We start from the raw sequence: 72,089 nt of genomic DNA, 5'->3' as shown, positions 1-72,089 counted from the left end.
GAAACTAAAGGTGTGTCTGAGGTACAATAAGAAATGATGAACAAAGGTTAATATATGAGTAAATCTAAAATGTTGAGTCTATGACAAAAATATTTAATTTTGCCAGTAAAAAAATTAAGATAGAAATGGGGTGAGGGTATCTGGTGAGCAAGTGGGGTTAGTTAAAGCTTTCTAAGATCTTTTATTTGTTAGAGGAAGGTGGAGATGCTAACTTTGATTTTAAGTTATATGTAAACATGAAGTTATTAAGGGTTAGATAAAATAAAAACATAGTGAATAACTTTCAATATTTCAGAAGGCAACTAGATGAATTTTAAAAATGGGCTAGATCAAAAGGCAAAAAGGAAAGGAAAGAAAACGCATTAAAATAGCAGGACAAAGAGGAAACAGAAAATAGGACAATAGAAATATTTTCAAATACATTGCAATAAAAATAGATGTATATGGACCAAACTTGCCAGCTAAGAGAGAATGTCAAATTGGATTAAAAAATAATTCAGGATTCTTAATAGGGGCAGCAACTGGGATGGACCCTGTGGGGCTGGGTGGCAGCGGCCCTGGTGGGGAGAGCTGTCCCCACTCCCAGTGGCGAACTTCACACAAGGGGCCTGTAACTGGGGGTCCAAGCTGCCACTTTGCTCACAACAGGGAGGTGCCCCAGGTCTGCACCTACTTCCAGTGAGGCTTCTGCTTCCATGATGATCAAGGCATCTGTCAGGACCTGCAGCCCCCAGTTGCCTGGAGTAGGGCAGCTGCCATCCAGAACCACTTGTCACCCTGCTGGGGTCCCAGCTGGAGCTGACCCACGGAAACTCTGGGCTTACCTACCTGCCCTCTGTGACATCAGGAATTGTGCTTCCTACTTGTCACACTCACCTATTCAGTAAAATGTCATATTCAGACATTAAAATAGAATGAAGTTCTTATTTTGAGAAGTTTCAAGTGTGTTGAATCCCATTAAGTTTGTGCATGTATGGTGAAAAGTAGTGGAACAAAAACAAACTATCCAATGCCTTGGGCACAGTCTATTATATTATACCAAAATTATTTTGAAGATAGCCATGCCGTTGTATACCACTCAGAGCCACCTGTTTAAAAATATAGGTTAATATAAGTACAGCAATTAACATAGTGTCCAAAATTAGCTAACAAAATGAACACATTTACAGACATGTAACCAAATGCTATTTGGAGCCCACCTAGATTACAGCAATGTCAGACCCCCCAACTTTCCCACATAGAACCTTGAATAATAGGCTGTTTTGATTCTCTTTAGACCTTTTGTAAGGTCTAAAGCCTTGCCTGTGATGACTGATGTCTTTAATACTTTACTTTCTTCATTAAACAGAGTTTGGGGAATAGACGTTATATTAAAAATGAAACTCCTTCAACTGATAATGAGCAATTAGTGGCTTTGGTTTTAGTTTGTTTGATTTTTGCTAAGCTGTTCTCCAATCATCTCAAGTAGAACTTAAACTTTCATGAAGGTGACAAGTGAGATAATTAATCACTCTAACTTGGTGTGAATGCTGTGGATGGGAAATGTCAACAATATTAGTTTAGAAAAAAGAAGTGAGCTTTGTTTTCCTCTCGTGGTCCTTTCTTGTTGATTTCCATGGGATTTTGAGATTTTCTTGCAGAGAATGTTTCAGGTGTTCTGGGGTTCTTTCACAGACCTGTGGAGGTCAGTGCTTCTCTCCTGTTGTTAGGGCGGATCTAAAAGCCATGAATATGTTGAACACATTTGACTGCCACATCATGGGAATGGATAAAGAGCATCCCTGTTTGAGGTTAGTTGCATCTTTGGCCTCTGGTAGAACATTCCAACCTAGAGACCTACAGCAGCCCATTAATGATGAGCAGTTCCTTGTCACCTTTCGGGTGTTGAGAGGCAGATGGGCTCTGAAGGTATAGCAACCTTAGAACTGCCATAGTGACCTTGCTCAGCTGAGATTCGCCCAGGAAGAGGCCATTGTTGGGGGCGGGGGGCAGAGGGCCTTGGCCAGTTACTCCTGATCAACACATGCTGGTTCTTTTCCCCCCCTTTCTCAGCCTGTGATACAACATGAACTTTTGAATTGCTGTTTATTCCTATTTATCTTATAGAACCAAAATAACATAGCTTGCCTTTGCTTTACTCAAAATCTGAGACTATTTGGAAAGTACATAAATACTCTGAGTAGCCTCCTGGATAATGTGAATAAAACTTGTGCCTGAGAGATTCCTTTAAATGGAAATGGAAAATTGTTATTCATTTCTGATCAGTTTTCATTTTCTTTTTTTTCATTTTCATTTTGATTACTGAGCTTCCTTTCTCTGAAATCAAGTCTCTAAAAGAGACTTTAATTATCCATTTTTAACTGTAGGAAGACTTATTATTCAAGGAGCAGCTAGCAGTCCAGAATAGATGTTATTTTGTTCATACTTTAAAGGGTTAGTGAAATATTTCTTCTAATGGAAATATTTTGTACCAAAACCTTCTAGACCAAAAGGTAGACAGCCAAAGAAAGAAAGATTTAAAGTAAATTTATAACAGAAGAAGATGACTAAATCTTCTGAAATCTTTAGGGCATGATCTCCATGGAGTAAAGGAATTAAATTAACATAATTAGATAGAAGCAATCTCTGCATTCATATAGCATCTTATTTTTCCAAGATCTCTTTTTGCCTTATATCTGAAATCAATGATCCCTCTAAGGTAAGTACTCTTAAGCCTATCTCGTCTTTAAAGAATCTACCTAAGTCTCTTTATGTGCCTCCATAGAAGGGATTTTCTTTGTAAAATGATCCTTTTTTGATCTAGAGTCTTAAAACACAGAACTGTATCTATCTTAAGATGTAAAAGAATCATCATTTTCCCTTCAGTTCTCTGTAGCCTGGCTTAAAAATTTTGTTTGCCTAAGAAGCTTAAGAAATTATCATTTTTGCAAGTGTTTAAAAGTAACAGAGATCTTTATCTCTTGGTCATGGTTTTAATGTGGTTCTTCTGGAAGGAAATGTAAGACATAGACACAAAGGTGTCTTTGGAAAAGAGATAATGAAAATTAGTTATAGTGATGTGGTGGCAAGTGTTGGTGGTATCTGTAAGTGAAAGCATCCCATAGGCAGACAGAAGTCAGAACCAGAGCTTGATAGAGAGGCCAAGACTTACATATGGGACTAGTCTATATAAGAATGATGGTTAAAATTGTGAAAGTGAAATATCTATTGAAGAGATAAGAATCAAGGACATATCTAGGCTGAAGGAGGAGGAGGAAGGAGGAATTCAAGTGGAAGTCTGAAGGGTGTACTTGGAAAGGTAGAAGAAAACAAGGGTGTTGTGATGTCCAGAAAGACTGGCAGGAGAGCATTTCAAGATCTGGGATAGATCACCTATGTCAAATAGAAATGAAAATAAGGCTGTTGCATTTGGTAGCTCAGTTTTGTTGTTGTTGTTGTTAGATGACCTCAAGGGAACTGGGGTAACAGTGAAAAAGATGAAGAAGAAAGCTGAAAGGGGCTGTGGAGAAATGCCTTAATAGCGAAATGGAGGGTATACCAGTGAGTGTAGTGCCCACTGGAATTATTGGGTGAGAAAGGTTAGAAATAATGATGTTAGCTAGAAGGGGGAAAGGATTCAGGGTAGGGGCATCTGTGCATATTTGTGGATAGACTGCAAGACCCCAATCAAGAGGGAAAGACGAATATAATATTGCAAGAATGTCTCAAAGAAGAGGCTGGAGGGAATAGAATCCTAAGTCAACCTCAGAAAAGAGAACCTTAGAAATGAAGAAATTTCATTTCTTTGTTAGAACTTTGGGAATGAAGGAACTCGTAAGTGATGGCTTGGTTTTCTCATTAAAGTAGAAGAGGAAATAATTCTAGCAGAATTAATTTCTAGAGAAATAATTCTCTGTTTTATTGAGAGGTGAGGAATGGGCCTAGGGAAAGTAATGAAGAAGAGGCAACATTTGGGTCTTGCCTCTTGGGGAACATCGTATGTCTAGCTATTTCACAACCAACAATCATCAGTGATTGGCTTATCAGTGAGTAATAATGTACTGCTAACTCTTCATTGCCAAGGCCTTTCTCCACAGCCCCTTCTGACTTCCTTCCTTGACACTCTGTTACATCAGTAACCTCAAGATTATCTGTCATTGGTCAGGTGGACAAGGATCATAGAAAGAACATTCAAGAAAAGAAAACAGTATTCACTGAAACAGAATTGATAAAATGCAGCAAGTAGGCCAGTATGGCTGAAGGATAGAATATTGGGTTGGATGAATGGTTAGAGGTAAGCACAATGTATATCACCAACAATGTCTCATTCACATTTCATAGATGCTCATTGAATGAGTGGATTAAGTAAATGAATGAATAAATGTGGTAAACGATCCCTGAAGTAAAGACGTATAAAAGTGTACAAAAAGTTTTTGGCCTAGGAGCTTATAACCTAATTTAGAAACATCTGAACAAGATGTTATATAATCAAGTTTTGAACTGTGTGGAATGGAAAATTAGAGGTAAGATAAGATATAAGGAAGTGTTCGTTATTTAGGCAGGGTAATTCAGACAAAATCCATTTGTTTTTAATTGAAATATAGTTGATTAACAGCGTCATGTTAGTTTCTGGTATACAGCAATGTGACTCAGATATATATTCTTTTTCATATTCTTTACTATTATAGTTTATTACAAGATATTGAATACTTCCCTATGCTATACTGTAGGACCTTGTTGTTTATCTATTTTATATGTAGTAGTTTGTATCTGCTAATCCCAACCTCCTAATGTATCCGTTCCCCTCCCTTTCCCCTTTAATGACAATAAGTTTGTTTTCTATGTCTGTGAAGACAAAAAATTGGTTTTGACTTGTTCTTTTTAATTTTTTAATACAAGAGAGATCACAGTCCCAAGCATTGTATAGTCCAGGTTCTCAATATAACTCAGGAAAGAAAGATAGAGTAACTATTCTTCATATTGCTAGAGGGTAGCAGTGTTGGACCATGAGACTTAAGGCAATATAGAAAGAAAAAGGGAATCCCTTCTAGGCAGTAAGGCCAAAGGAGAACCATAAATAAAGGCAAAGGGAGCAGTGAAAATTGTGTCTGGGGAAATGACAAGAACACCAGTTTAACTGGAACATTAAATGTGATAGGAAGGATATGTGTGTGTGTGTGTGTGTGTGTGTGTGTGGAGGATGTGGTGTTTGAAAAAGCTGGGCACAGAAATTTCAATTTAGGGACTAGTTTGTTAGAAATGTATTGGTACTATTGGGAGCCACTTTAAAGTAAATCCTATGTTGGTGCACTCATATTGGAAGAAAAACCCTTTTGCTTTTGATTCTATGCCAGGAGCTAGCAAGAATGTCATTCACCCTTGTCCAATTGTCACTAAAGATTCAATGTTCTTAGTAATTATCCATCAAACTTGCTGATTGTCTCTCAGATGCAACATAATGCCCTAGATGTTTTGGGGTATATAAAGATGTGTTTTAAAACCTCATGGTGAGGGAGGGAAGAAATGCATAAGCAGTTTACAATGAACACCTGATTTATTAATATTTCATGTTTATATGTGATCACCACCAGGGGGCAGATTTTCTCCCACTTGTAAAACCAGCTGCCAGAGGGAAGGAGAAAGTTCCACCAGAGCCCGTCAAAAGAAAAATCCCTGATCTGTTTTTGAGATTTGCTGAAGGTAGTAAAAGACTCTCTTTTTGCTAGTGATAGGTTAAAATAGATTTCTAACATTAATTGCATTACCCCGTGGAAATAGTGCCATAAATAATGGTTGGGTTTTGCAGGATGATTCCAAAGATGTACGTTAAATAATCTTTCATGTTGTTAGGAAAGAAGAAAACAAAGCCAATGTATGTATGATAAATATTATTTTATTTATAATTTTTATGGAAAAATTTCCCAAGTACAAACTTTCAGAACTCAATCCATTTATATCAGTGATTGCCTGTTATTTCAAGGCTTTTAATAAATGCCAAGTGAAGAGAGGTATGTATTCACCCGTAGTATTTCCCTGTCTTCTGAAATGTAGAACTACTTATTAAAGGGAACAATAAGGATTTACCAATACAGTTCAAGACAACCTATTTTCTCTTTTATGAAAAATAAATGTTCAGCTTTATTTTTGCAGGTGGATTAAAAAGAAACCAGTCTCCCCTCCTTCCCCACCATCCCCAAGCACTTGATCACCATTGTCTGGAAATAAATGATAAAAGTTCCAGGTCAGGTTCAAAATGAGCGGCGCTGGGCTTATCAAGTGGCTTCAGGCTCTGCAAATAGCCTCTGTGCTGCCAGCACAAAGGCACTTTCATTGTACATTAATTTTTTCAGCTCAATTTGCTCCCAAAACTATCGCAGGAAGAAATTCCTGTCATTAACATTATCTTCAAATGAGAAAGACAGACGCTATAAGCAAGGTCCTTTACTCATTTCATAGCAAGGCTCAGACGTTACAACCAAATGTGACCAAGGTCCATGGCCCTCCATCCCCAAGATGCAACCCATTTCAGATTTCAAGACCTGTTCGATGCCTGCTGCTCTCTCTGCTAAAAGGCAGTTGAGGTTATAAGCCACTAATGAGCATTTTGTTCCTGGTTAAGCCAGTAGAAGAAATAAATTCTTATCTGTCAAACATTTAAGAACGAATTTTTCCTTTGGTGTATCTTTAGTAGGAAGCATTTTACGTACAGAACCCTATTCCTATAAAGGGGGACTAGTTTATTACAATAATGACTCATCATCCAGTCTGGGGCTCTGGATGAGGGATTGTAGAATTGAACGCAGGCAGGATCCTCAAGGGGTCAATGACCTCCTGAAATTATCAGCGTTGTGTAAAAGTGCATTTTTGTGGAAGAGGGGCCAGAGTTTTCTCAGATTCTCAGGTTGATGACTCCAAAAAACTTAACAGCTGCTGACCTAGATCCCCTATTTCTCTTCTTTTGGTTTTTGTTATTGATTTGACATCTGATTACGAGTATCAACCCTGGGATTAGAAACACAGGAGTTGAAAGCCTGATTTTTTACCACTTAAGGTTATGTGATTGGGGTGAGTTTCTTAATTTCTTTATCACATAGTTTCTTCACTTGTTAAATGGGGTGAAAACTAATTCCAACCCACAGAGCAGGTGGGTGTTAAATGAGACATAAAAGTATTTCTAAAATGAGAGTGGACGAGAATCACCTGGGTGGGCTTGTTAATACAGAGATTACTGGGTCCCACCCTCCACGTTTCTAATTCAGTGGGTCAAGGATGGGACCTGAGCATTTGCATGTCTAACGGGTTCCGAGGTGATGCTGATGCTAATGGTCAGAGGACCACATCTGAGGACCACAGCTCCCCTCCTGAATCACTCATGGAAACCTGGTCCTCATGGCTTATTTGTCTTTGCCCATCACCTTGCTTCCCAGGGTAAATCCTTCTACTGCTCATTGTGCGACCCTTCATCTCAGCATCTAGGATCTAAAGTTCCAGCTCAGGCTTTCAAAGCTGGCATTCCTGCTGGGTTCTGTCCAATTCTAGTACTTAGGAAAAGGTTGGGTTTTCACAATTTTAAAGGAACACTGTCTAGTGGGAAGCTAATACAGGACACGTATAGAATTTTAATTTTCTAGTAGCCACATTAAAAAAAGAAACAGGTAAAACCAATTTTAGCAATGTGTTTCATTTGATCCACTGTATCATCATATGATAGGATACTATCTTACTAACATCTTATTACAACATTAATTGTTGTAAAATTATTAATGAGTTGTTTTACATTTGGGGGAGGTACTAAGTGTTAGAAATCTGGTGTGTATTTTACATTTCCAGCATATCTCAGTTTAGACCAGCCCCTTTCAGGGGCTCAGTAGTCACATATGATCACCCCATTTGACGGCACAGTTTTAGAGTATTTGTGAGGGGAGAGAACCAGACTGTCCTGCGTGCATTCTCAGAATGAAAAGCTCCCCAGAGAGTACAGGGTTTCTTATGCTACAGATTCTCCTGTCACAAGAGTGACACAACCTCTCAAAAGGCCAGGTGCCCTTGTGTGAGAAAATGGAAGGGTTGGGTCTGGACTGTTTTTATAGAAAGTCACACGTTTCCCAGGCAAAGAAAGCATCGTTCAATATCTGCTATGGTGCCCCCAAAATATTCACATTTCTGGAATTTGGCTCTTCTTCCTTGAAAGTAAACTCACAGCATGCCCATTGTTTCTGGTATTCCAGTCAAGTACAGGAATGGTGAATTGGCTACTTTTAATTCTTCTGGAAGGGAAGCTGGGAGACCATTTGGAACAGAAATTTCCAGGCAAATTGCCTCATAAGTAAATTAGAGTCACCGTCTTCCAATGCAGCTTTTCCCCAGATGGTGGCCTCTCGTGCTCAGACCTGGGAAGGCAGTGCCCATCGCAGAGAATTTCCATCGCAGATGAGGTCGAGTGCCTCCCTAGTGAAAGAGCTTAGTCGAAATTCACGTTTTCTATTCAGACAGCACTGAAACTTCTTTAGCCAGTTCTCATTTCTGCTCAAGTGGTCCTTAACCCACGGAACATTACTTTTCTAAGCACCTCAAGTTGAAGATCATTTTCATTTTCTCTACACAGCCAACTTTTTAAGATCCATAACAGAATGGTTGTACTTTGGAAGTTTTTAAAGTCTCTCTGAAATCTTTTTTTTTTTTAATGTGACTGTATTTCAAAGATATAATTCAGGGATGATATCGACTATATTTCAACATCAGATATTTTGGACTTGCTATGAAATCACTGAAGTTGTGTCCTTAGTTGAGGATAAGACATGACATGTGATGTGTCTCTGACCACCATGCTACCCCGAGTACACATGGTGATGAATTCAGTGCGGTGCCTTTAAGGAATGTGCCCAGGTAGGAACTTGCAATGTGGAGTATTCCTGACTTATTTTCCTAAATAGCCAAGTCTCACTTACCCTACTCTGTCCTCTGTTTTCTTGATGCTTCAAGCCACCATCTTCACTGCCCATGAGTGCCCTTGTCTTGCCCTGTTACTCCAGTGCCCTATCCTGTCCCTCCTTCAGTCCAATCTTGTTTCCCTCCTGAATATAATTTTGTCTTTTTCCATGACTCTGCACTCACAGATAACTCTTGGGATGAAATTCTATCTAATTCTACCTTGTTTGCTTAATATTATCAATTCTCTTTTGGTCAATTATCTTTAAACTAATTGTATTTTTCATTGTTTTATTTTCAGTTTTGCTTTTTAAGCAGGAAGAGGAGGAAATAATAGTTGCACGGGCTTCCAAAAGTATAATTTATGTCATAAACTAAGTGGGATGGGGGAAACAACTCTTCATGTTAATATCAGCTTTTGAGGATGGGCTGAGGGACTTTTAAAAATCCCTAAGCCTACCTGCTTATAAGAAAAAGCCCACGCTTAAATTCTCACCTTTCCCTCCAGGATAGCAGTGAGCCAGTCCCAATGACAACTCAGGAGAATTGCCAGAGCATTAACATTACTGTGTATAATGAATCAGGTACAAAATGAGGAACGTTGTTGTGGTTTTGAACCTATAAAGCAGCCTGGCTTTCTACAAGTTGCGTAAACCATGCGTAGTACAGAAGGGGAAAAGTATGGGTGGAAAGGTCTGCTTCCAAAAAGGGCTTCTCTGTATAAAAACATAAGAGTTAACCCAGGAAAGTTCTTAAAAAGCATGGACCTTTGCCATGAAACCCGCATAGAGGAAGGTTCAGCTAAGAATCTGTAATTGTCGTTAGAATTTGAAGTATGCCAGATGGGCTTCGTAAAGACTCAGACATTGACTAATTTCCACAAAGCAGGACTTTGATCCGTTTAGCTTTGTGTGTAAGTCTTTGTAATAAAAATATTTATTATCCTCTTACTGGAGGCCACCCGTGGAGCTGAGCTCTGAGTATACAAAGGTGTATAAGACCCAGTCCTGGGAGGGAGACAGACAGATAAACAAATGACGCCACTGTACAGGGGGGTGAGGACTTTGAGAGGCGTGGGATGGAGCAACACATTTTACCTGGGGTCAAAGAGGAAGTGACATTTAAGCTAAATTTTGTAAGATAAATAACAGTTCCTCAAGTCCACAAAGTAGATGAGGGCTGCTCCCAGCTAAGAGAACAGAGGCACAGAAACATGAAAGAGAAGTGCCAGAGACGTGCTGTCGTTTGGAAATGGTGAGAGTGCAGAGCACAGGTGGAGGAGGGCAGAAGCCGAGTAGAAGGTGCGGACGGATGTGGACCAGGTCATAAAGGGCCTTGTTCTCGCAAAGGAATCTGCACCTGATCCCTCAGATCATAGGATTCACCCATCAAAGGAGTGATAACTTGTAGGCACATTTTAGAGACGTCACTAAGAGTTGCCTCAACTGGTGAAGGGCAAGACTGAAGGAATGTATGTGTGTATATGTATGACTAGAACATTATGCTGAACACCAGAAATTGACACAGCATTGTAAACTGACTATACTTCAATAAAAAAAAATTTAAGTGCTATAGGAATACGAAGAAGAGAGGCCCAGCTCTGCCGGGGGAGTTAGAGGAGACCTCATGGAGAGAAAGACATTAGAAGTGGGTCTTGGAGGGTGAATATGTGGTTTCCAGGGAGCCCGGGGACAGCATTCAGTGAAGACCACCGGGTAATGGCCATGGAAACAAGCATCGTCAGCTATGAAATTATTTTTCTGTTTTGAAATATTAGGTCCATGGCTATCCTCTATTACCTAAATTCAGGCTTCTGATTAGGCAGTAAGGAAGTGACTTCATTCTGAAGACAGACATAAATAACTACCGGAAACCAAAAATATAAATGCTATTTATTTTTGGTTCTTCTGTTAATATATAATTAACGTTTAGAATAAACATTCAGGGGAAGCTAATTCTAATATTTGAAATGATTGAAGAAACAGACTGCAGAGAGTCTGGGAAGGGCCTGGATCTTCTATAAGCATCTGAAGAAGAGGATTTTAAGAGTTAAACCAAAAGGCTCAAGTTCTTTTCCTTTCCACATTAGTCGTGACTCTCCTAAATGAATCAAAAGCAGTAAACAGGCACTACACGTAAGTAGCCCTGAAATGGTGACGTATTAAATCTTGGAAAGACTTTCAGGTACATGAGCACGTGAACTGAGCCTGGGTAGCAGGTGACATAAAGGAGGTGTGGATGATTGAAGCTTAAAATTTCCATAGCCGTAAACTCCCCCATCATTTCTTCTCATTAGCTTTTTATCACCTTTGAAATAGGGCACAGATTCCAAGCCAACTGCACATATCTGAAACCTGCCAGAGGAAAACATTACGTCTTGGTTAATGTTGAATGAAGTTATGGAGGCTTCTCTCTGACTCAGCCGGTTAGAGATTTGCATTCACTAAAACAACTGGGTTTGTAGTAAGAATGTTAGTCACTGGTTCCCCAGCTGCTGACATTCAACTAGAGATAAAGTGCTGGCCTCAGAGCTAAAGGACAAGGTGCACACTCTACCATTGAGCACTCAGTCGGTGTTCACATCTGCTGCTTGCTTTGCCCTTCCCTAGTTGTGTAGGGAGCAGAGAAAGAAACTGAAGATGCATTTCCAAAGGAGCCCCAGCAGACAAAGAACAATTGAGAACCCACTCCCTCCCAAACATTACCTCATTTTGACTTTGTCTGTCCTGGGCAGGAAGAGTGCCCCACAGGGGCTGGAAAAGTTGGACAACTCTGTGGAAAGGGGAGAACTTACCTTGGCCCTGAAGGGATGGAGGAGGAGTGGGAGGGAGTTGGAGAGGGCAGGAAGGCACTCCAGCTGGTAAGGGAGTGGAGACAGAACCCACTAGGTGTCAGGGCCCTGTATAGAGAGGAGATGGTTCTATCCATGAAAAGGCGGCCTTGGAGGACAAGAGTATATATAAGTAGCACTAGAGCCAAATTTAGAGGGTCTTAAAAAGCTGCACAAAGGAATTAATACTTAATGTAGAAGGCAGTGGGAGCCATTATAGGGTCTTGAGCAGGGACTCAAAATGGTACATAATGTATGTGTTTGGAAGATTTATCTGGCAGTGTAGTGGCACTGGATCAGACACGGGAGGACACATTTTGGGAATTGTAGCAGTGTTCTAAGTTTTTGTAGTTATTCAATTCTGGTTGGCCATGTGGGGACAATGAAATGAAAGGAAAGGAGATTTTTAAATCATCGTATTATTCCAAATTATCACTCCTTGAGGAAATATTGGGTGGGGGTGGAGGTTAAAGAAAATTGGTGTTTGATTAGGAATCTGGGAAAATAGCTCAACAAGTTTATTCATTGTAGAATTGGGGAAGATGTCACGATTCTCCACTGTTCTGTAGCCAGTAAGGACAGTCACACCATTTGAAAATGGCTGGCTTTGCATTCCTGTCAGTGGAAGCCCAGGCAGGGAGCAAAGTGACAGACAGCTGGAAATTGGGGTCTGGAGTTGAGGGGGATGCCAGGCTTACAGCATGGGTGAGATCCCCAGGGGTTATGTACAAATCCAGAAGAGGCCAGGACTGAACTTTGGGGTGAAAAACAAAACCCAGTGTTTAAAAGGCACGTCAAAGGAGAGGAATCCACCAAAAAAGATGAAGCAGAAGTTGTGTGAAATGCAAGGAGCAGGAGGACATGGTGTCATGGAATAAAGCCTGCAGAGCAGAAGCAGGTGTCCAAGGACGGCCGCATCGACTTTGACTTTCAGGATGGAAGAGCTTGCTGTGTTACAGGCTGAGGAGGAGTCTCATGGAGTGGAGACTCTTCTCAGGAATAAGGTACAGAGACATCAGAATTGAGATCTCCAAATTCATTATGTCTAACCTCACAAACTTTCTTCCCACTTTCCTATTGGTTATCTCGGTTGATGATGTCATCACCACTCAGTAATGCGGCCCCGCCTCCTTCTCTGGCTCCTACAGCTCCTGTCACCTTGCTTTGCAGCAAGTTACTACCAAGATAATCTTAGGGAACGGATCTCTGAGCCTCTCTTTCTTTCTCTGACAGACAGAGCTAATAATCCCAACTACATGGTGTTATCATGAAGATGAAGTGAAATTATATAAACATCTTACATAGTGCCTAGTGTGTTTGTTTCCTTTTTCCTCCTTTTTCTTTTTCCTTCCCTCCTTCCTCATCTGCACCAGACTATGAGCCACTTGAGGACAGGGTCTGCATCTTCTTTATTTTCAATGAGGAGTAATTGTTTAGTGCATCACATAATCTATATAACAGGGACCTAAAATATGCAGAATTTCTCCATCTGCATTTAAAATCTTTGAGGCTACCAGTTTTTCAGCTATCTATAGCCCTAGTGTCAGGAAGTACAACAAAGTACAAATATAGGATAACCTCCATCTGCGTTCATTCAGGTTTTACGTAAAGTATGTTTTCACAGGTATTAGGAACAGACCACCAATAAAAATCTGTATTAGTGCATTCAGAACACAGCCTGCACCCCACATTTCTAAAATCCACCAGCGTTCTTAATCCGCACATTGTGTGAACCAGAGGATTTCATGTCCTTACTTTTAATGGAGTCTTATATTTTTCATCAGATTCGTGTTACATCAGATGCCAGGGTATAGATTATTTCTGGTAAAATACCATCTTTATCCTGCGAGGAAAAAATCAGAGCCCAGAGTACTAACAGCATGCTTCCTTCACGAGGACGTCTTTGTTGTGCTTCAGCATTCACCATGACAACATGGCCAAGCGCTGCTGAATGGCCATCTCACCCTGAAAAAAATATGATTCTAGATACATGCAGTTTATAAGCAGATATTTTCTGATTATACGGGGATCTGTTCAGTGTTTTTCTAACTTGATTGTTGTGTGGTGTGTAATGGTAAATTGTGTTTGTTTGCTTTGAGCCAAAAGGTCTATCATTTAAGTAGGCAGGTTATAAGCTGCTGAGTCACAGAGCTTCCTTTGGCAAAGAGAAAGGGGACCCGAAAGAGAATCAGCGTAGCTGGGGCACACGGTCCCTAGTGAGGGCACGGAATGGAGTGCGTAATACTTCTCAGCCTCAAAGGAAACTGAAACAGGTCCAAAGCCTGCAGATTGGGAAGTGCAGATGCTGGAAGAGGCTACCCTGAGCTTTATGCAGTTAAATGACTTGGAAAAAACCATTTAAACTAAGCACTTTCTCCTGCTTTCACTTGCTTTATGAGATATTGTGCTGTTTATAAGCAAACATTTGAAAATGAATTTTACTTGGTTAGTTTCTCTAAATAAATTCTGTATGAAAATTCTGATGAGCACAAAGGACATTTACCTCTTTTTTCTTAGATGACACATGTTCGTTTATGGATTCTTTATGGAGGGTACCTCGTGTCCTGGGCCTTAGGCTGTGAGGATGACTTGCAGGCTCAGAGTACCACGTGTGAGGGGAGACAGAGTAATCAGTGCAGCGATGTGTGCTGAGTATTCCACCAGCAGGGGCGGCATGAATCCCATATGAGATACCTGACCTGGCCTGGGAGGGTCACACAAGACCCATGGAGGAGCTGACGTCTAAGTGAAAAGCTAAAGGCTGTGCATGATCTAGCCTTTAGAGATGGGGAGAGGTATTAGTGTTCCCAGACAAAAGAAGCTGCGTGTGCAGAGATCTTGGGGTAGAGGAGGGAGCAGTATTGCAAGCCCTTCCTTCCATATTGGGGTGGGTGGAGCGTGTGGGCAGGACTAACTGGGGGAACAAGGAGAGAAGGCTGGGAGAGCCAGCAGAGATAAGGAACTGAGGGGTGTTGCCTAAAGGCCTTACAGCCAACCACTGGAGAAATTATCTTTATTCTGAGTTCAGTGGAAAGCCACTGAAGAATGGTACATAGTAAAACAAATTTGAATTTTCTTAAGATTGCTTTGGCTGCAGATTGGAGAATAGACAGGAAGAGAATAACTATGGTGGTTGGAAGACCAGTTAAGGACTGGAGCTACGTGTCCTGAAATAGATCAATGGTGTTGAGGGGAAGTGGTCAAACTGAGATCTTTGGAAGTCTGATGGTCAGACCTTTGAGACTGTTTGAATGTAGGTGAGGCAGTAGCAGGAAATCAAGCATGGTAGATACCAGTGAGGGAGCAAGTCGACAGGCATAGAGTGGGAAGATGGGGCCATTAGTGTTGGATGTGCTGAGTTTGGGGCAGGAGGTAGTTGGATTGCAGGTTAACAGAGAGTCATAAGCATGTAGACAGAAATGACTCCTCAGGAGTGGATGTGATTGTGTAGAATGAAAAGGAAAGAAGACAATGACAGATATTTAGGAACACTAACATTTAAAAGAAGAAAAGAGATGCAGAAAAAAAAAGATGTGGAGAAAGAGATTGGAGCAGTGGCCGGAGGAATGCCAGGGGAGTGTGGGGTCTTAAAGCAAAGGGAAGAAAGAGTTTTGAGGAGGGGATGTTCAACAGCTGCAGGGAGCTCAGACTGGGGAAGGATAGAGATGTGTCCATTGAATTTAATGACAAAAAAGTTGTTAGTGACCATCAAAGAACATAGCGATTTTAGTCGTGTGTGTGTGTGTGTGTGTGTGTGTGTGTGTGTGTGTGTGTGTGTGTTTGCAGAAACCAGCCTGCAGCAGGTTGATGAGTGAATAGAAGCAAAGGAAGTGGCAGCAACTCTTCCACAAAGTCTAGATGATCTGGGGACAGTGAAAGCTGAGGTCCCCTTGCAGCTCTGGACAGTTCGCATTGGCTCACTCAGGTGGCCCCCTAAGGACCTGTCTTTGTAAGTTAGATCATTTCCCTCCATAACTGCTCTGCCTGTTTCTAGCAACCCTGGTGTCCCCCACTTTCTGAGCCATGTTCCCAGGGTCTTGGCATCCTTCCTGTTTGCTCTCTCCCTCCCAAAGTAAGTTAGGACCAGGAAAGCCCATCCAGAGAATAAGAGTGTGTGTTATATCGAGAGGAACAGCTTTAAAAATGCTACTCTTCATACATGACGACGTTTCTTGGCTAAATCGTTGTGTCAAATTTGAGATACTGAATGTGGCGTTAATGTAGGAGGAAAGAGTGGCATCAAGACTAGAGGGAAATGTTTCTACATATATTAGTTATATTTTGGAACAGATGTAGCACCAAGAGTAAGAAAAAGCCATTCCACCACCAAATCTGATCATTCTAAATAATGTTTCTCTTCTTTTCTATTTTTTTTTTTTTTGGTAAAGTGTATGTCACATAGTGAGTGAGTTCTGTCACAAATGATTGGACCATGCATATTGATTTCATAAATCAGTTAACTCCTTCAGTACATGCTCATAGCAGTGTAATTGGAAATCAGATCCTGTGGGGAAACTTTTATAGACTGGAGTGTAAACGTCTCTAGGTCCTCTCAGCTTTGCTGGGACCACAAGTCAGTTCAGTCTGAAGTCGCCAAGGGTGCAGAAGAACATGCCCGCCGGGGCTGCCGACTCTGAGCACAGGGCAGACCCATCCCCGAGTGACAGGCTGCTCATTCCTGGGAAAAGCTGAAGAAGCCAATGGAATCGCTGGAGAAGAGGAGCCTTTGGGTAAAGGAAGGACGGCATCAGAAGGAAGGGGAGGCAGGATGGAGCGGAACACACCACTTTCCCAAGTTGGAGGGAACCCAAACCAGGAGGCGGTAAAGTCTCTAAAGGGGAAAAGGAATTCAGGCAGAACTGTGGATTTCATTCAGCCTTGTCAACAGTGCAGGATAAGTCACCTGCAGGGTCACTGAAGCAGAGAGTACAAATAAGCTTGAAACACTCTGATATTTATATGGAACAGCCGATTGAGAGCTGCACTAGCACAGGCAGGAAGAGAGGTTGAAAGTCTCAGAGACACCAGGTTTGCTGAACCGCACAAGATCCTTTTTCCTGTTCAGCAATTTATTGGGTTCTTTGGCTGATTGCTACTTTCCTCAGGTCCTCGCAAGCATTTTCATGGCATATGGTACGCCCTGCCTCAGCAGACTCCTTCTCAGTTCAGAAACTCAGCGATCCCAGCAGACCTTGGGGAGGAGCTAGGCTGGAAGAAGGGCTGTTGAGGGGAACAGCTGTACAAGTCCTCCCCCTTGTGTGTCTTTGTTGAGGCTGTGGGAGCTTAGAGAGGGAGCAAGGAAAGCAAGAAGACAGTGGGACAGGAAGGGCAAAGAAATGAGAGGTTAAGTTTGGGGTGTGGAAGAAAGAAGAATGGAAGAGGAATTAAATTCATGAAGGTAGGAAGAGTAGATAGGCAGGAAAAAGTGGGAACATTTGAACCTTCAGGAGCCAAAAGTTCTACATGTTTGTTTGATATTTGCAGAGACAATATTACTCACCACGCATCATCAGGCAGTGCAGTGTTAGATGGTTTACATACCAGTTCTACTTAATTTTTACAACCCCTATGGAAGTGACTATTCTTTTTATGTTGTTAAGATCTTGGAGGCTCAGAGAGGTGGCCAAGTACACAGAGGTAATATTTAGGGCTTTAGGATTTGGACCAGCCTCTGTCTGAATCTACACACTGTGTTCTGTGGCACGTAGAGTGAGTTAAAAGGACAGGCAGAAAGGTGAGGATAAACTGTCCAAAAATGTCAACTATTCACAAGAGGCTGGCATCATAAGGAATAAACCAGATAGCAGATAAAGAAGGACAGCTTTTTCAGGAATAGAATTTTAAAAGGAGCAGCATTTTAAGCGTGTCAACTTTACTGCAGTATTAGAGTTTTATTGGAACATTAGTCACACTTCACGTTAAAAATACTGGAGAAAGAGTTACGTGGACTGAAAATGATTGAAAGACTTTATACAAGGGCTAAATGGGGACAAGAGAAGAGAAGTGGGGAGGGGAATCTGAGAAAGGGTGTGTGTGTGTGTGTGTGGTGGGGAGAGGGAGGGAGAGAGGTGAGTGTGTGGTGAAAGCAGTGGAGGAGGAGGGGAGGTGTGTGGTAACACTCATTCTGAGCTAAGACCGTTTCCATGGCTAGAAGATGAACAGATATTTGTAGCCGGGAGAACAAGTCTCCACCCACTCCCATATCCCACCCAGGGTGGATCTGAATAGAACTTTTTGGCCATCTCTGGTCTGTGTTCCACAAAGAAGCTAGAGTAATCTTTCTTAAGCATAAATTCAGTTATTTAACTTCTCTGTTTAGAATTCTTCAATGGATCCCCCCTGTGCTCCGAATAAAATTCAAATCCTTTCTATAACCTACCAGGCCCTGTACAGTCTGCCCCTGCCCACTGCCACTCCAGCTTCATGCTCTGCGCCGTAGCACTCTGACTTTTCTGCTCATTCGAGCTGAGACCTTTCCTGCCACAGGGCCTTTGTACATGCTACTGACTTTGAGAAACTATTCTTCCCAATTCTTACATATGGCCTCATCAAAAAGGCCCTCCCTGGCCACCATATCTTAAGTAGTTTCCCTTCTTGCCTATCACTTCACTCTTTCATTTGTAGTGCTAATTGGGAGTGTAATTATACATATTGTTTGTTCATTTGTTTTTGTATCTTCACTAGATTAGGCAGAAACTGATCTGTTTGCTGTGCCTGGTGACAGTGGACTTACTTGTTTATTTAATAAATGCCCAATGATAACAGTGTCTCCCTATGGCGTTCAGGGTGGCACACACCCTCCCTGGAGTAGATCAGATCGAAGACAAAGAAAAGCAGCCAGTACTTGCAATGGTTTGATGAAGTCTCTGAATAGTCAGATGTGAAGTGACTACCGGGGTCGTGAGCTCTGTTGTATTAAAAGAGTATGACTAGGAATTGTCTCTGATGGAATATAGGTGTTTTAGGTGTTTAGGGTTTGAAGTTGAAGAATGAGCAAGGGAAAATGTGTGTGCTGTGCTCCCCTCCAGGGCAGGCTTACACTGCGGTCAGCGGGCCGTGGAAGCGGACGTGTGGACTTTGAACACAGAGAACTGTTGTTTGCTCTTGAGAGATTCGTGTGTGTGAAGGAGAGTGTATGCTTGTGAGTGTGTGTGTGTGTGTGTGTGTGTGTGTGTGTGTGTGCACTCACACACCAGTGGGAGCTGCCCTCTGGTGACCAGGAAGAAAGAGCGGCACAGTGACCTCTCACAGGGGGAGACACTGAGAGGGGCGGGCCTGGGGCCCCAGAGCTTCCCTTGGCCTTTCTGCTTCAGCCTCGCCCCCTCCCCACCGCAGAACCCCCCCTCCACGCCCTCCACGTGCACCCCGTTCTGTCCTGAGTGACTCGGGCTCTACGAAATGCACTCCTGAAACTTGGGTTCTGTGTGTTGTACCAAGTAGGATGGATCGGATCCCAGAGGACTTCCTAAGGAACACGGGACCAGGCATTGGTTTGAAGTGGGAGCCTCTTCAGTGGGGAAAGGCAAATTTCAGGCAGAAAGTCTAGAAACTTGCATTTTTCTTTGTGACTGTTTCACTTTCACTCAATGATCATTCTTGGGCTAATGTTTTCCTTTGGATTGTGGGAATCGCCTAGTTAGGATACCATGTAAAACGTTTTCTCTCATTTTATAAATCTCATTGGTGACCCCCTAATCTTCTAACCCAGTGTGTGAAAGAGGGGTGATGGGGAAGAAGGAAGGGAGGAGACTTTCCTCACGTCCCCTTCACAGAACCCAGTGTGAGGGTGGCCTGGGGTTCAAAGCCCAGAGTAAGTGAGGGGTTCTGGTGGGCAAGGCTGTGAGCTGTGTGTGCGCAGAGGGGACAGGTAGCTTGCAGAAACAGCAGTTACGGAGGCAGTGGTCCAGAGGTAAGACCACTCCCCACCGCCCCATCCTCCATAAATTTGCTCGAGCAATAAATGGGACCCTTCCTCTGCCACAGTGTGTCCCACTGGCCACGAGCATCACCCAAGGTCCTTGCTAAAGGCTCTACTCCTTGGGAACCTGAATGTTTTCTAAGCATCCAGGTGATTCTTCTGGTCAGGGAAGCATGGGACTCACTGCCCCAGAGGGAGGGGACCCTTCAGGGTGGGGAGAGGCAGACATTTGGGACGCTGGCTCATGAGTTACTCTGCTTCAGAGAGGAAGTGATGAAAAAGCGTTTCTAGGAGGGAAGCTTGTGGACCACCTCACTGAGAACAATAAGAGAAGAGCCAGGCTTTCAGTGGGCTTGATTCCTTTATTTATAAACCAGTCTTCCCACCTTTCTGAACTTCTTAACACAGATTCAAGTTGTCCAATCTGTTATCTTGACAAGCTGGTAATGACAAATCCTATTTTACGTCTTTGAATGTTGCTCCCAACCACTCTACTTAACCTGGGGAGCGGGACCCACTGTGATGGGGGAGCAGGGAAGGGGAGGGCATGTGCCGACAGATTAAAAAGAAACACAAAACAGTTTAACTTTCAGAAGTCTTTAGATCTCTTCCAGGGGGAAAGAGTATAAAGTTACCCCTTAGAACAGATCATACTCAGATTAGCCTGTTGTGTGGTACATTTGCTCCTTTATTTTTAAAAATCACTTCATCCATATCCTTTCTTCCTTGGTAACCAAAATAGCACAAGATTAATCAAAGAGCAAAAGTGATAATATAGATGCCTCTGTACTCCTGTGCAGCCTTCACACAACTGGGATGTGTGAATATATATACTATATATTCTGAGAATGTGTTGTGTATACACACACACACACACACACACAATGCTGATAATGGTCTAAAATAGCAGCATTTTTCTAGTCCAGCATTTATACTACATAATAACACTCTAACACACTGCTGTGTTTTAAAATGACAGCAGAAGCAAAATTTTCACTAATTATACATTTTAGGGCATCAGCCCTGTTGCAGGTCTTTGGGTGTCTGGGGAGAATTTTGATATATAAATCTTTCAATGTGGTCTGATTTAAGTGAGGCTTATGGATAAAAAAAAAAAAAGAAAGAAACCTTCTGATCCTCACTGCCCAAACGCATCTCTACCAGTATTTTAGAAGGAAAAGAATGACCTGTTAAAGTGGTAGATTCTTTATCCCATTCAGTTACTGGATGGAGATGCCACGCCACCAAACCAAAGGTGGGTTGAAGCCCCACCACTTAAGATGAGTAAATGTTTTGGACAAGAAGGATCCGGTTGTCATGGGAAGACAGGAGCATGAGACAGTGGGCTTTGTGGGCTGAATATGTTCAGTGTTTATGCTGTGGACCATTTATTTTAAAGATCAAATTGAAATTCTTACTCTTAAGAAGCTATAGTTTGTTTGCCCTGTTTGTTTTTTAGGGATGGCTTGATCCCCCGCCCCTTATTCCACGTCTGTGCTCACGTGTATGCCTCATTTTCTGGACAAAGCCCCCAAGTTCAGATGTGCTTGGCTGACCACAGTCTGGTAGTGTCCAGGATCACTCAGCTCCCAGCAGCTACCCAACTTTAGTGTCTACAGTTTTTAAACACAAATCCACATCCTGGAATCCTAATGTAGTATATTGTGTTAACACATAACAGTGAGACACGTTATCAGAGACACATAACGTCCATGGAGTATATAGTAACACGGATATTAGCAATTGAGTCTTCTAAGTTTTGCAACCTAATGTGACTGAACAAACACCTGACATTTTGAAAGCTTAATACAATTCTGCACCAAACTGATAAAGACTAGGAAACTGAGAAAAGGAGCATACTTACACGACTGCTAGGCATTATTACTCTGTATAAAATATGACTAAATGATTATTTTCCATATGTGTGATTCCTGCTGATGGAAATTATAGATATAAAATAAACTTCCTGGTCTCTCTTCTGGTGCCTTTCTTAGTAATAGCAACAGCAATTATCACAAAGAATTCCACAAATGTAGGGGTGTTATGATTGTAACATAAATAGGAAAAAAACCCTCAAGAGGCAGAAATACATGACAGACTGCATTGTAACACATATTCATCTTGCCATTAAAAGTTAAAGTCTTCTAGAACTTTTCCAAATATGACTTAATTCATCAATAAATGTGATTTTCACTTGTTACAGTGAAATGAAATAAAACAGCATACTTTGGCTAACCAGTTTTAGAGATATTATACATGAAATCTAAATGGACTCTTTTTTTTTTAAGTTTGGTGTTTCTACTTTATCCTTTAAATACTGAAAATATCTTCTACATAGCTCAGTCTTAATTTTGCCAGTTTCTGCTGGCTCAGTGGATTTCACAGTTTCGGAAGAGAAACAACGTGCAGAGTCCAGATCCAGCATCCACTGCACGGTCGCCCCAGGTGAGTTCTGCCTCAGGTGTCCACTAGGCTGGCCTGATCCACCCAGAGGAAGCCAGCTCGAGTTTCGCCCAGTGGATTATGTGAAATTCTGCACCTTGCATGCATTTCTGTCAGCATCGACTCCTACATTCCCAAATAAAAAGCATCGTGAGCAGAAAAAGATACCAAGGGTGAAGGAGAGGGAGAAACAGGTCTGATTGATGGAAAAGGACAAAACGGGCATTTCTCTCATGAGGCACCTGCTTCGTGCAACACTCCCCCCAGGGAAGACTTAAGTAGCTCCAGGACTGAAGGACTTCTCCATTTTCTTCAGGACGAAAGGTTTGAAAAAGTGGACCTTTGCGAGGAAATGCTGCAGACTTCCAAGTTGGTGAAAGAGCTTCCCGCATCGCTTGGATACTCTGGGTAGGAGGAACTGGAGGAGATGATATTTTTGAGCCTCTGGAGGGCAATGATTAAAAGCAGAAGCAGGAAGGCTAAAAGGCTGAGGAATATGGACACATAGATGTAGACATTTGACAGATGGCCTGAGGACGGGTCCACCGATGTGGACAGGGATGTGGGAAAAAGCTCAAGGAAAGTTCCATTCTCCACATTTCCCGAGAATGCAGATGAAGAGTCCGGTTCAGACATCTTTAGAGGTCAGAGAATGCACAGTCTATTAGGTCAGTTTCACACAGGGGTTAAAAAGGACAGAATCAGCATTCCTTTTGTCACAAGAGCATCAGCAAAAATTGCAGGCAGTTAAATCAGCACAAGAAAAACTCTCAGTTTTCAAACAAAGGTAGCAGGGTATCAGTTGTCCAATGACACTGCAAAAACAGAAACCAAAAAGCCACAGCAACTGAGTGCATTATTCAGAAAAAAATCACATTTAACTCTCATTTCTAGTTTTCATTTCAGGAAGGCTTAAGTGTAAAACTCACCAAGGAGGGAAAAGAAGGAAATAACTTCCCCGGGAACAAGTAACATTTCTGTCTTTATATTACAAGTGATGATATAAAAATGAACTTTTATTTGATCTCCACTGTAGCCTAGGTGTCAGGTTTCTCCAAGATACCAAAGATAAAATAAAAAGGAAAATACATTTCTGATGTGTTCCATCTGCTGAGATTTCAACAGATGCTTCAAGTGGATGCTCTGAGAATAGGACCCAGAAATTTAGCTCCAAACCTTCCTCCTCCGGAAAATGAATTGCACGCACTCTCCAGCCCACTAGCACAATTCCAGACCAGTGTTTCCTTCTAGCACACTTTGGAGAAATACTGCCCATGGAAGTTTGCTTTTCGTAATTTGCTGATTTGTTTGTAAAAATATATCTCCTTGAGATCAGGAGGCATTTCTACAGATTTCTTTTCCTTTAGATCCACCTATGTACTTTGTTCTGCATATTTTAGGCACTGTATTTAAAAAAAAAAAAAACCTTTAGATTAATTTAGAAGAATAAAGGTTGGATTTCCTCTGAGTGGCAGAAAGAGTACTCGGTTTGCTGTCAAGAGACTTAAGTTTGAGGCCTGAATTCTCCTGTATCTTTGGGAAGTTGGGCAAATTGCCTACATTTTCTGAGGTTCATTTTTCTCATCTGGAAAATGGCACAGCACCTGCCCCATCCCCTCACTGTGTTATATAGGGATCAATTGTGAATTGTAAAGATTGGGCCATAATTAGTGTGGAGTGTGTGTGTGTGTGTGTGTGTGTGTGTGTGTGTGTGTGTGTGTATGAATGGGTGCAGACGCTCTTGGCCATGGTCTCCCTCCTGATGTGGTCCCTGCGAGGAGGACCAGAAACAAAGTGGACTGAGATAGGCAGGTAGCCCTGGGACAGAGCTTGATTCTCCAGGCTCCAAGCATGGGCGCTGTGTGTCTCAGACACCCTCTCATCCCTGACTGGAGAAGTCACAGCCGGTTTCTGCCTAGCGTGTGCAGGGGCAAGGGAAGCAGCCTGAGGGAGAATGATCCCTCCCAATGAATGACTCTCTTTTCTGAATTACAGAAAAGATGTTTTTCCTAGCTCTTTACAGCATTAGATCATTTTGTGGTAAATTTCCAAATTTCCTGGTGTCAGATGTTAGTGAAATGCTGATGCGAAAACATCCACTCTGCCCTGGCTTCCCTTTTCCCTAACCTCTGCCCCTCGCTTTACCTTGAAAACTTGCCTTTCCCTTCCATTCTCCAAATCTCATTAAGCGGCTGAGTCCTTGAGGGGCTGACACTGGCCGCTGCAGCTGGGGCTGAGTGGCACTAATGATCCCTGGGAAGGAGGGGACACTCCTGAGAGGGCTGCCCCGGTCGGCATTCAAGCAGGTTAATGATCTTAGTGGCTCCTCAGAGGAAGCCACAGGCAAGTGTCTCAGTGCTTCCTAAAATAATTTGACTCCTCCTCCTCATTATGTCTTGCCTGGTGACTTTAATTACATGAGGCTGCTACAGGCTCCCAACGAGCCTGAAAAAAAAGAGAGCAAGAATCACAGTGGGACCGCAAGTGTGTTACACTGATTTGGCAACACCTGGCCTTTTGGAGCTTGGAACTGTCCTAGCCGTTCATCTGTAGGGAAAATTGCAGCATCTCAGAGGCAGCATGGTCTACAGGAAAGAAAACTAGGAAAGAATCTCATGGACTGAACTGAAGAAAATGTTCAAGATGTTGCAGTAGGACTTCCTCAATCGAGGTGCGGAAACAGAACAAAGAAGCTGATTGATTTGACAGAAGGATTGTGTCTAATTAGAAGGTAAGCCAGGACTTTAGGCTCTGCCCAGCCTTACCCTTTATGCCATCTGGTCTCGGCTTTCCTGTCGTTTGGTAGTGAGGATTTCACCTCTTCTTTTTCTGACATGGGCAAGAAGGTAGGTTCTGTGCATTTGTGTGTTTCTCACACAAATTAATTTGTAGGGGAGGCAGAGCAGGAAGTATTCTTCCCATTTTGCAGATGAGGAAACTGAGCTGCAAAGACGCTGTGATTGACTCAGGGTTCGCAGCTAATCAGAGACAGAGAATGGACTAGAACCCATGCCTGCGTGGTGTTCTTAGTTTCCTCAACTGTGGTAGGAAGAGAAAAGTGACGAGATGTGGGTAATTAGTTCCTGCCTGCTGCTTACATCGGACAGGCCCACAGTTCAGTCTTGATTCTTCAGTTTTTGCCTTTTTCCAGTGATATTCACCTTTCCTACCTCTCCATGAGGTCCTGAGTTAGGATGTGATACCACTTCCAAAATCATACTTAGAAAATGATAAAAGGCCATCCAATGAAAGGATCAGTTGATAGTTCTTTCTCGATGCCTAGAAAGACCAGAGGAACTTCCATGTCTCTGCTAGTCCAATAGTTCTGACATGTGCAGGTGGTCATAGACTCAGTTGGAATTGGCTGATTTTTTCTAAAACTACTCTTGCTATCCAGATCTGTATCATTTTCTGGGAGGGGCGGTGCTGAAGGCACAGGCAGTGTCACTGGAGTATCAGCAATTCAGTGGCAGAGCGCATAATCAGCCACCATACCCTTTGCTAGAACAAAGGCATCTCTTTACAGTGTAAATATTCCAAGAGTATGTTTCACATCCAGAAGGTCACCTTTCTGACAAAAGCTCACTGTGAGCCTCAAATGTCTATAGAACAGTTAATGGCAAATGAGGCTAAGAAGATTTGGGGAAAGCATCTGATCTTCCAAGTGGCCTTGGAAGATGGTAGAAATGAACAAATGAGACCTTATATCATTATTTGACATTTCACAATGAAATATCTTCTTTAAACATTCTCCCCACAATATTTAAGATTTAATATTATTTCCAGAATACTTCTTAATTTAAAACAACAGATACACAAATTTCATTTCACTGTTCTGCTTTGAAACAATAGAGTGTATGCACTGTTAGAAATGATTTTAATGTGCTGACATTAATCCTCATTTTCTTACTGGAGTTTTAAAAATTGGTAAACCTTCTTTCTCTCTGGGGAATGTTTTGACAGTCTATGTATAATGCTGAGGATGCCCCAAACTGTGTGTGTTTAGGCACCCTGACGGTGTGAATGAGGTCAAGGGTGGCGCTGTGGAAACCAAATCGAACAAGTGTGTTTCAAGATACTGCTTCTCGGGCTGTTTCTCCCGGACAGATTAGGTCTCAAGAAGAGAAGGAAGCGACTTCGTCTTAAATGCATAGCCTTGACCCATCTTGGGGCAGTGACAGCAGACTCTCATTTCAGGTGTCAACCAAAGCCATGTGATGCTTTTTTTTTTTCCTGAGCTATTCTCAGAAAGTGATTTTTGAGAAAGGAAAATGAGACAGTGAGATCCCAATATTATAAATGAAAATCTATCAAAATGTTTTGGTTCATGGTCCTCCAGCTTTCCCTTTGTCTCTGGGAATAAAGAACCATGCGGGGAAGAAATCTACAAAAGGCAGTCACCTCCTGACATGAGGAAGGGAGGACGTGTCATCTCACCGTGAGCCCCGGGGGGTGGGCAGCTGGAGGGACAGCACAGACCAGGCAGACCTGGGCCGGAGGTGGCAGGAGGAGCAGTTCTCTGCTTCCACGTTACTCTGGGAATAAAGAACCGTGCGGGGAAGAAATCTACAAAAGGCAGTCACCGCCTGCCTCTGTGACTCCTCTGAAAGGATGGAAGCCTTCCTTCCCGTGGGATGATGAGGACTGTAAAGTTCTGGAAGAACAAAGCATACTCTCTGGCGTGAACCTCCATACTTGGTAAAAGGAAGAAGAGCTGACTCAAGGCTCTCCTCTCTCAGTTCTTTCACAGAAGCCTTGTTAGACCCCCAGCGGCCAGCCTGTGGGCGGAGCCTCTGTCCTGGCCTTGACATCCAGGATACAGTGATGTACAAACCTGAGTCAGCTTCAAATCTGGCACAGCAATCTCTGAGTTTCTGACCTTTACTTAAATACATTTCTATGTGAATAACAACTTTGAAAGGTTTTTTGTTGTTGTTGTGGGAAACTGGGACAGGCTGCTTTGTTCCCGTGCAGACAGTATTTAAACAGTGGCCCTGGCTCTACCAACATCTCACGTTATCAAGGGCTGCTGTGTCATTCTCCAGGGGTGGTCCTCCCAAAGCACTAGCAATGATTCGATAAAGTATGAACATGACATGACAAAAGGCTTTTTCCAGTCTACAGATGTAAAATGTGATATTATAATGTAATGAACAGTTTTAGATGAGACACTGGATCACTTTCTCTGCAGAACACACAGACCGCTTCCAGAATCTGGAAGGGAACTTATCACCGCTGAGCAAGGCTGTTTTCAGTTCTACTTAGAAAACAGCATGCTTTATACAAGACCTTGAGCCATTCCTTTTCAATTTGCATGATGATCTTTTCTCCTAATGCTTTCTCTTTGCTGAATGGCCTTTTAGGTCATGCTAAGTGAGAGAAGGTCGGTGCCAACACTATACTCTTCTCTAAATGTAAATCTTCACTTGCAGTCAAGGGCAAACACTGACCCCTGGGCTTGCAATAATGCAAATAAAGTTTATTATCGTACTACTAATCATATTCAAAGCTGATCAAGCCCTTCCATATATTTGCCTATTTGAGAACTGCTCCTACTTAATACAGCATTTTGGGAGAAGAATTTTGAGTGAAAATGAGTAGAATCGCATTAGGATTCCCTGTATCCAGCCCCCCACCCTCCCCCACAAAAAAACCAAGAAGGAAAAAAAACTTCAGTCTATCTGCTATCAACTCCTGGAGTCAGAGGACCAGCTTATGAAAAGAAATGTTGAGAGATAAAGATTCTGAATAATGCACTGGAATTCATGGTCTGGACTGGATAATGTAAGCCAAAAAAAAAAAAAAAAATTAAAACGTACAGTCCTCTTTATTTTTGGTTCAAAAGAATGATCAGAAAATATAATCAGACTTTTTCATAGTACTTTGGTGAAAATTAAAGATATGTCAAAGTAACAGCTTGGAAACTATGATTTATTTTAAAAATCAATTTCTAGGGTAGGTCATTAGGTGGCTTTGGATTCAGTCCAATCTCTTAATCTCTCTTTACCTTGGTGATGACTTCTATCTCTCTGGATTAGCCTCAGGCTCAGAAAAATATCTCCTCAGCAAAATAATTAAATTATATTCAGAAGACTTTTATGTTAGACTAATTATTTTGTCCTAATTCTGTAAAAATTAGTTATGCACATAAGGTATAATTCACAGAAAATTCAGAGTATACCTTTCTTTATATACAAAACAGTGTAGATTGAGTGAAGTTAAAAAAAATAAAGTATTTCAAGATGGGATGTGAACATAACTGTTTTGACCCTCTATCTTGTGTAGCCTCAAAAGTAATTATAGATATGAGTTCCCTTCCATTTATATAGCACTGTTTTCCTGGGGAAATTGAACTATTATTCTTAATAAATTTTTGCTATATTTGTATTTCTTGATAAGACCTTATGTCCAAATCACTGCCTTAATAAGGATAATTATTTTAAAATGACACTCCCTTAGAAAAAGAGAGTTTAAGTGAATACTTTCCTGGATCAAAAGATCAAATATAAAGCCAGTTCTAGGCATAGCATTTTCATGATTCTTTTATGATGTTTAGAAAAGACCAAGGTGGGCTCTTCCCTGCACTTTGGGAAGACTGGACCCATCTTGGTTAACACAATTAAATCAGAGTGAGAAAATTGGCAACTTAAAGGTTGAAGGACACATGGACTGGTTAAGAAGTAGCAGAACAATGAAAGTCACTTGACTTGTAGGCAGCAGGAAAAGAGGTCATTTGCAAAACACTTGATGTAAAGAAAAAGCAAACAGCCAGAGAACAAATGACTTGAAGATCACAGGCAACGTTGAAATGAATCAGTGCAAAGAAAGATGGTAAGAAGCAAAATTGGCCTTTGAAGATGTTACAGCTTTTTTAATGAGGACTTTCAGGTTCAATCTTCTCCCTCCACTCAGCTCTGATCATTTCCAATATTTTAAAGAGTATTAAGAAAAACATTTTTTAATTCTTGGAGCAGCTAGAATTGGTTAAATTTAGCATTTTTATACCAAAAACTTGCTTATTTTTAATAAGACTAGATAAGTTTTTGAAAATTCTCAGTCAGCCATGCTCCAGTCAGAGAGTGGTGTTTCCTCCTTTCCATTGTCTCTCAGTCTTTCCGTACAGTTAAAATAATGTGTATCAAATATATTTTTTGTCCAATCAGGAAATGCTCATAACAGTCTCCTTATGGATCATGATATTTGGAAAGATTATTCTTGTAAACTTAATTTTGTGATTGTCGTAAATCTTTTTTGTTTTGTTTTGTTTAAACCTTTGCAGGTAGACCACAAGGTATCCCCAGTCTATCCTCTCAGGCTCCAGGGGCCTTTGGGCGTCTCTAAAAGTGCTCTAAGGAAACGGAGAAGAGCTTGGAAATTAGGGTTTTCTGTAAGCATTTGATGAAGTCCACCCTTAATTTAAGCAGATTCCTCAGAAGTGGGCGGCCAAAGGCCACAATTGTCAAGTGGTATAATAAGAGGGAAATGTGAGATTGTACCACTCCCAACCAATGCCACTCTTTCTTTTCTTGTTTCTACTATCATCTCCCTTTTTAAATATATATATTCCTCTGTTTGTGGCTTATTGTCATCACTGATTCCTTCTTCTCTCCAGTCTTCACTCCATTTCCCTCCATCTTCCATAGGCATCCAGGCTCATGTGTTCAGTGAAAACCATTTTGTTTGTGTATCTTTCTGTTAATGTTCTATTGTTGTTTTGTGTACATTATCTTGTAAATTTTCATTTGTCTTGTAAACTTTCAACTTACAGGAATGGAAATATAGTAAATATTTCATTTACTCTATACCTTAAACCCCAAACTTAATTTCCACTTAAAATATCTTGATAATCGAGGCATATGGAAGAGAGGAACATAAATTATTTAATGTATCCACTTCTCTAATTTTGAACTTAAGAATAGACCAAAAACTAAAAACCATTCTCTGTCTATAAAATCACATGTACAGGAACAACTTGGAAAAAAACAAGTGATGACAAAGGTTGTTTGAAAGAACTTTCGTATTAGCAAATCAGTTAAACAGGCTGCTATATCTCTCTCTCTATTGACATGTACTTATATTTGTTTAAACTAAGATGCTTTATAGCCTACTCCTTAAAAATGGATTGGAATATGACAAATATGTATAAGTGTTTTAAGTCTTGCATTTCCCAACAGGGACTCAAGCTCATGGAGTCTTCTACACGATGACATTTTTACCCAAGGCACAGCATTTACTTGAGTTAATGAACCATCGTCCCTCATAATACAACCACAAATAGTACTTTAGTTGATTACATAGTGTGTAAATTGCCCATCCCTTTGGGATATTAGCCCAGTGCTTCACATAATACGTACACATGAATTTTGCTAAATAAGTTCTCTCATTCTTCCAGTCCTCTATGGCTGACAGTATGATGATGCTTTCCACAGTGAAATGGGTATTTAAAAAGAATAATGCTTAGCAATTGGCAGCTTAGGCAGGCTAAGTTTTGGATACATCCAGTTTTAGCTATATTACATTATTTAGTAGTCAGCTGAACACTCACAGAAGAAAAAGTAGGATGCAGATTTCAAGATTTATCCTCTAATTCAGTGCAAGATCCTTGGACCAATTAAAAGGAAAAACATCTTTGTTATAAAGGACATGATGAGGACAACTGGGGAAATTTGGACATAGACTGTACGTTGGATAATCACAGTATGTCAATATTAAATTTCCTAAGTGTAATAAAGGAGAATGTTCTTGTTATCAGGAAATGCATGTTCAAATATGTAGCTCTATATAAAGTGTCACAGTATCAGCAACTAACCCTCAAATGGTTCAGCTAAAATTAAAAAAATAGTAAGTGCATATACACATATGGAAAGAAAAAATGATACAGCAAATGTGTTAGTTAACTAATTAGTCTAGTTAAAGGATATATAGGGGTCCACTGTTATTATTCTTACAACTTTTCAGTAGGATTAGAGTTTTTCAACATACAAGTTGGGGAAAAATGATTTATCCCCAAGGATATTAAGAAAATATGCTTGGCGTAATATGCAGTAAGTCAAAAATGTTAGAAGCTTCTCAAGAAATACAATGATTAAGCTGATTCTTCAGTGGGCATTGGAGAGGTTCAAATATTTGCTGTTACCAGCAGCTCATGATGCCCACAAATGCACAGGTACTGGAGGTGAAGCATCAGAGAATGAGTTAGAGGAAGCTGAATTTGCCCAAGGGAATTGGATCCATGGTGGTGGGAGATGCTGCCTGAAGACCGGGAAAGGTGACTGGCCAGCCAGCCTTATTCATGACTTCACTCTGCCAACCATTCACTCAGTCTCAGTCTGGGCCTCCAGGATCATGGAATCCAGTTTTGTTCATCATATATCATCAGTCATCTTCAGAGGCAGCCAAGGGTATCTTTCCTGCAGGTTAAATACCCAGTCAAAGGGAGGGGCTTTGGAGGCATCTTGAGCCAAGAGAGAATAGTTTTGTCTTTTTTTTTTTTTTTTTTTTTTTACAAGTAGAGATATAACGGACATCTAATGGTGTATTAGTTTGGGGTGTACAACGTAGTGATTTGATATTTGTATATTGCAAAATGATCACCACAATGAGTCAACGTCTGCTACCATCCATAGTGACAGTTTTTTTTCCTTAGGATGAGAACTTTTAAGATCTACTCTCTTAGCAACTTCAAATATACAGTGCAGTATTAATAACTCTAGTCACCATACTATACATTATATCCCCATGACTTACTTATTTTATAACTGGAAAGTTGTACCTTTTGACTACTTTTACCCACTTCACCCATTCCCACCCCCCACTCCTCCACCAGTCTATCTATGAGCTTGATTTTTGTTTTTGTTTTTGTTTTTAGATTCCACATACGAGTGAGACCATGTGGTATTTGTCTTTCTTGTCTGACTTATTTCACTTAGCATAACACCCTCAAGGTCCGAGACAGAGTAGTTTTCTAATGAGGACTAATGAGTAGGTGGACTCTTGGAACACTCACTGAAACTCCCCAATAGCCAGTGAGGTCCAGGCTCCATAGAGGGACTGCAGGAAACAGAAGCAGCAGATAAACTCAGCACAAGTGATTTAGGCAGCAGGCGTCAAGCAGTCTTCAAACACCATGTTCAGCAGATCAAAGAACTCATACTCCTTACAACTCTTAAACTAGCAACCACCTCCCTGATCACCCTGGGTTGGGTGAGTCCTCTAGTGTGGCAAGAGGCTAAACCCAACCACATGAACTCTTCTTCAGTCTGGAGTCAGTATCTTTTGGAATAGGAGCCAATAAACAATTTAAAAATGAATCCAGTCATTGCAAAATGCAGCTGCAAATGAAAAAAATAGGGAGCACTGATATTAACAATGCTTTTCGCCAGTCACATGACTGAGGCTCTGGGTAGGTACCCTAAGTTGATGAGTACCAGACTAGTCAGATTTTAGGCAGAGGTTACATAAAACATCAGCCCAACAAGGAGACAAAGTTCTCCTTCACGGCTCTGAAATTACTCTTCTACCAGGATTTCCAGGTTGACCAGGGAGGGCAGGAGACAGAAAAGAGGACACTGTGATCTTCATCAGGAAAGCCTGTCCCTATGTGGGACTTCTCGTGGTCCTGCTAATCCTTTGTGTGGACTGAGCAGCAGAGCTTGCCTTAATATTCTCTCATTCATTATACCGTCTCTCTGTGTCTGGCAGCACAATGAACTCAAAGGTCTGGTCTAACAAAGAGAATGTCTACATGTTCCTTGTAACATGGAACAAATGATATGGTGGGCTGTCAATGTGGGAGGAAATCACATCCTCAGCAGCTTGTTGTCATTTGCAATAACAACTTAGGACCAGAATCTGTCAAAGACAATATGGAAGCAATAAACAAGTGTAGGCTTCAATTCGCCCAGAATGTATTTCAACTTTAAAATGCAAGGAGGTAAATCTGAAAAGTAATTGGGAATTATTTGTAGTAAACAGACAACTGCACTGATGATCTATATAAAAAAGTCATACATTCTTTTAAAAAATGTAAATAAATATGGTTTTACGCAAGGAAATCATAAGTATCTTTTATACAAGATTGAACTGACTTTGGCTTTGTCCTGTATTGAGGCTGAGCTCTTCATCTTGCCCTTTAAGGCCGTATGTTCTGTGTTTTTGTTTAGTTGTAGGAATAGCCTTGGTCAGAGACACACATTCATACATCACTCACTGCTCTTACATCTAGTCTTAGTTCTCTTTTATTTCAGCGGTGTGCACTGGGATGTAGGGAGCATCATGCCAGAAGAGCTGGTGGGGGTGAGGGGAGGGGATGGTGGGAGTATCCTCAAGTCATCGTGGAATGGGAACAGGTCTTCAGCACGTGATAGGCAGGGGAAGGTAGACCCGGGATGCTTGTGTAGGAGAAGCAATGTCCAGGCAAACTAGTTTGGAAAACAACAACAACAAGATGAACGATAGCAGCCAGTATTTATTAAATAGAAGGATGTACTAGCTGTGTGTGTGGGCGCATGTGCACGGTGCATGTGTGTTTTCTTTAATCTCCACAGCTCTTTACTGTAGTTAATATTATTCCCCCACCTTTCTTTAACATACGAGAAAATTAAGGACCAGAGAATTTAAAAGCTTGCCTAAGGTCACCCAGCCACTTAGAGGCAGGACTGGAATTGAAATCTGTATCCCTATGTCTCCAAATGTTACGTTCATTACATTTCTTCTCTCCAGGGAGGATGAAGGTAAAAGAGGAATAAATTTGAGACCTGTGGTCCTTAGTGATGTTCATGTGCTTCTGCCATTCTTCCCTCTGTCCAGGCACGTGGTAGGATTGCGTGTTTCCACCCACTCTGAAATTAGGGTGGCCATGTGACTTGCTTCAGCTAATAAATTTGAGAAAAGTGACATATGCCACTTCGGGGTAGTAAACGTAAGACTCGGTGTGAGATTTACTACACTCCTCCCTTCTTCTGCAATAACTGTGAGTACTGGCCAGCTTCCGTTAGTCTGGGTTCCTGGGTGACCACCGTGAGCGCCTTCACCCCTTGCTGGCTCTATTAACACTTAGTGTGAACAATAAATCAATTCTATTGTTTTAAGCCACTGAGAATACTGCCTTATTTTTTATTGCAGCATAATCTACCTTCTACTGACTGAAGTAAGATCTCACTATGCTATTATGGCAGAGGTTACGATGGGTATTCAAGAAACTGACTCTGAAGGAGTCAAATTCTCAATGACTGAGAGCTGCATGAATTGTTATGTATGGCATTAAGACTCTCTTTTGGCATTGGTGAGAAAGGAGGTTGTAAAGAGTGTTTTTGGTTCGCTTTAATTTCATACAAGAGTGAGGTTTAAAGGGATGAGACTTAGCTGCTGGTATAGCCATGAAGACATTCCCTGACAAGCTGGAGCGTGATGAGATGGTACTGTAGAAGGACAGTCCTGACCGGCTGTCACTTAAACACACACAAATGGTTTCAAGAGAGAACAGGGGAGAGATGATAAAGATATTAAGACTAACTCAGGATCCTCAGTGGGCAAAACCAACTCATTATGCACTTAATGGGACAGTGGTATATCCTTTGGCTAAGAAAAATTGTATTCTTTGATGTATTCAATTATTCACTCAACAACCACTTGTTAACTATTCTTGTACCTAGTAATGTACAGGAAGGTGAGAAAATATTATGTCCATGAGTCAAATACACATGTAATTTTTATAGTGACCATTTTGAGAAAAAAAATCTAAAAAGAACCTTTTTTTATGTTATCTGTCTTATATTATATGTCCCTTACTCTATGGCCACATGCTACTTTTCCCATCTCGTTTTTCTCATTGTCTCTAAGAATGGTGTTCCAGGCATATCAAGCTGTTTTAGACTGCCCAGAGTCTAAAAAAAAAATCCTTATGTTTAATCCTTATATTTGCGTGTCTTCTCCCTAACTCCAGCCTAAATCCAATTTGTTCATTCTTCAAGATGCTACTCAAACCTTCCCTCCTCTGTCTCACTGAGTTATTCATTTATAATATAAATCCCCACCTGGTTTGTCTATGCAAATTTCTGGCTCCTTCCAGTGCATTCTCAGGGTACTTGCTATACTTTTTTACACCAGAATTTCTCACATTTTATTATACTTATTATATTTTTTAACCTGTTAGTCTGCTTTGCTGGACTGTGGACTGTTAGAATAGAGGACTAATCTTTCTATCCATAAACCCAATGTCTGGTATAAAGATGCTCAAGAAGTATTTGTTGGATGGTTGCAGGAATGAAAGGATAAAGGAGTGAAGAAACTGGAAGCTTCTTGGAGAGGTAGTCCCTACTTTTTCTATTTTTAGATGCCTGATAATATTTACTGAATGAATGAATCAATGATCTGGTATAAGAATCATACTGATTAGTCAAAAGGTAATTATTCAATAGGAAAGAAAAATAATGAGCACTCTCTCAATTTATAAATATGTTTATAAAATATTATGGCAATATAAAACGTTATGGCAATAAAGTTAATGGTTCAGGCTCCAGAGCAAACTCCAACCATACTTTTACCAAGCAATTGTGTCTCTCAACAATATTCAACAAAGGTTTTATTTAGTTGCGTTTCCACTGGGATAGTTGAGGAAAGGACAGAGGAATCTGCCATTAATGTTGAAATACATCACCCTGAACATAGCCAAGCAGTGGTAACAGATGTATTCTGAAGAGCACAATAAAAATCAAAAGAGAGTTTACCCTGGTGAGTCAGGGAGGACCTGACTGGATGTGGAAACAAGATGCATGGTTTTAATTTAAAGTATTAAGTTAAACTTTATGGTAATCCCATCCTTTGAAAATTATCAAATCCCTTATAATCACAGCGCTTGTCCCTGTGCTTGTCTGTGGAGATAAAAAGGGTCAAGGACAATACCCACTTTCGGATCATTGCAGGGAAGGGTGTGATCATTTACTGCACTCAAGAACATCATATGCCATGGTGCTCTGTCTCAAGGATTAAAAAAAAAAAAACCCCAGTTTCAATAGAAAATCAGCACAGAAAATGTTTACATTTTTATAACTTTCTCAGTTTAACTACAAAGCCCCATGTTAGAGATCTATGCTCCTCAAAGTAGCCACTTGGCTCCCTCATGACTACATGGGTCATGAGTCCTTGTGAGAAGAGGAGCTTGCAAAACATGGCTTCCTTCATCAAGAAAGTCTTACTGCAAAAAAAGTCATCTAAAGTAAAAAGTGTATTTAGTGCCTTATTTGATTTATATTCTGGCTCAAGTTCCATCTGTCGTGGTGAATGAGTAGTTAACAATTCAAGGGCTGGCACTGGTGCGTGCACCTGCCTTTGAGAGTAGCACTTCATTGCTATCATAGCCACGGTGATGGGACAGTGATCTCCTCAGCAGTATTGTGCTGAGAAACGGATACAGACCTCAGCTTCTTAGAAGCATAATGAAAAGAATGAAAACACGGCAGCACAGCAGAAGCACATGTTTTTCTTCTCTTTCTTTGTGGAACTGACTTAAAACACTTATGTATCTTATTCCTTCTTTCCGTATGGTCTCTCTCAGTATTAACTTTCCTCTATAAAAACGAACAAACAAACAAACAACAACAGCGACATTAAAGGAAAATGTTTTTCATAGAATCAAGGAGCTGGAAGTCCTCAAAAATCAAGAAACTGCAGTCTCCAAAAGTTAAGTAAATTTTGATGGGCTGGCAGGAGACAGCTGGTGACAGAAACCACAAACCGGGGGCCCACAACTCCTTTCCAGCTCTAAATCCACTCTCTACTCAGCTGAGCTGGGTGGCCAACAAGGGCAAACCATATGAAAAACAAGTTAACCGATTTCTTTTGTTATCCAGAAATTAATTCATCATGTGAACCCAAGTGTGTGCCAAGCAGGGTCCAGTGGACAAATCTGAGGCCAAAACTGATAGGGATGATAAAGTGATAACAGGACAGAATGATAGATCTTGGAAATTAATTCCATTGAACTAGGCGAACTTTGTTGACAAGGAGTCTTTTTGAAGGTCTGAGAAGCGTCAATCAATATTCCACTGTCAGTCTGAAAGGCACAGTGCCAATAATCTAGCAGTTGACTCATGAGAATCAAGGTCAACAAGCTCACCAAGAACTCTCTCATGAGGAAGCTTTGGACTAATCAATTAGTTGCCAAGGCATATGAGGGGCACGAAGGAGGATACTGGGTAAATATTTTATTTTTTGACCTGGGTTCCATTTGCATAGGTGTGTTCAAATTGAACACACAAATCATAAATTATGTACTTGTGTACTTTATGAATATTAAAGAACAATAAAAATTGGTTTTTGTGCAAAAAATATGTCAGGCATATAGAAGATACCCCAGGTCACAGTAGGGAATATTTACTACTTGTTGGATAAATTATTGAGTGCTTCCTTTTTTATCCAAAAGTGTTTGGCATTATAGGCTAATAATATAAATAAGAAATTCTGAGAATTTACCCTATGGGGAAAAAAGTCAAGACAAATGTAAAAGGCACATGCACAAAGATATGCTCTGTAGTGAAACATTGGAGCTACCAAGATGTCCATGAGTCAAAGATTGGTTGAATAAATGGAGGATTCTGATGTAATCAAGAGGGTTATATTTTCTAACATGGAAAGATGCTGGATATATATGGAAAAGTCAAAAAGTAAGCTGCAGAACCGTGCATAGTATTATTCCATTTTTGTAAAAAAAAAAAAAAAAAACTACTAGTATGGCTACTGAAACTACACATGCATACACAATTTTAGAGGCATGCAAAAACCAAACCAAACCAAGCCAAACTAAATTAAACTACACTAAACTGAAGGAAATAGGAGGTTATGCACCATGCTGTTAACATATGTTTTTGTTAGTGGGTGATATTCTGGGTATGTTCATATTCTATTTTGTGCATGTCTGTACTGAGTTTTGATTCAAAGAACATGAACTGAATTTTAATCAGAAAAACATACAGGTATTTTCATTAAGAAATAGAAATAAAATTTAATTATAGCTTATGCAGTGAAAATGTAACTGGTTTTTAAGCCCAGAACTCTTTCTCTTCCTCCTCCTCCTCCTTTTTTTTTTTTTTTTTTTTTTTGTAACATATATACTTAACACAAGCCTTTGAAATGGTTCATATGTACCCTTCATTTCAAAGTTTAAGTCTCTCAGGCTTGAGGGCAATAAGTCAACCTGCCCAATAGGACTTGACTGTGCTTTCTGTTACAGTTGCATTTTACAGCACGTTCTGAATGTTCTATTTAAGAAATGAGAAGAGTAAATCCCTCTGCTATAATCCTGGGCACAAGAAAATTGAAAGCGAGTAAGAACTAAACCAGCTTAATTGGCAACAGTTGATAGATTGCCAGGCACTTCTGATCAGTACCGGACTACTGTGGCAGATGAATCGGGAAAGCTAATGTCTTGGCTACCTCTGGGGAGCAAATCTATAGGTTAAAAGTTTCCCAGATGAACTTCTCTCATGTTTTAACCATGGTTTAAGTCATCTTCCTGTCTTTCTGAGTTTGAAACAGGTTCTTAACAGCCACCTATCTTTTTGATTCCCATCAAAAACTGTATTTGGGCCTGTTACCTTCCTAAGCTACCCTTTTAAAAAGAACTATTATAGGCTTACAATTTCCAGACCTGTTCACTATTGTCTATAATAGTATCAGCGACAGTGATCAAGCCGATAATACAAATTGTAGATCTGGACTGACTGATCTTCCATCCTAATACAACTTAATAGTTGATAATTTAGGAAATATTAATGACAGCCCATCCTGTTCCTGATATAAATTCAGAGGTTTGAAATAGTGACACTCTTTTGGCTGGATTGTGCCATTTCACATTTAGAGATACTGGTAAATTGCATATGGTTACTTGACTACTCAGAATCTCCATTTTCTTGTGGTTGTTATCATCAAAACTTAGTGTAGGCTAAATAATGACTATTTCTTGGTTCCAAATGTTAGCATGAGTGTGGATTCTGTTCATAAGGAGCTCTTGCAGGAGGGGTTGTATGTCGTGAGACTGAGACCCCAGAACACTCTGTCCCATGGACATATCTGCCACAAATCAGAGTCAGAGGTGGTGAGGCCCCAGAACGGGGCACAGTAGCCTGCTACCCTGGAACTGAAAAGGCCAGTGGATGCACAGATGGAGTCCCCAGTTCTGAATCAAAGGCAGGTCCACATGTGGTGTCATGGACTACTGCATCTAACCCCCTGGTTGGATTTCTCTAGGTACATCTGTTAGCGAAAAGGAATCCTGCCACTCAGGCACTTAATTTGAACTTCCTTTCTGTTGGGTTCCCTAATTCCTTTAACTAACTTAAAGGCTGCATTATTTTTTAGTTGTCATTTTGAACAGTAATGAAATAGTCTATAAAAGTTAAGTCTGTGATGCTTTGTGTTAATGTAGTAATATAAAAAAGCAATGTGCTCCATACATACCTATTTAAAGAAAATGGCATTCTCCTTTTGGCTTCTAGTTTCACTACTTTTTGGCTTCTAGTTTCATTTAACGAAGTTCACTGAATGGCCCCTGATGTCAAAGACTTTTTTTTCCAGGTTCTTAAATTACTATTTAAAAAACCCAAATGAGTAAAACACAAAAATTCAGCCATAATTTTGCTTTTCTCTTATAACTAATTAAATATAAAAATATGTTTAAATATAGAAATATATAAATTCTACAAACTTTCTTTAAAAAAGCAGAAAACAAACAAAAAAACCAAAAAGGATATTAAAATACAAGCACAGGGAGAAGAGTAAGCCCAGGGAAGAAGGAATATTATCAAACGGGCTGAGACTTGATCTAGAATAGAGGCCAAATCAGAGAATTTTGCCTGTGATGGGTTAATCTTTCATTCATACATTTATTCTAATGTATGACTCCAAGTTTACTTAATGATTAGTATGATTAATCATTCTCATCAATCAGCTCTGCCAGCCTTCATCTACCCTCATTAAAAAAGAAAAAGAAAAACTCAGGAAACCTGTAAATAAACCCTCTGATAGATTTGCTGCCACACACCATCATACCATTACTTCTCTCTATACATCACAGACATCCAGTAAAATCTGTTAAATTAAATTAACCAACAGCAGGGAGAACAGAATAGATCTTACCTTACATGAGGCTTCTTTAGTGAGAACCATGAACGTGTGTGGTGAGCTCTTCAAAGCACTTTGCCTTATGTGGAGGAATCAAAAATAGTAAATAAATAAGCCAAATAAATAATAAGCCTCAAACCCAAAACACAAAAATGGAATGCCCCACCCATTTTCTGGAACTCACTATTCCCAGAATACTTCTGAGATTGGCAAATGGTTCCCCATTGCCACAATGCCCAGCATTTGAAGGTGACTGGGACATGCCCTGTGGGGGTGGTGTCAGTACAACTCAGTTACCAGTCTCGCACATACTTCAAAAAGCCATTTATATTAGGGATCAACTACGTCCTGATTATAAAGAGTGTACATGTGGGGGGAGGGTGATGAGAGTGGGGGCAAGATGCCTTTATACTTAACAAAATAAAGCATTTTAGTCACAAAATAAATTTAAGCATGTCTAGGAGCTAGATCACAAAGAAACTAAAACACTCAGACTAGAAGGTAATTAATTTTTTTTTTTTATTTTGAGGATGCATTGGGCTGCAAAACTGCATTAAGAGGTGAACCTCTTGGGGTCTTGGGGGAGGGTATAGCTCAGTGGTAGAGTGCATACTTAGCATGCAGGAGGTCCTAGGTTCAATCCCCAGTACCTCCATTAAAGTAAATAAATAAACCTAATTACCTCCCCCTACCCTCAAAAGAAGTAAACCTCTTAAGAGTGTCGCTTATCTTGCCTCTTTTCCTATTGATAGGCAATGTATGACAATGGAAAATCTAAAGTGAAAAGCACCTGCGGAGAAAGAGCTTGGGGAGTGGTTCCCTCGGGACGTAATCGCTGCCCATTTCCCGCCCTTCGCACCTGTAGTATGGACTGAACCAAACGCGATGGCTTTGAGACGTCTTGGAGCCATCGGATACCATTATCTCCCGCAAAGAACCACCCAAGTATTTTAGCAGAAAATTTTCCGAAGGAAATTGAACGGGCAGAGCAAATGAAGGACATTAAGAAACAGATCGTGTCTTTAGAGTCTGACACAAACCCAGGACCAGCGGGGCCCCAGGCATCTGGCGGTGGAAAGCGAGCAGGTGCAGCCTGCTAACCCGATCTGGTACTCAACAAGATGTTTCTGTAAATGAAGGACTCCCCGCAGGACTGCACATCACACTTCCCATCTCAGTTAGAACTCAAACAATTTGCCCATGATCCACGCACCTCGGCAAGGAAACACAGGATTCCAGCGACTCATCAGATCAGGGAAAAGAGAAAAGGAAAGGTAGCTGGCGCGGTTTCCTACTAGGTTTTCTGGGAACTCGGGAAACCACCACTGGGAAACGCCAGCGTATTCAGCGCCAGGTAGAACTTCCCTGGATTTGAAGCCGCCGAAGACGGGGGGAAAGACTCAATGCGAGCAAGGTAAGGTACCAAGCGGGCAGTCCGTGTGCGCGCGGCGAGTTCCCGGGAAGGGACGGATGACCCTAGAAATCCAGGTAGGCGCCAAACACAGGAATGACCGCACACACTACAAAGGCGAAATAACCATAATGCACCTAGAAACACGCTCTGCAAAGTGTAGACCTGTCTGCACTTGCACTGAGGAATCGGTCAGCCTTTGCAGCGGCAGACACGAGGGCAGACCTCCGCGGCTCCCTGTGTTCGGGACAGAAGCGGGTCATCCCAGCACCAAGGACGTTGTGTCCTACTGTAGCCCCATGTAGCCACCCCAGGAATAGGGAGACCCAGGCTTCGCAGGCTACTCGCCAGCCGTAAGGACGTGACTGGCATGAAGGAGCCAGATTCGGGGGTGTCCAGAGCAAGGAGCCAAACCGCTGGGAGCCGGGGAGAGTTTGCGAGGCGGGTCAGTTGAGAACGGGGCCTCGGGACCCGAAGCCGCCCCAGACGAGGAGTCAGGACGCGCCTCGCAGAAGGCGAGCCCTCCTCCAGCGCTCGGCACCCCGCGGGTCCCCGGCTTCCCGCTCCCCTGCCTGCGCTTGCGTGCGGCGTCCGGAGCCCCTCACTGACCTGCGGGCCGGGACGCGCGGATCTCCCCCGCCAGCTCCTGCGCTCGGGTGGGACGGTGCTGCGCCGAGCTCCTCGCCGGCTCCCGGGTCTTGGCGATCCGCGCCCGCGAAGCTTTCTGCGGGGATGTGGGGCGCTCGGGTGCGGCGCGCGGCCGGGCGCACGGGCGAGCGGCGAGCTCAACTGGAGCCTTCCCTCCGCCCCTCCGGCTTCACAACCAATGGCGGGGCCCACTCCCCTCCGCCCCCCAGCCGCCGCTCCTGCGGGCGCTGAGGGCTAGGACCAGAGCCCCGCTCTGGCGAGGGCGGAGCTTCGCCAGCGTTGGAAAATCTTGGAGGAGGAGGAGGCGTTTGCGCAGGGAGCCCCATCTGGGGAAGGCAGCTGTGGTGCCCTTAACTTTTGTGTCTGTGTTGATTCGAGGACACAATTTCTTTTGGGGACTCAGGGACCTCTCCCTGCAGGCAAAAGCATCTTTCCTCCAAGTTTCTTCCCCTCTTACATCGTTTGAGTCCCACGATGCCCCCACTCCAAACCACGAGACCCCATGCATCAAAGCAAGCCCAGCTCTGAGCCGCGTGGGGGCATCGCCCCGTCCTGTGACGAGCTTCGCCTCGGACGTCTCTCCTTTAGCATTTCTCTCCTTTCCTTTCTGAATCCTGTGCCAAATCATCAGATGAGTCGAATAGGATTGCAGTTTCTATCACTGTCAAGGAGACAGGCAATCATAAAAGTCCCTATCGGGTAACTGGCTTAGAGAGAGTCATACATCTTAAAAGATTTCAGAAAAGGGAGCCTTTTGCTGATACGACTAACTTCGGTTACCAGTCAGCCGCGTGACCTTCACCCAGCGACTCTGGATTCCTGGTTTTCAACTGGAAAATGAGAGATTTGGCTCATTTGATGTCTGAGGTCTCTTCCACTCTGACATTCAGCAGTCCTGGTGGCTCTCTGGCCTCTGTGGCCTGCGAAGAGCTGGGCCCTGGGAAGTGTTGGTACAGCCACATTTTCCTCCAGCCCCTGCTCCGAGCTGCCCTGCTGCATTCACCCTAACACCATCCACCTGTGGCCAGGAAAGCAAATTATGCAAATCCACATAAAAGATGCTGCTTGAGTCTCAGTGACCATATAAATTTGCATAAATACTGCCACCTACCAGTGCCCAGCTCCTGGGATCGTGGTAGTTGTGCCCATTTTCAGTGGTTCTCCAGGTAGTGATGGATGAGGGCATCCGGCTTAACTCGGAGGCCCCCCGGGTAAGTGAACAAAGGCTCTATTCTTTCCCTTCCCTTTCCAGGGGAATTGTCCTCATGTTAATCTTTTCTATGTGCATCTTTCTGTACAGGATCTAAAATGCAAGGTGCTGGAATGAGCTGCCTTGTCCAGAGGGCAGATTCAGAGACCTGCCACTCTCCCAGCACACTTGCATTTGTATCTTAAACTTTACCCATTCACATGCCACTTTCATGAGTTTTGTTACATCCATCTACCACTTGCTCTATTAGATACTTAATATTTTACCTTAGATTTTTACTTAGCCTCATCATAGCAGTAATATCCATGAGATCATTGGTTTGTTATATACCAATTGTATTTCAATGCAAAATAAGTGAATAATAAATAATCTGTAAGGGCTTCCTTGGTATCTTCTGAACTTGGTTTCCTAGGGCTGCTATAACAAATGACCACAAACCGTTTCAAAATTGATATGGGAGGCAAAGCTTCTCTTGTCTTTATTTTTTAAAATTTCATATACAAATGATCTAGAAAATGTGTCAAATTGGCTTCCATAAGAAGTTTTCAAAAGTAGGTTAGGAACCATTCAAGGGCCTGGAAGTTTTCAGGCACAGTTTGGAGACATAGTTCCAGTCTCTAGTGACCATCATCATCCCACCTCCCCTCCTACCCCCAGCCCTCTTGCATCTTACTCAGAGAGAGATGGATTGGTTTTAAAAACTGTGGAATTTGGAATCACATGGAGAGTCATCTGATGCTGTCACTTATTTGTGTGACTTGAGCCAATCACTTAACCTCTCTGAGTTTCATTTTTCTTATCTATAAAACAGAAACACTTTATTAGGTTGTTGTGAGGGTTAAATACACACACACACACACACACACACACACACACACACACACACAGTTCCTAGCAATTATCCTGCACGTAATAAGTGCTTAAAAATATTATCCCTATCTTTCCTTCCTTGCTTCCACCTAAGCAGCATTCAGAATTCCTTTGTCCATTCTCTAATTTCCTTCTAGGTTATCAGGAAACTTATATTCTGTTTTTAATACTCCCTGGTCTCATCCTCTGCTCCCTGTCCTTGATTCCTTCGTCTCTGACCCCTTTTGATGTTTCCTTCTCAAACCCCATCCACTGTCTCATGCCTCCAACTCTCTTCTTTCCACTAGTTCTCACCTTCCATCTGCCACAGTCTCAGAGATCTGGGCTCTGTAAAGGAACTGAAATAACTCTGAGGAGAGTGCAGGGCACAGAAATTCTTACTTCTTTTGCTCTTTTGGGATGTGTCAATATTCCTTTTTGTTAATTTGCTTGTTTAAATCATGGTCTTCCCAAAAGCATAGAGAATTTGTTATCTAATGCTATAGAAAAATTCCTGGGCCAGAGTCCTGTGAAATTTGACAGACATTTTTGGAGCATCTGCTATATGCCAGGCAGTGCCCTGGGCACTAGGGAGATAAAAATAAAGACGTTTCTGCCCTAAAATGCTTGCAGTCCAGCCGCCCAGACAGACATATAAATACTAACTTTGAATATAAGTGTGCCTGGTGAGGTTTCAAACAAATAGTGCCCATGAAAGAATTTCCTCTTCCTTAATGGTTATGAGATTGCCTTGGACTGGCCAGTCAAATGCCCACCCTGCCCATAGCCCGCTGCTGAGTGAGTGTTCTGCTCCCCAGAGCAGAGCTCATTGGCTCTTCCTCAAGTGTAATGGATGCCCTCAGTTTCTACTTAGCTGCCCATCATCAAGCCCTCTTACTATATTGGAGGAATTCTCCATCATTTGAGACGTGGTGAGAGGCAGAGCCCAGTTCCCATAGAGGAAGCTGGAAAGGCCATATCGTCTTTCCCACCCTCCCCATCTCCACCCAACTCCCATGCAGCTCGGGTGAGAGCATGTGACCTAGATGTGGCCAGTCAAATATACCTTCCTTAGACCTGGAGTTGGAACTTGGTCATACAGGGGAACTGAAATGAGGAGAGCTCTTTCTGGCAATAATTGCAACAATGTGGACATTGTTACCAGGGCCAGCAGGGGCTGAGGGACAAGCAGTAATGATCTGGTTTCCAGTGCCTGCGTGTCAGTTACAAGTTACAGCTCCTCCTGTTCAGTGATGCGGGTAGTGTCCGCTTCTGGCTAATTTGGAGATAGGATTTGGCTGTGATTCTGGCTGCTCAGCGTCCCTTTGTCTTTGTTAATATTCTGAGCCTCTCTCTGATCCAGTATCCTTCCAATAAATTCTGTTTTTTGTTTTGCTTTTTTGGGTTTTTTTTTTGTTTGTTTTTTTTGTTTTTTTTTTTTTTTTGCTTAAACCAGCCAAGTTGATTCTTAGCAACTAAGAACTGTTTGGCTGAGGTCTGGTACACAGGGGTTCTACCTCACCAAGAAGAATGCTAATCAACTGATCCAGGTAGCTTCTTCTAGGACATTCAAACTGGAAGTATTTGAGTGGGTCATTTAGAACCCAGAACAGAAGCTAAAAGCACATAGCCAGGGACTATGAGCTAGCAGGGGCTACGTGTAGGCTGAAGTTGTGAGTAAGCAGAAGTTATGAATAAGCAATAGTTATGAGCTAGCAGAAATAAAAGCACACGCAGAGGCGAGGAAGAGGTGGTTGGCTGACAGCTGTGAGGATGCAGAAGCCAGAGGCACTGAGTCCCCATGATGGAGAGGGAGTGGGTGAACCCCTGCTCTCCAAGCTGTAGATTTTCCTTAAATCTGAATTATTTTCCACTTTCCAAACTACATTTCCATTTCTATGAAACTGATTAGCCATGGCTATTCACGGGTTCCCTTGATATTCCAGGTGCTCTCATTTCAATGTATATCCTTATAATAACTCCCCTCTTATTCGAGGTCACCAGGATAAGACTATTCTATAGGACCAAAGGGTCGCAACGATTACAGTGAGGTTATGACCAGGACCCAGGAAACAACTGTCATGTGGAATATCTCAGAACTGACATGCTATCTATATCACTGACATGCTTCTCCAAAGATGTCTTTTCTTCTCCTTTCTTACTTGAAATTTCCCAGCAGGGAAACTCTTCCTCTGGGCTGAAAAATTAATAGTTTATAAGAAGCCCCTGTTTAAAATGTGCTCTGTTCCCTGGAGGGAAAGAGGAGACAGTGTTTCACTCTGCATTAGCCATTAGCACCTGAGCAGATTATATGAGTTCATTCTTAAATTTGAATTCTGAGAGGTCTGATACTTAGGGGATGAGCTGGTCACAGGGCAGAAAAAATGGGTATAAGAGAGGGGAGGGTGGAGAATAGATAATAGAAAATGGCACTGAGAGATCCCAGGGACATTCCAAGGGACTGTCTTCTGGAACATTCCCAAAAGGGCAAGTCCTGCTGGGCAGCCAGTGTGAGGAGACCCAGTGGGCAGTGGGGCCAAAATGGCACCAAACATTCTTACTTCACAATCTGTCTTCTGCCAGCTCTGAGTATGACCTTTCATAATTTCCATCACCCTTCAGCAGTTAGTGGAGGTGGGGCGGGGCTCGCATGGCAGAGGAAGGTGGCCATCTTGTCTGCCCACTTTGAGACCCTGCTCAGAAATTACATTCACTGTGCCTTGGGGTTACTGGCATTCATTACGGTGGCCTTCATTTTACCTCCTGCAACCTACAGTGCCCTCTCATCGCCTGTGAAAAAGGAAATATCTATTTGTCTCATCTAATCAGTGAATGATACACAATCTAGGAAAAAAAAAAAAAGTGGTTCTGTTACTGAGACCCAGCACAGGGAGAAACAAGTTACACATGCTGCTGTGATCAAAGGGAGAGGAGATGCACTGAAGCTGCTTTAATGAAAGCAGGTCTGAAGTTATCCCTATAGAGCTTTATTTATTTTCTCAAACTCTAAAATGTACCTCAGGGTTGGGTTTCTTCTTCTGAGAACAGTGAGTAGAACTCTTCCTGGAATAGCAGTGAGTCACATCAGGGTGCAGGTAGGAGAAACATACTGACGCCACAGACGCGTCTTCCCTTCCTCCGGCTACACCCCTTGGCTGCTGGGAGCTGCCCGTGGCCATCAGCTCTGTTGGTGTGGCCAGGCAACTTACCGTGGGTTAGAAGTCGGTGATGAGCCATGTGAAAAGCAGATGGGGAGTTTAATGCATCCTCCACATCTCCGACTTGTGACTGGCTGAAGTCCATGTGCAATTTTGAAAAGGATGTTTGAGAAGGATATTCATCATTTTAAATTGCTCCGTGGGAGCTTTGCAGTTCATCATGTGCTTCTTAGGTACTTCTCAAAGACAGGTTTTCCTTGATGTGATTTGCAATTTCATAACAGCAAAAGGGCAACTTGGGGTGTTAGGAGAGAAAAGCTAATTTTGAAAGAATTAGCAAGAGATAGGATTAGGAGAGAGAGTGAGGGGAGGGAGCTAAGGGGTTTGAAATATTTAGGCTGAATTCTACCCCATAATGTCTGGCCCTGGGAATTCCCAGTGTCTGGCTGTAGCTTTGCTCTTTATTCCTCAGCTCAACCCTCAAATACTGTTGGGAAAATCTACTTAGGCATGAGCCTTCAGATGCCCAAAATGTATTTGCTTTTGTGGAAAAACAGTTAAAACCCCAGAAGTATAATAGTTTAACAATACTGGAGTTGATCATCTATAAAAAAACACAGAACACTGTTACTGAAATGGCTCTGAGCCAAACACAGCGCTATATTCTTTGCCTTAGTTTGCGGCTTCACACGGAGACATCCTCATCAGCAGTGTTGTGTGTGAATGACGTTGACTGTCAAGTGGAAAGTCGGCGTGGGGGCCCCACCTCCCCAGCCAGCCAGGTAAAGATGAACCAACAATCGGCAGCCTGGGAAAATATGCTTCTTGAGCAAATGTGCCCTGAAGCCCAGAAGGGAACAGAATTGGGTCTTGATTCTTTCAGCACAATAAATATGAGCAGAGTATTACGAGTGCAGAGTAGGAAAGCATGAGATTTCCACAAACCCTGCAGGGGAAGGGGAGGGAGGGGCAGCAGAGCCAACAGAGCTACTATTGCAGAGTGGAGTATATTTTTTATACGTTAAAAGTGTCTTTTAGAAAACCTCAACAAGATATTTCTATACAAAGTCGATGTAACGAAAATTAGTAAATGGTACTATAAAAACTGTAGATACAGTCATTGTATTTTCACTTCTGGCATTGAGAGTCAAGGCAGATAGGCAGAGGAAGTTTTCCCTGAATAGTGCCTAGCAGTCTTGTGGACTGAAAACAAAATGCACAATCTAAAAGTTGAGAGTTATGTTTCATTTGGTAGACATTTCTGAGGACTTAAGCCTGGGATAAAGCCTCTGAGAGGGCTCTGAGAGACTGCTCCGAAGAGACAGGGGAGGAGCCAGGACATATAGGCATTTTTGCAACAAAAACCAGGTAGTTAGAATATCAAAAGATTACTGTTAATTAAAGAAAACCAGATATCTCAGGCTAAGGAACTTAGTGCTTTTCTGTATATGGGGAGGTGCAAAAGTCTGGGCTCACTGAAATCATTCCTCTGCTATACACCTAGCTATCTAGGGCCAGTGTCCTGTGCTTTCCCAGGCTGAGTTCCCTCAGGTGCACTGTTGGAGATGCTGGCGGAGGCTGGGCTGCCTGCTTGTCTCCATCCTGAGTTCTCATTGTTGGGGGTGGTGGGGTGGTGGGGTGGTGTTGGTGGCTGATGACTTGATGGTCGCAGCACCCTTTGTTTACTCATGTGGCAGGCAATATTTTTCATTCGCATTCTAAACTTCATAAGTACATTCTATTAGTCATGCATCTTTTTTGAGCATTTCCCATGTGCCAGGAACTTGTACACAGTCGTGAACAAGATGGACTTGAGCAGGAGTAGACTGGTCATCATGAAGGCATCTGAGGAAACAGACCTTCCTGGATATGCTGTGTCCTGTTGCTCTCCCACCCCCTGACTCCCACCCCAACAGTGTGCAAACACTCCCATATTGTTTTTCTCTTATTTTCTCTCTTTTTTTCTTGAAATAAATTTTGTTTTCCATTTTCTTGTTCATGTTCTGTTGGTTTTCCTTTTCCTACTTCATCATGACCTTCCACCTAACTTCATCAAAGTCTCTGAACCAGTGGCCCAACAGCTTTTCACAGTTGACCTTCCTCTCTTGTCCTCGCTTCACTCCTTACCTGTCTGAGGTTTCTTGGGTCCTCACTCCAGTAGTCTTCAAACTAGGTGCCTGTGAGGTACAGGAAGACTTCGATAAAAAAAAAAATGCAGTTCAAGTCCAGTGTTTCCTTACTGATTTTCTGTCTGGATGATCTATCCATTGCTGAAAGCAGGGTATTAAACTCTCCTACTATTAGACAAATCTTGCCATTTGCAGCCACATGGATGAACCTGGAGGATGTTGTGGTACATGAAATAAGTCAGACAGAGAAAGACACTTAATTCCACTTAATGTGGAATCTAAAAAAGAAAACTCATAGAAACATAGGGTAGGATGGTGATTGCCAGGGACTGGAGAGTAGGGGAAACTGGGAGATGTTGGTCAATGTGTGTAAGTTTTCAGTTAGAAGATGAATAGAGTCTGGTGATCTAAGTACAGCATGGTGACTATTGTTAATAATAACGTATACTTGAAATTTGCTGAGACTAGGTCTTAAGCATTCTTAGGCCTGGCTGCGTTCCAATAAATCTTTATTTATAAAATCAGATAGTGGGCTGGATTTAGCTGATTTCTGATGTAATACATGATCCATGACCCACAGGAAGCCTGATGCTATTTTGGGCCATAGTTGAATCTTGAAGTTACCTGAAGGAAATCCTCACCTCACATTAAGATCCATTGGCTTGATCCTTTGACCTGTCACTGAAGGCTGAGGTTCTCAAATCTTTTGGTGTCTTCACACCATAGCAGCTGGCTTACCCCAGGTTTTCAGAGAGAGCAAAGAGAAAACCACAATGCCTTTATGAAGTGTTGCCAGTCACACACTGTCACTTTTGTCACATTCTATTTACTGGAAATGAGTCATTAAGTCTGACCCTCAGAATACACCTTTTGAGGGGAGGATTGTCAGAGAATCTGTGGACATATTTTAAAGCCACTATGAAGCTGTTGTGATGTCTTGCTTTGGTTGATATGTTCTAAGAAATCCCAGCTATACATTTGGAAAAGGGAGTATTTTAATTACCTTCTCAGATAGTTTGTAGCTATTCTTAGATATGACACCAAATGGTGGTTTCTTAAAGGTGAGCTGCATTGTGGAATCTGAAACCATATCAAGGAACTTTTCAAATTCCTGTTACGTTAAAATTTATTGGTTTATCTTGTACTTTGAATGGATATATTATACATATATTTTGTAACATGATGCGTTGGTTATTTGGAATATTGATTCACTGAGTTATGCATTTCTTTCAGTTGTTGGCACATTTCATTATACAATATAAAATATTATATTTGTTAATATCACTAATCATCAGAAAAGTCTTACACTGGAAACCTGTCAAACTTATGCTGGCAAATACAATTTTTCTAAAATTCCAATTTTCACTGCAAAGCTTGAATTTTGTCATTGGCTGTTGCCAATGATAAACTTGTCAGTTGTTTTCCTTGAAGCAATAGTCTAGTCTCACTGGTTCATTGTTGAGAAAATGTCTGCCAAACACCCAAGTTTAAATAAACATGGTTCTTCAATGATTCAAGTAAAAATGGTATTCTCTGAAAAAAGTGGCTAGTTTAGTTCACAACTCAAACAACTGTACAAGTGCTTTTATTGAGACAACCATCACACTTCAGGATATAGTAGAAGTGCTTTTTGCATACTTCCCATTTCATCAGAGTATAAAAAATGATGTACACTAAGGGTTGATATTCAATAAAATTAATAATTTGTATTGCTTCATAACAGATGTTTTAAATTGAAACTCTTCTCTGGCTTTTTTTTCCCTCCTGCCAGTGAGTGGCAGTGAAGTACAATGTAAATTATAGTAGCACATTGATTTAACATTAAATTAGTACATTATACTAGTACAGTTTGGAGCCACTGCCATGATTTGTGCTCAGCCACAAATGGTTTTGCCTATCATTGCTATTTTTTTAATTGAAATATAGTTGATGTACAATGTTGTGTTAATTTCTGGTGTATAGCATAGTGATTCAATTATACATATACATATATTCTTTTTTATTTAGGTTACCACATCTTGAATATAGTTCCTTGTGCTATACAGTAGGACCTTGTTGTTTATCTATTTTATATATAGTAGTTTGTATCTGAAAATCCCAAACTCCCAATATCCCTCCCCCCAGTTTCCCCCGGTAACCAAAAGTTTGTTTTCTATATCTATGAGTTTGCTTCTGTTTTGTAAATAAATTCAATTGTCACATTTATTTAGATTCCACATATAAGTTATATCTATGGTATTTTTTTTCTCTTTCTGGCTTACTTCACATAGTATGATAATCTCCAGGTCCATCCACATTGCTGCAAATGGCATTATTTCATTCTTTATTTATGACTGAGTAGTATTCCATTACATATGTATATATACCACATCTTCTTTGCTCAGTCATCTGTCGATGGACATTTAGATTGCTTCCATGTCTTGGCTATTGTAAATAGTGCTGCTATGAACATTGGGATGCATGTGTCTTTTCAAGTTAGAGTTTCCTCTGGATATACACCCAGAAGTGTGATTGCTGGATCATACGGTAAGTCTTACCCATCATTGCTTTTGCACCATCAATGCAAAATGACACAATGAAAAAGGCAAATAATGTCCTAGTATTATTATGAAGATAGTTTTGAGTTTTTGAATACTCTAAAGTGGCTCAGTGACCCTCAGAGGTCCACCACTCATACTTGGAGAACTGCTGTCCTACGGCGTTGGCTAGTAGCCAGCTGCAGCTGAGAAAGTCATTAAACTCACAAGCTTTAACCTTGATCTTTTATCTCCCTGTCTCCACCCTTTGCCTCCCCTTCATACCCCCGCATCCTCCCCCACCAACGCCTTTACCCATTAGGCTGAGTAGTTGTATTTTTCTTGAGAGAGGCTATCTTCTGACTTTTTTAATCTTGTGGAGAATTTTAGAAGACTTATTTTAAATATTGAAAATTTATCTCATTCAGATGATAGAAGTCACCTTAAGATAATTTATTTTAAAAAAACAACCTACTCCATCTTAACCTCAGTGGAGGACTGCCATATCTTTGTTATTAATGTTGGTGAATTTTCTACAGTATAAGACATGTTAGTAAGTCATGAAATTTAAAGTGAGAGAAGTTTTTCCCCCAATTGGGTGCTGACCGCTTCTATGCTCTTAGCCCACCACTTGCCGGATAATTGACAAGTATCAGTGAATCAGAAGTGGATCTATGTTCAAGTTGTGATGCCTTAGCTCAGCCAAACAAAGTCAGCAGGATACATGGTGTTCAGAGGGCCCTGTGATTCTTCGATATCTTTTTTTTCCCTTGTGCTGGCTTGAATCTCTGTGCTATGTTATTTGTCATGGAATACACTGGCTGCTGAATTTTCTCAGTGTCTCTGAACTAAGTTTTCACTGAGAGGTTTCAGGTATAAAAGGAAAGTCAGAATGGAGTCGGTGTTGCTAGGAGAGCTCTCTGAAATGGAGCTGGGAAGCCATCAAGCAAGTGTGACTTAAGCATCTCTCAGCACAGATGAAACCTGAATTGGACCACTTCTTGTCTTAATGCAGGCATCCAAAACATCTGCCCAATGTCCCGGAAGCTCAAGATGCTTATCAGACCCTTACTCTAAAATAACTTGTGACAGCCTGTTCCTTAAGGATGAATATTTCCTTTCTTGCATAAGAGTCAGTCATGATTCTTGAACAACCTTGTGGCTTTTGCCTGAATAAGCCCCTGACTCCTTCCATTCTCTGGGAACACTCTTAACAGTTTTACCCAAATCTGTGTCTTCCAAATTGCAATTCTTAAGACCGCTAATGAAACTCTTTGTTCTTTGCAGCCTTAATACTGATTATCGTTCGACACAGGGTAGATTATGCCTTTCCTCTTGACTTTCACTCAAAGTGTCGGAAGCTCATGCAGACCCTGTAGGAATTTCCTACCTGGTAATAAGATGAGAGTCACCATCTGCTTGGTCAATTTTGTTGTACCGATCCACCTATTGTTATAAGAGTCCATGGTGCTACCTCTAAATTAGGGCTCTCGTTCGCCTCTGAGGCTTTGTGTTCACGTTGCTAAACCCAGTGTCCAAATGATGATTTATGCAGACTGTCTAAACCTGATGTCCAAATGATGATTTATGCAGACTGTTTGGCTACATGCACACAAATTACACTGGGGGTCTTGGTGAAGCTAATGAAACTCAGTTAGAAAATGTCAATTAACAAAATTCTTTGAAACACATTTCCTTTGCAATGAAATCCTTCTTGCTGTTGGACAGGGGCAGATCCAGGCTTTGTAGGGCCAGAAACTCATGTGATTTGGGGATCCCCATAACATAAAAAAAAATACAAAGTTATAAAAGGGATCTTAGTTAAAATGAGAAAATAAGTCACAACAAATTATGGGAGGTCTGAAGAGTCAGAGACCTCTTTAGGCAACTTGCCAGAAATGAATACACAGGAATGCTTCCTGATGACCCCTGGCTTGCTGGCCCCTCCTTGGACACAAGGACACTCATAGCTTATGACATTCATAGCTCTGTGCTATGTGCAGGGACAGGCCCTGCAGGGTCAGCTTCATTAACTTCACTGTGGATCCATCTTGTTACAGGGAGAACTGTCTATTCCAGATACCACCACCTTTCAAATCCTGCTGTCAAACATGGCTGTTTTTCAGGTGACTCTAAATCGAGCAAAGCAAGAAGCCTGAAATATGTTGAAGTGACAAAGACACTTAAGTGTGCTTGCCTTTCATTAAGCATTTAAAATGTCATTTTAAAATGACATTTACAAGACCTACTTATTCTAAAGTTGTATTATAGTTAACATTATCAGATAAGGAACCCTCCCAGAGTGAGCCAAATACCATCTTCATCTATAGGAAACTTCTAGCTCTTGCTAAAAGGAGATGCTACAAATTTCACAAACTCAATTCATGACTCCTATTAATTTTTTAAAGAGGTCTGTCCCTGAGGAAGGCAATTTGAGAGGCAACATTTTAATGAGCTCCACTGGAGATCAGGCAGTTTATTATCCCAAGTATCATGTTTATTATATTAATAGATTAACATACTAATAAAAGGGCAAGTCCCAGTGCCTATATTTCATGGTGAAAATAAAACCCTTGGAAGCACGCTAGAGTGATGTTAGTTAAAACAGTAGTAGAAATCTGAAAGAATGGTGTTTAAAATATGCAGCAAGGTGGTATCTTAGAAGTGATTTTCTTCTTTTCATCTGCCAAGGTTATTTAGTGACATCCTCTCTTCTCCAGTGTGTCACTAACTTCAGTAAATGCATGAATAGAAGTAAGAAAATTGAAAAAAAAGGTCTACAGAAAAATTTGCAGAAAAAGTGTATTTTATAAATACTAGAGGTGATAGGTTAACCACTCATAAAGAGTGAACACACCTATAATTCCTCACCTTTTGTAACATCAGAGCAATGTATGTGGTTTTTGGCATATGATTCTCTTTACTTGGCTAGAACTAGAACATTCTAATCATAAGATTATTGAATCAGCCATTCAGTTTCTTTATCTATGTGCCATGGAAAATCTTACAAGTATCTCATCAACTGAGTGATTTGTCAGTTTAACTCTGCAATGATTTGAATCAGTGTTAGAGATACCTGAAACCTCTCTGTTCAGCTAGTGAAGTAAATTTGAGATCTATAGTTCAATGTAGATAATGATAGAATCATAAGACTCAGTCAGACTTGAAAAAGGATTGTAGTTCATCCATGCATCCTTGTGCCTCTAGACCTTAAATTTTCCAAGTAAATAGTATATGGGTTTTTAAGGATGTTTACAAAATATTTTGTATCCTACCTAATAATGACATTCATCATTGAAAGACTGTTTTTAATATTTAACAGGAATTACATTCTACAAGTATTTATTATCTACCCTAAAGTCAATCCTAACCATGATAGAAGTTACATGGAGCATTACATGACAGGAGGATTGCAAACTGAAGGACTGAGATAGATTTCTCCAAAGGAAAAAGACACACACTGGTGAAACACTTAGTCATCATGACAATGCATGTGTCAGTCTTTGTGGTCCCAGCCGTAAGCGCTAAAGGAGAAAACCTGAGAAGATTAAAGTTCAGTGTGGAGGGGACTCATTGGGGGAAGGTTCTAGAAAGACCTGGGAATTGTCTAATGAATTGAAAGGAAGTTAGATTTGGGTAGATGAGGAGTAAAGGGAAGCAACATTTTCAATGGAAAGAACAGCGTGGGCAAAGTGTGGAGAAAACTTTTATTGTCTATTTCATTAGGAGAAATAAAAAGATTATTTTTCTTTTGCACTGGGAAATTATTAAAGCATCCCTTCAGTCTCATCTTTTCCAAGTGAAATAATCCCAAATCTTCTGACCTTTCATTCTGCACCTATCTTCCAGCCCTCAGCCTTTTGCTCCAAGCTCTCTGATCTCTCATGAGCCACATGGCCTAGTGGATGGAACCTCAATTAGGGGTTCTGGGTTCTGACTTCTACTTCTCATTCTTCCTACTGTGTAGTCTTGGCCAGCTCCTTACTGGGCCTCAGTTTCCCTCTGTGATTTAAGGCACCTGACTATGGTCTCTTTACTTTCTTCTGTCTCAAAATTCTGAGTCTTAAATTGTGAAGCTAGCATTTGATGTTAGGTTCTAGCCGTATGGAATAAGGTTAAGGGTTAAATTCCAATCTCCTTCACCCTAGATTTCTCTTTGGATATTCCAATATTACAATTACCTTTAAAAACTCTGAGTCCAGAAAAGGGTCAAGTAACTACATAGAAATCTTGTCCTAGATTTTATCAACAAAAACATCATTTGCATAAAACGACCTTAAATACCAACCCACCCCAAGTATGGAGTAAATGTATTTTACATTTTAGGGATAATGACAATTGCTTGGAAAAAAAAGGGATTTAAGCTCATTATAAAGAATTCAAGCTATGAAAAAAAGAAAAAATCATACTACCCAAAATACCCATTATTATGTTAGGTGATCATCCCTGACATAAGGATATATTTTTAGAATATATAATAACACAGAAATACAGCTACCAAAGGCAGTTGTGTAAGGCAGGAGAATTTTATTAACATTTTAGTAGTTCTTCTCATGAAGTTTTTTTAAACATGCTTTATCTCCCTGTCTCATTTCTTCCCTCCTTGGCCAAGCTTCTTTAAGGAGTCCACACCCAAGACTTCCTCTCCTGGTGACACTGAAACTTCACTTTGCCTCTGTCATTGAACCTGAACCTGCCAAGGTGAACAATGACATTCAGGTTGACAAAGCCAATGGAAACTTTTTAGTTCTTTGCTTTGTTTGACTTCTTGCTAACATTGCTTTTTTCCCCCAGCTTTACTGAGCTATAGTTGACATATAACATTGTGTAAGTTTAAGGTATAAAATATTACGATTTCATACATGCATATACTGCAAAATGATTACCACAGTAACTTTAGTTAACATCTATCCCCTCACATAGTTATAATTTTGTTTTTCTTGTGATGAGAACTTTTAAGATTTACTCTCTTAGCAACTTTCAAATATACAATACATTATTGTTAACTATAGTCACCATCCTGTACATTATATCCTCAGAACTAATTTATCTTATAACTGGAAATTTTAATCTTGTGACCACTATCACCCATTTCTCCCACACAGTTTCTTTATTTTGAATGTGGATATCCATTTTCCTCAACACTGTTTGTTGAAGAGACTATCCTTTCCCTGTTGAGTATTTTTTTCTCCCTTGAAAAATATTAATTGAATGCATATGTTTGGGTTATTTCTGGGCTCTCATTTATGTTCCATTGGTGTATGTGTCTGTACTGTACTGTTTTGCCAATACCGTACTGTTTTGATTACTGGAGCTTTGCAATATACAGTTGATCGTTGAACAACAAAGTTCTGGGTAGCATCCTGCAGACCACAGCCTCCATCTCAAAATTCTCTGTCTTCTCTGTGAGCTCTTCCACCTTCATCAGGCCCTTTAATGTTGTTAGGCCCAGGGCTCTATGCTTGGTATTGCGTCTTCTCAATTGTAGACTCTCCCCGGGGGAGGAGGTGTGAATCAATGGGAGCCACTCCATGATTTGAACTACCACTACTAAGATGATGATTCTAAACCTTAGCCTATGTCCCTGACCTACCTTCTAAATTAACTTCCCACATACAGCTGCCTGGAAGTCCCATAGGCACTTCCAAGTCAAAATGTCCCAAGCTGAATTCCTCATTTCCAATTCCAAACCATCTTTATTCCTATTTCGATGAGCTCTATATCTAAAGTCATATTTATTAAGACCTGAGCTAGGTATTGTTTATTGGTAATCATTTATTTCCACTGTCTTCTATACTTTGCCTTATATTTTAGGAGCCAGAAACCTGGGAATTACATACAGAGCTCTGGACGCAATCACTACTCTATCAAAGAAATGCACTTGCATGCATTTAGGAGGTAAAAGGGAAGGAGAGCCATTCTTCCCAGCAGCAGTTGTTGCCGACATGTGGCTCTTGGCAGACATGAGTTTTGTGGTGACTGGGCTTCACATTTCATTGCCAATCACCAGTTTCGGGGCTGCACAGCACCTGTGATATTTATTGACAGCTGTTTCTTGAAATCTCCTGACTTCTAGGTCACAGCAACACTAGCTTCCTGATTTCCTGATTATAGTTGCAGAGGTATACCTAAAAGCCTGTGGCCCTGACATCCTTGCTCTGGTCTTTTACGTTATTTTGCAGACATCTAGTTCCCTGTACTAAATACCTTGTGCTTGATATACCTTGTGCAGTTTCTGTTCCTGAACGGAACCTTGACTGACATGGGTCCTATTTTGTTTCAGGTCCTATTTTGTTTGCTCTTTCTTACATTATCTTATTTATTTTTCATTTTAAAATCCTAAGAAAAATTATCTTCGTATTATAGATGAAGAAACTGGGTTTTAAGAAATTAGCATGACTTATCCACTGCTGCTAAGAGGTAGAGCCAAGAAAAAACATTTCTTAACAGCTTAAGCTTATTGGTGTTCTTTCTTCCACCTCAGCTACCTTGAAAATAGCAAAACCAACCCTGTATGATGTTACTCTGAATATCTTTGTAGGTTCCTTCTTCTCCCTCTCCAAATCTCTCTCTTGTCTCTTCAAACATTAAGCCTGTTGATTTTCTCTATGAGATCTCTCTGCCTTTGGCCCTCTTTTGTCCTAGTCTACTGCCTTGGTTTGGACCTTCATCATCTTTCTCCTGGATTATTGTAGTTTAGTTTCCTAAATAGAATATCTGCCTTCATTCTGATCTTACTTAATCTGACCTTCATGCTCCTTTCAGGTGGAATTGAATGGCTAAAACAAAGCTGATGTTACTTCTCTGCCTAAAATCTCTTGGTGTCTGTTCATGCCATTGGATGATGTCCCAACCTCTCAGCCAGTGAGAATAACCCATCGTGTTCCAGCCTCTGCAGGTTGCTCCTGCATCATTTTCTGCACATCTCCCCTCTCTTGGCTCACAAACCACACTGCATTCTCCTTGTCTGTCTCCCCAATTATAGTAGGGCAAGGACAATATCTGCTTTATCTTCATACCCATCTTTGAGCTTAACACAATGGCTGGCACCAAATAGGGGCCCAATAAATACTTACTGAAAATAATGGATGAAGGAAAAACTTACCATTGGTGGAAAGCGAATGAATCTTTTAGATTTCTGTCAAAAATCCAGGAAGAGGTTGAAAAAAAATTATCCCAAGCTAGAAACTGCCTTGAATAAATTATAATGGAGAAATAATGGTATCCTGGTCTAGTTCACTAAAGTTCATTCTGGTTAACTTCTTTGGCAAGGCACCCCTCTTTCTGCATTTTTTAAAAACATTTTTTAATTGAGTTACACTCATTTTACAATGTTGTGTCAAATTCCAGTGTAGAGCACAATTTTTCAGTTATACATGAATGTACATACATTCATTGTCACATTCTCTTTCACTGTGAGCCACCACAAGATCCTGTATATATTTCCCTGTGCTACACAGTACAATCTTGTTTATCTATTCTGCATTTTGAAATCCCAGTCTGTCCCTTCCCACCCCCATCCCCCTGGCAACCATAAGTTTGTATTCTATGTCTATGAGTCTATTTCTGTTTTGTATTTATGGGTTTTTTGTTGTTGTTGTTGTTGTTTTTAGATTCCGCATATGAGTGATCTCATATGGTATTTTTCTTTCTCTTTCTGGCTTACTTCACTTAGAATGACATTCTCCAGGAGCATCCATGTTGCTGCAAATGGCATTATGTTGTCGGTTTTTAAGGCTGAATAGTATTCCATTATAAATTACCATATTGTCTTTATTCAGTCATCTGTTGGTGGACATTTAGACTGTTTCCATGTCTTGGCTATTGTAAATAGTGCTGCTGTGAACATTGGAGTGCAGGTGTCATTTTGAAGTGGGGTTCCTTCTGGATATATGCCCAGGAGCAGGATTCCTGGGTCATATGGTAAGTCTATTCCTAGTCTTTTGAGGAATCTCCATACTGTTTTCCACAGTGGCTGCACCAAACTGCATTCCCACCAGCAGTGTAGGAGGGTTCCCTTTTCTCCACAGCCTCTCCAGCATTTGTCATTTCTGGAGTTTTGAATGATGGCCATTCTGACTGGTGTCAGGTGACACCTCATTGTAGTTTTGATTTGCATTTCTCTGATAATTAGTGATATTGAGCATTTTTTCATGTGCCTATTGATCATTTGCATTTCTTCCTTGGGGAGTTGCTTGTTTAGGTCTTCTGCCCATTTTTGGATTGGGTTGTTTGTTTTTTTCTTATTAAGTCATATGAGCTGCTTATATATTCTGGAGCTCAAGCCTTTGTTGGTTTCATCTGCAAAAATTTTCTCCCATTCCATAGGTTGTCTTTTTGTTTTACTTATGGTTTCCTTTGCTGTGCAGAAGCTTGTAAGTTTCATTAGGTCCCATTTGTTTATTCTTGCTTTTATTTGTATTGCTTGGGTTGACTGCCCTAGGAGAGCATTTTTGAGATGTATGTCAGATAATGTTTTGCCTATATTTTCTTCTAGGAGGTTTATTGTATCTTGTCTTATGTTTAAGTCTTTGATCCATTTTGAGTTTATTTTTGTGTATGGTGTAAGGGAGTGTTCTAGCTTCACTGATTTATATGCTGCCGTCCAGTTTTCCCAACACCATTTGCTGAAGAGACTGTCTTTATTCCATTGTATATTCTTGCCTCCTATGTCAAAGATTAGTTGACCAAAGTTCTTTCTGCATTTTTAAGCTTATTTTTCTTTCTTTCTCTAGCTGCTGGCCTATAAAGTACTTTAAATATGACATTATAGAGGATTTCATTGGAACTGTACTGACTGCAGATTGTTCTCTGACCAGTCTTTCCTTACTGAATCATTCTTTAAGATGTTGTCTCTTGAAGAAGACATCTTTGACTTCTTTTTTCCCCCATTTTACAGCAGTTAGGAAAATGAAATCATGTCTTTGGCGGCAAAGCACAAGCCAATTATGTTTCTGCTCCATCAGAATAAATTTCATGTCTCTTCCTTAACCTTGGATAACACGGACTATTGTAACTATTAAAGTAAGTATTTGTTTAACAGGGAGAATGTTTGGAAGTAGGGGAGGCCCAAAATATGAGGGGACTATATGGCTTGAAATGAAATAGATGCACTGTAGGACGGGACAGTGGATCAAAATTGCAAAGGTATTTTCTTCCCGCCATGGTTATGTTCCAAGCATGGGTATTGGAGTCAGGTGGCCTGGGCTTGAATCCCATTTCCACCACTTACTGGTTGCGTCACCTTGGTTGGTTAGTTTTCTCCTCTGTGAAATACTAGCACCTGCCTCCTAGGGTTGTTGTGAAGGTTATGATGACAATGCACATAAAGTGCTTAGCACAGTGTCTGACAAAGTCAGAGGTCAATAGATGTTAGTTGTCATTATTGTTGTTACTTGAGCTTGTAGCTGTTAGCACTGATGTTGGAAAGACCTACAATAGGAGAGAAGCCTGTTTCTCTTTCACATAGAGACCCCTGAGCAGAAAGCCCAGAGTTGGTCCTCGTGGTCCTCAGAGACCCAGGCTCCTTCCGGTTTACTATCCCCCCATCCCTAAGGTATGACCTTCATCCTCATGATCCAAGGTGGTGCTAAGAGCTCCAGCTATGTTCTCAGCAGCAGGATAGAGGAAGGGATAAACAAAAAAGAGAAAATGGTGAGTGTTTTTTAAGGAAGCATCTCAGGAGGTACCATAATATAGGAAGGACTGACTTTCATGATCATCTAACCCCATTTCAAACTTCTAATTTTTAAAGCATCACAAGAGTGATAGCCTACAGTCTACTGGGGCTCACTATGATCATGTAACCTTTTCCTGCTGTGTGTCAACAATACTGATTAACTAAAGCATAAAACAGTGTGACTAAATTAAATACCATTTAGGGTTTTGTATCAGGCTGCCTTTGAAACATCGTTGTCTCAGTGTTTTGGATGTGCCTGAATTATTCAGATTTTAAACTCTGCGCTCTAAAATATGACTTTCCTTCCCCTTGGTGAGCCAGTGCCAAGGTAAGCCTACAGGGTGAGGTTTACATTGTGGGCTGGTTGTATAACAAATGCTTCCCTCAAGAGTGCTCTGGGGCAGAAGTGGCCAGAAAAGTTGTATGACAGAAAAACAAGATGATGTGGCAGGAAGATTAGCTTTGCTCTAGGAGTCACATGAATAATAGATGCAATGCAATGCAGACTAAAACCATGGTTAAAACATTAAAAACCCACTGAAATGACAGCAGCTCAAGGTCACATAGCATCCTGGGTATATACAAGTGGGATGGATTACTGCCATAGCGAGATCTGAAATGTGGTTTCTGTGTTCCCCTTCTCTGTTAAATGACTATTACTTGGCAGCTACTCATTAACACAAGCAGTAGGATCACTGGACACAATGCAGTAATTGGAGGGTAATATCTCTTGGTCTACAGCGTGTTCTCTTTTGTTACTTATCAAAATGGTACATTCAGGGACATCTTATTCAGTATTCCTAATTATAGCAAAACCTTGACTGATTCTGATTTCTAAATCCTTGTGCTGCTCTCTTCATGTAGCAATCAGTAGACCACAGTCTTAGAGAGTCTATGCAGAAGTAGGTATATTGGGGAATTAGATACAAATTTGTTAACAGCGTAATTGTTCTGATTTTGAGAAGCAAATGTATTAGTACTAAATGTAAGCCCTAGTAATGACTAGGATTCAGGAGCACAAAGTAATCATCCTCGGAAGGAGAGTCATGTTCTTGAGTTGAGATATTTCTTTCAAATCAGTTCTCCTTGCTGCTGTAAGAAATGGGCTGATGGTGGTTGACAGGATAATGCCTTTCAGATGACAGGCTCACTACCTCTTTGGCTCATTCACTAGAGAAGCGAAAGAGTATGTGAACATTGCTTTTTCTTATGTAATGTTCAATGAGTATTAATGGGCTTCTTTTGAGCATCTCATGTAACAAACTGTAAACTATATCAATGATATTTAACTGTGGCAGATACTTTCAGTTGCCTGTTAAATATCTCCCCACTTCTTGTTTGCTGCCAGAAGCCAGATTTCTTTATGGACAGGAACATTGCTTAAATATGTGTTTACAAAGCCTCTTTTGCAGTTAGAAGTGTATTGCAGTTGTAGCCGAAGAAACAAAGGTGGGATTGGCAGAGCTTTCTAGGAAAGTGTTTGCTCTCCCAATAGAAATAGATGTGACTGGCATTGCTCTTTTCCTTTCTGCCTTCCTCTTTCCTTGAAGGCACGATGTCTGGAGAAGCAGCAGCTTTCTTGCCACCTTAAGGTGAAATGCACAAGGTAAAAGCCCCCAGAACGCTGACTCTGGCTCTGATGTCTCTGAGTGCTGACGATGCCAGCAGCCTACTTCCTCCAAACTTCTTATGAATGAATCCCACTTTTTAAGTCACTGGGTTTTTTTGCTACATACAGTCAAGTGTATACCTAATCAAAACCCAGGCCTGTATAGAACTTGTTGCTGACTGGCATTACCATAAAAATGATGTTCAGTAGGATATTTCAGTGACTCGTGAATAAGTTAAAAGGAAGACACAAGCCTTATTTTTAAAGCTGGGCTGGTAGGATGTGTTAAAAGTGTTGGGGGTTATATTCTTACTGGTTACTCTCCATTTGCTGCCGCTTAGATCCACTCACTGCCCGGGGAGGCTGACGCTATGAACTGCAGCTCCTGACTCTTTGGCTTCTGTTTGGGTGCAACCCGTGGTCAGCACCAGTGGGAGACTGGAGGTTGGGAGGTGTAACAGGTAATTTCCTAACTCAAGAACTGGATTTTCCTTTTTAGAGTAGCTATTTTGTGTCCCTGAATCCAACGGCTAGGACTTAGTACTGACGTTTAATTCGAAAGTAGTTGTTTCTCAAGATTAGCTCCATTATGCTGTTACCTTGCACTTGGATTTAGTTCCCCAGATGCCCAATTCTGCATCAGCTCTGTAAGCCTGTGATCTCCTGACTGCCATGCAGAGGCAGCAACACTGGGACTGAGCGATCTGAATCCGCAGAGGTTTCATAATCAAATAAAAATTTTGAATGAGGTGTGAAAAAGACAAGGGGCGGGAGAGAGGGTTGGGCTGTGTCTTCCCTGTCCCCTCCCTCTTTTGGTCAGAGTGTTCTGGCAAAATCTGGATCCTCAGCTCCCTGGGTTCCTGAAATGTCTTAACTTCCCATGTCACTTTTGGTCCAGGGGTGGTAACCATTTCTGTGGCTAATTTCTAGGGGCATCAGCATCTTCTGTCAGTTCCTTATCTTGGCCCACATTTTTATCAAAGTTCCTTGAACCACCTGCTTTAGATTCTATTTCCTGCTAGGACTGGTACAATATTCTTATACCTGAATTTCTAAACTGGCTGTTAATTTATTTGATGAAAACCATCAAATGTCTTCTAAAAATTGTCTAGATTTGGCGTATAACTCAGCTGAAATTGTGTTGATTTGTGAAGCTACCTGAGCAGTGTAACCCCTTGTTACAGATTAACTCAGTAGGGGCCTAGTGGCTTTAATATTTGCTAGTCTGTTTGCTTTCGGTTCTCTTTTCATGGCAAGGATGAACAGTCTAAGAAATTTCAAACTTTATTGCAACTGCAAAGATGTGTTGCCTGGAGGTAGGTATTCTGACCGAATACAGTATTTGCAAAGTAATTTTATAATGATTTCTAAGTTAATCCTAACAACCTCCCTATGAGCAGGCTCAGCATTATTATTAATCCTTATTTTAGAACTCTGGTTTCTGAGCAAGGAAGAACCATGTGCCCCGGGTTATCCCACATGCCCGTTAAACTAGGTCTGGAACACAGGGTTTCTCGTTTTTGTTCCTGAAGTACCTCTTTAGCTTCCCTTTGAAAGTAATTCACTGTCTAACTTCAGGGAAGAGGATGCTGCATGTCCTGCCTTAGTGACAGCAACCCATCCTACTCCTTGTGTGTTTGTGGCTTGCTTCTGATTGCTCTGATGATGCCAAGAAATAATGGATGATCTTATGATCTTTTTCTTCTTCTTCTCAGTTCTCTTATTTTCTCCTCTCACTTGCGTCGCTGAATCCGCTGCTGCAAAGACAGAAGAACAGAGTTGTCTGAGATAGGGGAAGAATTTCCTAAAACTTCTGTGAGTTTTACCTGTACTTCCTAAGAGAGAAGTGTCCAACAGATGATGGCTCAAAGGCCAAATCATGTCCACCTGTCTTAGTCACTCAACCTGCTCTCTTTACTGAAAACCTCCAGAATTGTTTCAAAAGGCAACAGACCCAATTACCCCCCTGCACACACTGATATGTTTAACTCTGTTTTCTAATCATGGAAAGGCTGAGTTCACGTGCCACAGGCAGACACTTGCCCTGAAAGGGAGAAAAGTTCGTTAGGAGATTCTGTGCTGTGATCTGTAAAAGTCGTGTTCGTTGCATGATGTGATAAAAGTGATAAGCTTTCTTTGTGGTCCTGCCCTTAACCACGGCCAGTTTTGATCAAAAATGGGACTCACAATCTTCTCCCCATAGTGTTCTTCCTTGGTTTCTTATGCCCGCCATCGGTTCTGTTGCCCGTATATCTGGGAGTACCTTTTTTAACTTTCTCTTCATGTGTGTCTTGTACAGCCAACAGGGAGAGAGAATTTGTTCTCATTTTCCTTTCCTAAACTGTCCGAGCTCTGTGAAACCATGGATTCTAAAGACTAGCAGAATACAGAGCAGATTCCTTACCTTGACCCATGCAGTCTTAATGAGCTGGCCACTCTATAGTTGCAACTCCTGCTGTTCCTCCACATGTGCGTACCCTTGAAGAGCTCCCCAGACATGCCCAGCTATTTCTCTGTTTTCATGATTTCACACTTGACATTTCTGCTTCAAATTGCCTTTGCCTCCTTTCAATCTGGCAAACTCCTACTCATCCCTCAAAACCCGGTGCAGTATCACTTCCTCCAGGAACTGGTTCCTGGAATCCTGATTGATGTTTGACCTTTCCACTGAGCATGCATCCATTGCTCTAGCCAGGGTAGCCCTCAGTGTTTTATTCCCCAGCATCTGGCTTTCAGGAGACACTCAGTAAGAGTTTATTGGACGAATAAATGAAAGCCACTTACAGAGAGGAGACCTCAAGTTATGCCCACAATCCCTGTTTAGCTGTGCATCCTAGTTCCCAAAGAATTGCCAGAAGTGAAAATGAAACTCTGTCTGTCAAGCCCATATGGTTCTCCTGGACTTTTGGTGATGAATCTTTGTCTCAGGCCTATCCCAAAAAGTCTGGCGATGTCTCTGAAAGTGGGCAGCACTAGCTGTTTAGAAGGCTCTTCTCTCTTTTTTTTTTTTTTGTTTCCTTGTCTTTATTCACTTACATGAAAAAAAAAAATGTAATGGCATCAGGTATAATTCTGAAAAAAATAACAGTATTGATAATCTATAATGAATAAATGCATCATAGATAAAGGCCAACTTGTCTGTTTACGTCATGCTGAATCAAAAGACAGGGAAGGCCATTCTGTTTACATGAGTGACTCAGTCTTGGAGCTGGAATTTACACGTGCCCTCAGCTCTGAGACTAGGTCAGTCTGTGAAATACCAGGATAGTGCATGTGAATTTTATTCTATGACTTTGAGTGTAAACATTTCACATTCTTTTAAAACCCTAAGTCAAGATGAAGCTTCTTCCAGGCCACATCCCACCAGGGTACCGAAAAATTCCATCTCAGGTGTCTTGGAGACTCTTTCCTTTATGTCTGAGTGGACAGAGGGTTTCAGCATCTAGGAAAGAGCCTCCCTCACACCTCACTGGACTGTGTCCAAGCCCACAGCATCCTGGAGGGTGGACATCCCTGCTGCTCTGGGCCAAGGTTGTGCACTGGGTCTGTACCCACATCTCCATGGCCTCAGCAGCCAGCGTGCCATCCGCAGCATTCCTGACCCACCCACTAGAAGTCCTGCCCCCTGGTAGCATCTCTACCAGGGAGTGGAGGGACTTGTTAAATCTCCACCCCTCACTATCCGACAGCCAATTCCCTTTCCCAGCATGGGAGCAGAAGGAGCTCACAGAGTCTCCTTCGAGTCTCCTTCAAATCTCCCTGCTGCCAGTGGTGTCACCCGCCATCCCCCAGGCTTATCCTGCATAATCTGTCTTAGATTTTGAAACACAGTGCTGGTCTTTCTTCAGAAGGATGTGGAAGAGATGGTAAAACTAGTCATGCGCTTTCTCCCTCACTGATTAACCTGGAAAAACCAGTATTCTCAGGAATGGTCAAAAACGACTGATGGTTAGTATTTTTTTAGATTCCACATATAAGTGATATAGAATATTTGTCTTTCTTCATCTGACTTTGCTAAGCATAATATTCTCTAGGTCCATCCATGTTGCTGCAAATGGTAATAATTGGGGGGGAGACAGATTAGATTAACAGATACAAACTACTACACATACAATAGGTAAACAGCAAGGATTTACTGTCTAGCACAGGGAATTATATATAAATCTCTTGTAATAACCTATAATGAATTATAATCAGAAAAAACAATAACTAAATCACTATGCTGTACACCTAAAACTAACACAATGTTGTAAATCAACCATACTGAAAAAAACAAGGCAAAACAAAAAAATTTTTTTAAAGACTGATGATTAGAACAAAGACTTTGAGTCCAACTGAGAGTGTGTGTCTGTTGGAAACCCTCCCAGCTACACTGAAGTCCACTTACTTTTCTTCTAAAGGTGTAAAATCAGTGCCCCTCCTTCTATGCTAGAAAACTCATTTTACAGAAAGATTTCTGTAATTTTGCTTTTGTTCTTTCTACGTTAAATTCTAGCCAGGTTCAGGGAAATAAAACAATGAGGTAAAGGATTTAACACAGGCATTTGTCTGGTGAGGGCTGAAAGAAATGTAATTACTACTCAGTTCTGTTTTAGTCTTTATGGGGTGAATTTTTCTAATCTTTCTTCCTAAATTAAATTCCTTTTTTGTTTCTTTTTTGCAATTGTCATGAGAGGGAGGAAGAAAAGTAAATACTACTTTCGAGCAGTGGTTTTGGACCCTGGCTGTGCATTGGAATCACCAAGGGAGTTTACAAACTACTAATGCCTGGAGAACGAAACCCCAAGAACTTGGATTTAATTAGCCTGGGGTGCAGCCTGGGTATTGGATTGTTTGAATTTCTCACTGGATTCAAATGTTCAGGGAAGGTTGAAAACCACCACCTTAACAGTATATTGAAGCTGTAAAAATAGATAACTTATTCCACCTTAAGTAAATCAGTGAGTCACTAAGTTACTAGCAGAAATCTAGGAGATGGAGAACTTAATGCCAATAAAAATTCTGGGCACAGAAGTGCATTTTATGGTTTGCTGTGGTTTGTTTTATGTATGAACATGGCCAGCACAAGCTGGCATGCCACAACAGCGTTGTATGGGAAGCATTTGGAAGCAGTGAGGACATCGTTTTCCTGTTATGCCCTAACTCCAGAATTTTCTTCACCCTTGTCAGTTTCCCAGACCATGTTTATCTCCCCCAACTGTTGATTTCCCCAGGGTTCGCATTCAGCTCTCACATACCACAGACTTCCTGGAGCAGGCTGATAGAGGTGGAGGTTTTCCCAGAAGGGAACAAAAGCCAAAGGATGTTCCTGTTAGAGAGGGACCCGACTTAAAACGCGTCTCCTTAAAGTGCCAACTAAATGTCTTCAACAGTCACCTTCTTCTTTCTCAGAATTTGCCCCAGAGCTCTAACACTACTTTTGGTTTGCTGAATTTTTGTTCATTGATTTCCTCCACGGTATTCCAAGGATGGGTCAGATTTCTCTACATCCGGTTCTCAACTGTAAACGCGAAATCCTAATTAATTGTAATGAACTTGTGTTCTGTTCATTCATGACTATTTTGATCATGCAGTCATGGCTAGAGAGATGCTTTCATTTGAAAAAATAACAATGTGATAGATAACAGATGTAGATGTGGAGTTTGCGGACACTCAAAACTGTAAAAAGGAGAAGATAGGGAGACCATGGATTGTGGTTTGTGGAACTGGATTTATCAGAGGAGACTCGTAGAAGCACTGGCTGTCTTGACAGCAAATCAAGAGACCTGAGCCCTACTGCTGCTTCTCAGGCACCAAGTAACGACTGGCCTTGGGTAACTCAGGGGTGGAACTGTGCCCCTGTTTCTTCATACAAAAACAGAGTTCAAAGTATCTTCCCTGCCTACCTTCCAGGGTTGTTGTAAAAAAAAAAATTTTTTAAGGTGACTTTTTTCACCACGTCATATTCTAAGCTGCAGAGCTAATTTTATTTTGCCGATGGTTTGAGTAGATACATAAATGTAGATAGTGGTATTCAATTTTTATAGTAAGTAAGATGGATATGTGCTATTAAATAAATGCAGGTATGTAACTTCAGGGACCGCAGGAACTCTGACAGCTACCTGCCTGCTTGTAAATGTGCTTTTCTGACTTTTGAACCACTGGACCGGAAGCAAAATCTCCCAATTAAAATGCTTCAGTGTTCCTAGCATACACAAGTGGATCCTAAAGAATTATGGGTTTACAAGATGTCTCAGTGACTCAAGTGAAATGCTGAGACATTTTATTAGCACACAGTACAATTCCCCAAAGAAACTGAATTCAAATAAAATGCTAAGGTCTTACCTATTTCAAAAAAAAAAAAAAATGTCTACAAACCAGAGAGAGGGTAATAGCCACAGAGACTTGTGAATCACACCTTTTCTCATTTATTGCTTTTACCCACGGTCTTCCTAGCTCCTGAGCAATGAATTCCTAACCCAGGCTACACACTAGAATCACCTGGAAATCTCTTAAAAATCCTGTGCCTAGGCCAAACCCCAGATCAGTGATATCAGGATCTCCGGGGTTAGGACCCCGGCATCCGTATTTTTTAAAGATCTCCAGGCAATTCTGCTGTGCAGCTGAGGTTGAGAACCACTTGAGAGAGGGAGGACCAGAGACAAATAGCAATACTTTCCCTCCTGCAAGTGTCAAGGAAATATTAATGAGCACCCTGACATTTGCCTGATCTCCATCATCTGGGACATTCTGCAATAATTTATACAACAAGTAATTTAATTAACACAATGGAAAGCAAAGTACACCATGAACACCTAGGTCACTAATAAACTGACTATACACGGCCCGCCATGAGGCAGTAGACTCTCACATTTTGAAAGAGGTATAATTAACTACATGATGAAGGTTTAATAAAACCCTAATTGAATGAAGGTTCTGTTACCTGATAGGCGCAATACATACAAATGAAGTCGGCAAGATGGAAATCTCATTATTGAGGAAAACTGCGAGTGGAGAGAGTGGAAAATTTACTTAAAATTTATTCATTTAAGCAGATGTTTTTAGGATGGTGGCAATAATCTATCGACCACTTCACCCAGGGATTTAGTTTTCAGGTAAATTGTATTACCTTTCAGGTACTAAAATACTGGATAAAAAACTAGCTTTGCATCTGAAAAAGTAATTTCTTTAAAGTATTAGTTCAGGAACTGTTGCCTCATCATAAATCAGCCATACGGCCAGAAAAAAAAAATAGCATTCAAGATCCGTTTTGAAATCTGTCTTAGACTTTCTGAGCAAGAACTGCAGAGTTCTTCCACTTTCCCTCTCCTAAATATAGTCTCCTTTTTTCCTTTTTCTTTCTTTAAAAAAATTGTTGAGGGGGAGGTCATTGGGTATGTATGTATGTATGTATGTATGTATGTATGTATGTATTTAAAAAAATTGTTGAGGGGGAGGTCATTGGGTATGTATGTATGTATGTATGTATGTATGTATGTATGTATTTAACTAGAGGTACTGGGGATTGAACCCAGGACCTCGTGCATGCTAGACACACACTCTGCCACTGAGCTCTACCCTCCCCCCTCCTTTCTTTCATAATGAGTTTATTAGCCTCCTGGATACATATGTGTAATGCTTAAGAGAGGACTGTGGAATCAGATAACCGGATACAATGTCATCCCCTCCACTGGCAAGTTTTACGATTTTGCAATATCATCTTTGGGCGACAGTTTCCTCAGCTGTAGAGTGGGCACAGTAAAGGAACGTGACTCATTGAGTCATTGTGGAAGAAGTGAGTTCTTTCTGGAATTCTAAGACTGGCTCCTGGCTCATCGTTAAGTGCCATATGCATGTTAACCCTGCTATTACAGGGACAAAGATCCCATTTATGGGACCACACACTTTTCTTTCTCTTTTTTCTCTTGCCTTTTGGCTGCCTTCAGGCCATTTCACTATCAGTTAGCACCTCTATCTTATCATAAGTGACAGAAATGAAGAAAGAAAATCAAGAGTCAATTCTGGTACTAATTACCACCTACTTAAAAAGAATAAGAAGGCTGAAGCTGTTAGCGAAAATGAGATTTGAGGTTGTCTATAGAAATCAGTTATCTGTGTTCTTTCTAGACTCTGAAATTCTCTCCCAACTTGCCCTTGAAATGGATAATTGGAGGTTGGCTGTCCAAATCATTGGCTCAAAACTCTAGCTATACACTCAAATCATTCGGATGTTTTTAAAAATACCTTCACCGTGGCCTCATCCCAGATTTCTGTCATTGGAATCTGCATATTGTCCTTTTTAGAAGCTCCATGTGTAATTCTGATGTACAGTCAAGGATCGATTAAGATTGATCTCGAGGGAACTTCTGCTGGCCTTTAACAATTTAGGGAGAGTGATCATTGGTGTAACATTTGAGTATCATCAATGCACTGCTCCTGGCTTTTGGTTAAATTCCCTGTGGAAGGTCACCTGATAGACAGTGGGAGCCGATTATCAGCCCCATCTGGCCACTCATGTTCCTACTCAGACCGGATGTTGTAATTGATGACTTGAATCGTCTCCTCACCAACATCCTTGACTGCTTTTTTTTTCTGAGTTACACCACCCACATCATTCCCACAATCTTCTACTTTCCTACCTTGGGGAAATCAAACACTGCTAGAAAAAACATCACCATACTTTGGAG

General features: G+C 41.1%; 1 protein-coding gene across 1 annotated transcript; it reads right to left on the bottom strand.

Annotated features, from left to right (window-relative positions):
* Nucleotides 1–20,009: 20,009 nt before the first annotated feature.
* On the bottom strand, nt 20,010–42,496 carry SERTM1 (serine rich and transmembrane domain containing 1). The gene is made up of 3 exons (XM_010951497.3): nt 42,235–42,496; nt 40,230–40,293; nt 20,010–22,912 (listed from the first exon to the last, which is right to left on the bottom strand). The coding sequence occupies exon 3, from the start codon at nt 22,731–22,733 to the stop codon at nt 22,410–22,412; it is 324 nt and encodes a 107-aa protein (XP_010949799.1). The 5' UTR covers nt 22,734–22,912; nt 40,230–40,293; nt 42,235–42,496; the 3' UTR covers nt 20,010–22,409.
* Nucleotides 42,497–72,089: the final 29,593 nt, after the last annotated feature.

This window comes from Camelus bactrianus, chromosome 14 (assembly GCF_048773025.1).
Source record: "Camelus bactrianus isolate YW-2024 breed Bactrian camel chromosome 14, ASM4877302v1, whole genome shotgun sequence".
NCBI lineage: Eukaryota > Metazoa > Chordata > Mammalia > Artiodactyla > Camelidae > Camelus > Camelus bactrianus.
Note: the sequence above shows the minus strand (reverse complement) of the source record. Positions and strands in the feature narration are given on the sequence as shown.

Bases quoted from the DNA above. Each gene is read 5' to 3' on its own strand.
- SERTM1 (XM_010951497.3), bottom strand. From the start codon at position 22,733: ATGTCTGAACCGGACTCTTCATCTGCATTCTCGGGAAATGTGGAGAAT.